Below are 72089 nucleotides of genomic sequence, written 5' to 3' on the forward strand. Positions count from 1 at the left end.
GCAATAGCCTTCTATTAAGATCCCTGTTGACACTCTTGCCTTCTTATATTCTGTTCTCCACTTAGTAGCCAGCAAGATATTTAAAATTTTTAAATCACTCATTTGATAAATCTTTTCATGGGTGTTCTATTGCTCTGAAAATAGAATTAAAACTTTCTAGTAAGGTAGAACAGGCATGACATAATCTGCCTCCTAGATAATTCTCCAACCTCAGATCCTTCCCTTGCTCATGATACTCCTGCATTTTCTCTGTTCCTCAAATACCCTAGCCCTTTTCTCTTTCAAGTTCTTACACTTACCTAGATTGCCCATTTCTAGAAACTTCACATGACATGCTCTTTCTTATTATGTAGGACTAATTTAACAGAATCCATCACAATGGGCTTTCTTGCAACCTTAGCTTCTTTTAATTTAACAATATCTGTTAAAATCATAAATACACATACCCTGCAATTTCATTTCTAGAAATTACTAATATATTTGCCCATGCGCAAAATGACATAGGAGCCATGTTATTTATTGTGGTATTGCTAGAAATAACAAAACATTACAAGCACCCTAAATGTCAGTCAGCCAATTAGCACTCTTATAATGATATATTTGTGATTATGATTAACATAGTAATGTTCAGCCAAATTGAATGTATAATTCTTCTCAGGTAACAATGTCTTCTTAACAGCATTTAAAACTTAGTGGACAGAAGAACGTAGGGGTTTTAGATACCATGTTTAAAATTGGAGAGTTGTTGGTTAGCACAAATGGTTAAGAGCTTGGCTGATAACAAAAAGGTTGGCAGTTCAAATCTAACCAGAGGTGTCTCAAAACAAAGTTCTGGCAATCTGCTTGCCAAAGATCACAGTCATTGAAACCTTTATGGTATGCAGTTCTACTCTAAAACACGTAAGATCAAAACAAGTCAGAATCAACTTGATGGCAACTAGTTTGGTTTTTGTGTTTTAGTCAAGTTGGGAGAATTTGTAGATTCTGAAATCTTTGGTTAATACCCAATGTGAATCATGGGTCTTTTAATGAGGCACCTCTCAGCCTGCAGAGTGAAAGACCTTGAGATTGATTAGCATTCTTTATATATTACATGAGTTCTATTTTGTAAGAGACACAGGCATCATATTTCTTTTTCTTACTATTTTGTCAATGTTCATATGAATCGGACTAAGACTAACTGATCTGAAGACGAGAGAGGAATGATAGTATTCAGAGCATAAGGAACATTCTAAATGAGAAAAAATCAGGCGTGTGTCACTGGCATACAACTAGGTTAGGATCAGTTTGAAAGGAGAAGGTGCTATTTGGTAAACTAGCCTAGACAAACAATTACAAAGACCTTCTTCTTGGACCATTACAAGGTATGACTGGAAAAGCCAACATCTTCCATAGTGTTGTGAAAACTTGAACAAAAGTGATCTGGCTTGAATTGAGGAAATAAATCAGGTCAGAACTTGGAAGAGAAACTAGTCTTTATTCTTTTCCTTTCAAAAAACATTCCTTTAGAAGGAGTGATGGTGGACCAAAAATGTTGAGGAGTGGGAAGGGATTTTGTTGAAGGAAGGACTCCTGGCTATATTACAAGGTACGTCACTAGATCTTTGTTATTGATCTAGATTCCTGTCCTTAATGACTTTACCTTGTCTAGTTACTTATGATGTTTCTCACCAAGTATCCAAATCCTAATTTCTTTCTGTGAGATCCAGAGCAGCCCACTAGGTCTCTTAACTTGATCCAATTTATGGAAGTCAAACATTAGCCAAATATTGTGTGAGAGGAATAAGTAGGGTCAAGAGCCACCAACGGACCAATTGGAGAGCCTTTCTAACAACTAGTTACTGACCAAGCCTTGCACCCTAGTTTCTTAATCTCAGATTCCTGTTATAAACGAACTTCTCAAGTTTAAACATGGTCTGATCTGATAAATCGTTCTGATGCTTCATGGTTCCCACAAAAGAGTTTTGTTGTTTTCTAGATGGACACATAATAAACAGGTCAGATCATTACTACTCAATTACCTGGGAAAAATGCATTAGATATTCAGATTAAGGTTTACATATTGATTAGTTCAAAAACATGTTCTCATTATTGGACATTAGAATGACTTCTTATTCTTTCGCATTTCCATATGTCTTTTCACCTACAGCAAAAAAAGAAGAACAGGATGAGGAGAGATAATCAGAGCAATGTGTCTGAATTCCTTCTTGTAGGGCTCCCCATACAGCCACAGGAGCAGGGAATGTTCTTCGCCCTGTTCCTGGGCGTGTACATCACCACAGTGCTGGGAAACCTGCTAATCTTCCTGCTCATCAGGCTGGACTCCCACCTCCACACACCCATGTACTTCTTTCTCAGCCACTTAGCCCTCACTGACATCTCTTTCTCATCAGTCACAGCACCAAAGATGCTGATGAACATGCAGACACACAGTCAATCCATCTCATATAGTGGGTGCATTTGTCAGGTGTATTTTTCCATATTCTTTGCTGATATTGACAGTTTCCTTATCACCTCAATGGCCTATGACAGGTACTTGGCCATTTGTCACCCCCTCCACTATCCCACTATCATGAGTCAGAGCCTGTGTTTCTTGCTAGTAATTGTGTCCTGGGTCTTATCTTTTGCCAGTGCTCTGTTGCACACCCTGCTCCTGGCCCGACTGTCCTTTTATGGAGACAACATTCTCCCCAACTTCTTCTGTGACATCTCTGCCTTACTGAAGCTGTCCAGCTCAGACACCACAACAAATGAGCTCATTATTCTTACTGCAGGGGGCGTGGTCATTACCCTTCCACTCATATGCATCCTGGTCTCTTATGGTCGCATTGGGTCCACCATCCTGAGAGTCCCCTCGACCAAGGGGATCTGCAAAGCCTTGTCCACTTGTGGTTCTCATCTCTCTGTTGTGTCTCTTTACTATGGGGTAATTATTGGATTGTACATTTTCCCCTCACCCAGTGACTCCAATGGCAAGGATGTCATTTTGGCTGTATTGTACACTCTGGTCACTCCCATGCTAAATCCCTTTATCTACAGTCTGAGAAATAGGGACATTAAAGGAGCTCTGCGAAATATACTCAGTAGAAGAAAGTTTTCACTATAATGTACACTTAATCTAGGTTGGTGTTGTGACTTGTTTTGTTCAATAAGGTATCGGCAAAAATAAAAACAGACTTGAAAAGCACTGTGCTTGGTGTCTTGCTCTTTCTTGCTATTGAGACCCTGAGTCCATCATTTGAAGTAACACACATTAGTCTAATGCAGAATGAAAGACTAGAGGAAGAGAGGCTCCAGCTGTTTCAACCATCCTGGCCATACCCAGAGAGGCCCTCAGGTATTAGTGAGACTTTCTAGAACATTCAGCTAGACAATGCAGCCCAATGTAGTACTGTGAGCAAATAAAATGGTTGTTCTTTTAACCACTGTGTTCTGAGTTGGTTTCTTTCACAAAGTTAAATGATACATTTCTTATATTCCTGTGGCATTCACAATCCGTGTCCATTGTGATGACTTCTTACTGAGAACACCTATGACTGTCTGCCTGAGAACTATCTTGCTTCCTCTGAGAACAGAGGCAAACTTTGTGTGCTCTCAGGAAGGACAGATAGGATGTTTTAATGGCTCCAGAAGAGTCTCTTAGTCAAATACAGGTGTGAGTTGGTGGTAACAAATCCCAGTTATCCTACATATTGAGTGGGATAACTCGGAGGCATGTTCTAAGAGGACCATTTCTCAGAGGTCTGAATCCCAATTTCCCTCAGTGGTAACTTATTATTACCATACACAGTATTGACTACATACCTTTCTATGTCTCACATCCCCACTGTCCTACTGTTCTTCCTGGAATCATCTTCCTAACAAACTACTTATATTCAAATACTTTCCTCATGATCTTCTGGGGGAACTCAACCTAGGACAAGTACAGAAGTGGTCCTGAGAGGACACTCAGGAAAGGATTCTTGTTTAGGATCACTTGCTGTCCAGGGAGCAATGGAGCACATCGCTGGTGTTAGGTTGGGTGGTGATAACTGTGGAGTGCAGAAGTATCATAATTACTAAAATTCTCACTTGAGAAAAATTGGCTTGCTGTATTGGTGAGAGTGGAAACATAGCCTTATACAATAATAGAGCACTTTGAAAGCTATGCGGTCATGGTGATTTTCCTCACAGTTGGATCAATAAGCAACATCGTAATAAACGGAGAAAATGTTGAAGCTGTCAAGGATTTCATTTTACTTGGATCCACAATCAACATCCATGGAAGCAGCAGTCAGGAAATCAAACATGTACTGCATTGGTCAAATCTGCTGCCAAAAACCTCTTTAAAGTGTTAAAAAGCAAAGATATCACTTACAGTACTAAGCGCGCCTGACCCAAGCCATGGTATTTTCAATCACCTCATATGCATGCAAAGGCTGGGCAATGAACAAAGAAGATTGAAGACGAATTTCTGCCTTTGAATTATGGTGTTGGTGTTGAATATAACACTGACTGCCAGAAGAACAAACAAGTCATCTTGGAAGACATACAGCCAGAGTGCTCCTTGTAAGTGAGGATGAATTTTGCCTTAAAGTCTATTTTATCTGAGATTAGTATTGCTACTCCTGCTCTTTTCTGGTTGCCGTTTGCTTGATATATTTTTCCCCATCCTTTGATTTTTAATATATTTATGTCTTTGTTTCTAAGGTGTGTCTCTTGTAGACAGCATATTGATGGGTTCTGTTTTTTAATCCATTCTGTCACTCTGTTTCTTTATGGGTGCATCTGAGCCATTTACATTCAGTGTGATTATCTACATGTGTGAGTTTATTGCTGTCATTTTGTGGTGCTTTTTTTTTTTTGTGGTGCTGATGTTTTCTTTGTTCCCCTTACTCTCTTGTGTTGAGTTCCTTTTGTTTGTGGAATTTCTTTTTGTTTCTTTCGTTTTTATAGTTTTTGTGTTTACTGAGTATGTTTTCCTTCTTTATTTTGATAAGTAGGCTTATTAACTCTTTGTGGTTACCTAGAAGATTACCCATATCTTCCTAAATTTGAGCCAATCTATTATTATTTGCTATTGCCTTGACTTCCTCTCCCTTTGAAATTCTGTATCTACACTGTTCATTTTCCCTTTTATTATTCTGACGTTGTTGTCATTTACAGATTAAAGTCTCTGATTTCCTGAAGTAAATCTTTTACTTCTGTTTTATCCTTGAGAGTTCATTACTTAGGATGGTATCTGGATGATGCTGTCCTGTGTCCTAGATTCAGTTTGTTGTCTGATGTTGTTGGTTCTCTAACTAAAAGATTCCTTTTAATAATTCTTGTAGATTTGGTTTTGTTTTTACATATTCCCTTTATTTCTGTTTATCTGGAAATGTCCTAATTTCTTTCTTTTCTTTAATTGTGCTTCAGATGAATGTTTACAGAGCAAATTATTTTCTCATTAAACAATTAATATACATATTGTTTTGTGGCATTGGTTGCCAACCCCACTATGTGTCAACACTCACTCTTTCTTGACCTTAGGTTCCCCATTTCCATTCGTCCAGCTTTCCTATCCCCTTCTTCCTTTTTGAGCTAAGTGTATTATTGTTTGTTTTATGGGCTTGTCTAATCTTTGGCTAAAGGGTGAATCTCGGGAACAAATTCAGTACTGAGTTAAAAGGGTGTCCAGGGGCGATATTCTTGGGGTTTTCCCAGTCTCTCTCAGACCAGCAAGCCTGGTCTTTTTTGTGTGTGTATGTGAATTTGAATCGTTGTTCTACATTTTTCTCCTGCTCTGTCTGGGACCCTCTATCGTGGTGGTAGCCGGGCACCATCTAGTTATGCTAGTCTCAGTCTGGTGGAGGCTGCAGTACTTGTGGTCCATTAGTCCTTTGGACTAATCTTTTCCTCGTGTCTTTGGTTTTCTTTATTCTCCCTTGCTCCAGTGGAGTATCTTAGATGGAAGCTCACAAGTTTTTAAGACCCCAGACACTGCTCACCAAAGTAGGACATAGAATATTTTCTTTATAAACTATGTTATGCCAATTAAGCTAGATGTCCCCAGAGACCACGGTCCCTAGCCAGCCCTCAGCCCAGCAATTCAGATCCTCAGGGAGTTTGGATGTGTTCATGAAGCTTCCATGACCTTGCCTTGGTCAAGTAGTGCTGACTTCCCCAGTAGTGTGTACTCTTACCCTTCACCAAAGTTACCATTTATCTATTGTCTATTTAGTGTTTTTCCCTCCTCAGTCCTCCCCTCCCTCCTAACCATCAAAGATTGTTTCTTTCTGTGTGTAAACCTTTTCATGAGTTTTTATAATAGTAGTCTCATACAGTATTTGTCCTTTTGTAATTGACTTATTTCACTCAGCATAATGTCCTCCAGATTCATCCATGTTGTGAGATGTCTCTCAGATTCATCATTGTTCTTTACTGTTGCATAGTATTTTGTTGTGTGTATGTACCATAGTATGTTTTTCCATTCATCTGTTGATGGGTACCTTGGTTGTTTCCATCTTTTTGCTATTGTGCGTAATGAATGCTGTAATGAACATGGGTGCGCATATGTCTATTTGTGTGATGGCTCTTATTCCTCTAGGATATATTCCTAGGAGTGAGATTGCTGGATCATATGGTATTGCTATTTCTAGGTTTTTAAGGAAACTTCATATCATTTTCCAAAATGATTATACTATTTTACATTCCCACCAGCAGTGCATGACAGTTCCAATCTCCCTGAAGCCTCTTCAACATTTGTTATTTTGTGTTTTTTCGATTCGTGCCAGTAATGTTAGGGCGAGATGATATCTCATTGCAGTTTTGATTTGCATTTCTCTGATCACTAGTGACCGCAAGCATTTCCTCATGGGTCTGTTAGCCACCTGAATGTCTTCTTTGGTGAAGTGTCTGTTCATATCCTTTGTCCATTTTTTAAATTGAATTATTTGCCTTTTTGTTGTAGAGGTGTTCTTATAGATTTTAGAGATTAGACTTTTGTCGGATTTGTCATAGCCAAAAAATTTTCCCCATTCTTTAGCTTCTCTTTTTACTCTTTTGGTGAAGTCTTTTGATGAACAGAAGTGTTTAATTTTCAGACGATCCCATTTTTCTAGTTTATGTTCTGGTGTCTGTGTATTGTTAGTTATGGTAGGTATCCTATTTATGCTGGGTATTAGGGCCTCTAGTGTTGATGCTATTTTTTTCTTATATGATCTTTATAGTTTTTGGTTTTATATTTAGGTCTTTTTCCCATTTTGAATAAGTTTTTGTGTATGGTATGAAGTATGGGTCCTGTCTCATTTTTTTACTGATGGACATCCAGTTTTGCCAGCACCATTTGTTAAAAAGACTGTCTTTTCCCTATTTAATGGACTTTCGGCCTTTGTCAAAGATTAGGTGACTGCAGGCAGATGGATTTACATCTGGGTTCTCGATTCTCTTCCATTAGTTTATATGTCTGTTGCAGTACCAGTACCAGACTGTTTTGACTACTGTAGCTGTATAGTAAGTTCTGAGATCAGGCAGTGGGAGTCCTCCTACTTTATTCTTCTTTAATAGTGGTTTACCTATCCAGTGCCTCTCTCCTTTCTATATAAAGTTAGTGGTTAGTTTTTCCATCTCGTTAAAGAATCCTGTTGGTATTTCAATTGAGATTGCATTGTATTTGTAGACTGCTTTGGGTAGAATTGACATTTTCACAATGTTGAGTCTTCCTGTTCACGAGCAAGGTATGTTTTTCCATTTATGTAGGTCTCTTTTGGTTTCTTGCAGTAGTGCTTTGTAGTTTTCTTTGTATAAGGTCTGTTACATCTCTAGTTAGCTTTATTCCTAAGTCTAAGTATTTTGTATTTTTAGGGGCTATTATAAATGATACTGCTTTCCTGATTTCCTTTTTGTAGTTCTCTTTATTGGTGTATAGGAATCCAACTGATTTTTGTATGTTTATCTTATATTCTGCTACTCTGCTGAATCTTTCTATCCGTAGCTTTCTTGTGGATACCTTTGGGTTCGCTATGTATAGTATCATATCATCTGCAAATAGGGACAGTTTTATGTCTTCCTCACCAATTTGGATCTCCTTTTTTTCTTTTTCTTGCCTTATTGCTCTATCTAGGACCCCCAGCACAATGTTAAATAGGAGTGGTGACAAAGGGCTTCCTTGTCTTGTTCCTGTTCTCAGGGGGAATGTTTTCAGCCTCTTTCTGTTGAGAATGATGTTTGCTCTTGGTTTTCTATGGATGTCCTTTATTATATTGAAGAATTTATCCTCTATTCCTATTTTATAGAGAGTTTTTTTTTTTTTTTTTTTAAATCAAGAATGGGCATTGGACTTTATTGGATGCCTTTTCTGCAGCAATTGAAATGTGCATTGATTTTCTTTTGTTTTATGTATGTGGTGGATTATGTTTTTTGATTTTCTAATGTTGAACCATCCTTCCATACCTGGTATGAATCCTACTTGGTCAGGGATTTTTTTTTTTTTAATATGATAGTGAATTCTATTGGCTAGAATTTTGTTGAGAATTTTTGCATCTATATTCATGAAAGATACTGGTCTGTGACATTTCTTTTTTTGTGGTGCCTTTGCCTGGTTTTGGTATCAGGGTTATGCTGGCTTCATAGAATGAATTTGGAAGTATTCTTTCCTTTTCTATGTTCTGAGATAGTTTGAGTATTACTGGTGTGAGCTCTTCTCTGAACGTTTGTTAGAATTCTCCAGTGAAGCCATCTGGTCCCAGACTTCTTTATTGGGAGTTTTTTGTTTGTTTGTTTGTTTTTTTATCTTTTCAATCTCCTCCCTTGTTATGGGTCTGTTCAAATTTTCTATCTCAGCTTGTGCTAGTTTAGGTAGGTAGCGCGTTTCTAGAAACTTGTCCTTTTCTCTAGGTTCTCAAGTTTGTTGAAGTATAATTTTTCATAGTACTCTGTTATGATCTTTTTTATTTCAGTTGGGTCTGTTGTAATGTCCCCCATTTCATTTCTTATTTGGGTTATTTGCATCCTCTCCTGCTTTTCTTTTGTCAGTCTAGCCAGTGGTTGTCGATTTTGTTGATCCTTTCAAAGAACCAGCTTTTGGTTTTGTTGATTCTTTCTATTGTTTTTCTATTTTCTATTCATTTATTTCTGCTCTGATCTTTATTATTTCTTTTATTCTGGTGGCTGTGGGCTTCTTTTGCTGTTCTCTATTTGTTTGAGTTGTATAGCTAATGTTGTGATTTTGTCCCTTTCTTCTGTTTTGATGTGTGCTTTTATTGCTATAAATTGACCTCTGAGCACTGCCTTTGCTGTGTCCCAAAGGTTTTGGTATGAAGTTTTCATCTCATTTGACTCTAGGAATTTTTGATTCCATCTTTGATTGCTTCCATTAGACAGTGGTTTTTAAGCAAGGTATTATTCTGTTTCCATGTATTTGATTTTTTTCTTTGCTCTTCCTGTTATTAATTTCTACTTTTATGGCGTCATGATCAGAGAAGATGCTTTGTATTATCTCAATGTTTTGGATTTTGTTAAGAGTTGCATTGTGGCCTAAGATGTGGTCTATTCTGGAGAATGTTCCATGTGTGTTGGAAAAGAATGTACACTTTGCTGCTGTTGGGTGGAGTGTTCTATATGTGTCTATGAGGTCAAGTTTGTTGATTGTGGCCTTTAGATAGTCTGTATCTTTGTTGAGTTTCTTTCTAGACATTCTATCCTTTATCAAGAGTGGTGTGTTGAGGTCTCCTACTGTTATTGTGGAACTGTCAATTTCTCTTTTCAGTGCTTTTTGAGTTTGGAGTCCTATCATTGGGTGTGTAGATTATTTATTATGGTTATGTCCTCATGGTGGATTGTTCCTTTAATCATTTTATATAATGTCCTTTCTTGTCTTTTATGGCAGATTTTATTTAAAACTGTATTTTAGTCAAGATTAGTATTGCCACTCCTTCTCTTTTTTGGTTGCTGTTTGCTTGGTATATTTTCCCCATCCTTTGATTTTTAATATATTTATGTCTTTGTTTCCAAGCTGCATCTCTTGTAGACTGCATATTGATGAGTTCTGGTTTTTTTTTTTTTACCCATTTTTCACTCTCTGCCTCTTTATGGGTGCATGTAACCCACTTACATTTAGTACGATTATTAATAGGTGTGAGTTTATTGCTGTCATTTTATAGTGTTTTTTTTTTTTTTGTGTGGTACTGATGTTTTCTTTGTTCCTGTTTCTCTTCTGTGCTGAATTCCTTTTGTTTGTGGATTTTTTTTGTTTCTTTCATTTTTGTAGATTTTGTGTTTTCTGAGACTTTATGTTTTTCTTTTTATTTTGTTGAGTAGATTTGTTAGCTTTCTTTGTAGTTACCTTGAAATTTACCCCTATCTTCCTAGGTTTAAGCCAGTCTTTTATTACTTTATATTTCCTTGATTTCCTCTCCATTTGAAAGATCTATACCTACAATGTTTATTCCCTCTTTTATTGTTCTGACATTTTTGTCATTTACAGATTGCTGTCTCTGGTTCCCTGCTGTAAAAATGTCCTAATTTCACCATCATATTTGAGTGTGAGTTTTGCAGGATATGTTATTATTGTTTGGCAATTATTATTTTCTTTCTAGCTTTTATATATATCATCCCATTGCCTCCTTGCCTGCATGGTTTCTGCTGAGTAACCAGACCTTAATCTTATTGTTTCTGCTTTGTATGTGACTTTTTGTTTTTCTCAAGCTGTTCTCAGAATTCTTTCTTTGTCTTTGGTTTTGGCAAATATGATTATGATATGTTATGATGACTTTATTTTTAGGTCTATCCTATAATGGTTTCGTTGAGCTTCTTGGATGGTCAGCTTTTCATCTTTCATGATATTAGAAAAATTTTCTGTCAGCAAATCTTCAATGATTCTCTTTGTGTTTTCCATTTTCTCCCCCTTTTCTGGAAATCTGATCACACACAAATTTTTCTTCTTGATTGTATTCCAAATAGTTCTTAAGTTTTCTTCACTTTCTTCATTCTTTTCTGTGATTTTTCCTCAAATAAAGTGGTATCCATGGATTTGTCTGATCCTATCTTACATTGTTTCACATTTTCTCCTAAAACCTTCTATTGCATTGTCCACTTCTGAAATTTTGGCTATTTTTTATCTTTTGGATATCTAATTGCTGTTTTTGTATGATTTATAATTGCTTATTTATTTTAACATTTTGTTCTTGTATTAATTTCCTGAATTCTTCCATTGCTTTGCCTGTGTTTTCCCTGATTTTGTCTGTATCATCCGTGATTTTGTCTATTTCTTCTTTAGTTTTGTCTGTGTTTTCCTATCTCTTTCCTAATTTTTGTAAACCCCTGAACATTAGACTTTTGAATTCCCTACCAGGTAGTTCCAGTGCCTTTTCTTCTACCAGAAGGTCATCTGGTGTTTCATTTTGGTCACTTTCTGAAGCCATCTTGTCCTTTTTTTTCCATATGTTTTGATACTGTCTGATGTCTCTGAGACATTCAGGAATTATTTTCTTTGTTAATTGATTGTATTATTGTTTGTTTCATCATGTTTTTTTGTTTTATTTGGTTATGTCTGAGGTGGTGGGCTGGGCATGTTTTGTTGCTTGCTTTTCTGTGGGCAGGACACTTCTCCCCACTTGTCCAGGTGGGCAGGGCCAGTTGCTCAGCTATGGTGCAGCAGGGCAGGACCAGAAGGGGTGGAGGGATGGGGATGGGTCATTTGCCTGCAGCATGAACCAAGTAAGCAGTGCAGATCCAGGGGTCCAGGTGTCTGCTCCATTCCCACACAGGTGCATGGTGCTCAGCGGGGCAGGTCCAGGGGGCAGCATAGCATGGCGCCTGGGGTTCCAGAGGTCCTCATTAGTGTCACTTGGTGGTGAAACATTCTGCAGGATGGGGCTGGGGAGCAGCGTAAAGCAGGTCCAGGGGTGCAGAAATCCATGCCTGTTCCATTAGGAGGCACTGCACTCAGTGTGATGGGGCCATGGGGTGTCACAGGGCAGGGTCAGGAGGTCCATACTTGTGCTGCTCAGGAGCACAGCATTCAGGGAGGCTTTTCGGGGGCAGAGCAGTGCAGGGACAAAGGATCCAGGAGTCCACACTGGTGCTGCTCAGGTGTGCGGCGCTTGGTAGGGCAGGGTTTAGGGTGGTGTGGAGCAAGACCCTGGGGTCTGCGGGTCTGCACTGGTGCTGCTCAGGGGTGCAGAGCTAAGTCATCAGTACAGACAAGCAGGGGGAAAAGAAGAGGATGTGAAGTGGGGAGCTAGATGGGGGTAGAAAGAAAAAGAAGAAGAGAGAGAAAATAAAGAAAACAAATGAAAAAAATGCTGGGGCAACAGAAGCGAGCATGTGAGGGAGGAGCAGAAGCAGGGAGGCCATGTGCCAGTGACTATCTAGGTGAATGGTGCAACACAGCCCATTGAGAAGGGGCAGAAGTGGTGCATAGGCTAGGTGGGTGGGAGAAAGTAAAGGAAGGAAGGAAAGAGAGAGAAGAAACAAAAAACAAACAAAAATATGGTACTGAGGGAACTGGCAGTTGAGGGCAGGGCAGAACCTAGATGGTGGTGATCTGGTGTCTCTCTTGCAGGGTGGCACAGCCTGTCAGGAAGGGGTGGATGCAGCACAGGGGGCTAGATGGGAGGGAGAAGGAAAAGGCAGAAAGGAAAAGAAAAAAAATATGGTGCTGAGGGAGCCAGCCAGTGGGGGCGAGGCAGAACAGGGCAGCAGTGAGCAGGTGTCTCTCCAGCCAAGCAACCATGGCCCATTGGAAAGCTGCACAAGCAGATAGATAAAGGGTGGGAAAGTATCTCTGCTTTATCAAGTGCTCTGTCTTCTGTTGGAAGCTCCTTGAAATTGCTTTCCTGTGCTCCCTCTCTGGGGTCATTGTTTATTGCATGCTCAAAGATGGTGAAGCTGTGCTGCGTTGGCTGGCAGGGGACCTTCACTTCATAGCTCTCCTCATTCTCTGTCAGATTCTTCTTCCATTCGGTGTTTAATCTAGTTCTTCATCCCTTTATTCAATGTTAGGGTTCCAGGATTGACGTTTGCATCTGTTTTACTTAGTTTTTCAGGTCTTTGCTGCAGAGGGACAGCATTGTGCTTCTGTTTATACTGCCATGTTCTTAGGATCATTGGAAAATTTTATTCTTATTTGAATTTTATAGTGGCAAAGCTATGATTCAAAGCAGTTAATTTGTACAAAAGCATACACTCATCAGCTGGCAGATCCCAGATCTGTTAAATCTACATCTACCACCATTCATGGAGTACGTAGGTGGCACAAATGGCTAAGTGTTTGACTACTAGCCAAAAGATTAGCAGTTTGAACCCACTGAGAGACACCTCCAAAGACAAGCTTGATGATTTGCTTCTGAAAACCCTATCACGAGCAATTCTACTCTGTACTCACGGGGTTGCCATGAGTCAAAATTGACTCGATGGCAATGAACAAAAGTAACAGCAATGTCTCCATCCAGTCTATACGCTCAGTCTCCACACTCTACTACCTCTTGAACGTGGTACAGTACTTCCCATGGTGGTGGAGAGACCTGCAAAATGTAAGGATGCAGTGGGATTTGCGTTCTATTCAATGCCAGTGTGGATGATGTGGGGGCCTGCAGGAGCCAGCGCTGACCCTTTCTGTGTCATTCTAAAGTGTAGGAATGGGCTGAACTAGTGCTGTGGGTACTTCAGATGCCAGAAATGACCATAGCCTCTAATGCTTGCCAGCTGGAACAAAAATCAAGCAGAAGAGAGTCTAGAATATCACTGACATCAGAGACACCTTCCCCTGCAAGTCCTATGGCTTAATTCCCTTGGCCACTTCCCAGGATCTTCCCCAAAGTGAGCAGGAACTTGAGCTATTAGACTGTGTTGGTTCCTTGATTCACCAAGTGCTTGGGGTTGATTCCCTGAGTGCTCTCTCTGTTTGGTAAAGTTGCTTTCTCCTTGCCCACTGTGCTGTGGAGCAGATAATCAAACCTGAATAGCAGCAAAGTTCTTCCTGCCAAAAGATATTCCTTGTATCTCTGTATCTGGAGTCTTCTGGAGGATTAGGTAGCAACAAGCCAAAATGGTGTCTGAGGTCACTGAAGACTGCAGAGGTCAGAGAATTCTGAATATCACACTCATCTGTGTGCACCTGCATGTGTGTGTGTGTTTTATGTTATCTGTATAATAGTTTGTGTATATTGTTGTATGTGTTTGACCATGCATTTGTTTATATTGTGTATATGTGAATTGCATACACATTGGCTTCACCCAAAATGGACATAATTTAGTGGTGAATGGAAATATTTGCTCAGTATTGAATATATGTCTGTCTACATGTGTGTGAGAGTGTCTATGTTTTTTCTTTTTCTTTTTGGTCTATTTGTCTGTTCTGTGTATCAGACATGATTGTGACTTTTGTTTTTGTAAATACAGAGTGTGTGCTGTGAAACTGACTCAAACCATAAATGTCTTCACCTAAAATGGACATCAGTGAAGGGAGCCCAAAAGGTACACATAGCAATGTGTATGTGTTTATATTGTTTGTGTATGTTTTTGTGTGATATATGACTAGTGTTTTTGAGTTGTACACCACAAGCTGACATCTTCCTCTCAGATGAGTAGAAATAAGGCTGACATCATAACAACACCATTTGCTTGTGTTGGAAAGAAGGGTGGTTGTCGACCAACTCTCCACGTTGAAAAGCACATTATAAATTCTGTTTGAGACCAGGCTCTACCATGAATCAACTCCATTGCTTTTGTAAGAGATTTCATTTCTCTGTTTCCACTTCTGCAAAATAAAAGAGATAATTCCTACCTTCTCTATCACACTGGTACTCAGTGAATTTTGATTTATTAAGTGACACTCATGGAACACTCCATTACTTTTGTAAGAAACTTCACTTCTCTGTTTCCTCATCTATAAAATGAAGGAGATAATTCCTACCTTCTCTATCTCACTGGCGCTCAATGAATTTTGATTTATTAATTGACACTCATGGAACTTTTGGCTATTGAAGCCTCACCATAGCCCTGGAATGATTATACATAAATTCTTGGGTATTCTGCTAATAGTGAGCAGATTCAGTATAGTGAATACTTGTAGTTAACAATATTCATTATTAATGTCAGTTTGGATAAGTAGGCTTAGCTAATATGACAACTCTGAATTCTAATAGATGCACTAGTTGTAAGCAAAGATAAATTGTCAGGTTCCTAGGTAAGTAAGAATCTATTTAATACAGAATACAAAAGTTTAAATAAAATGGGTTTAGGAAATTACTGCATTTGTGTTCCCAGATCAAAGCCCAGTTCTAAGAAATAGATATAGGTAGTAAATGAGACAATAACAAAGATGGGTTGGGTGACTCAAAATGTATTTCTAGGCAAATTTAATATTGAGCAAAAGCAGCCAGACACAAAAAAGTACAGACTGCCTTAAATATAAAAGCCAAAACAATAAACCTACTAGAAGAAAACATAAAGTAGTATCTTTGTGACGCTGGAGGAGCAAAGATTTCAGGGAAGAATATAGAAAACACGAGACATAGACAATGATCAATTGGAATTCAAAGCTGCACCCATCGAAAGACACCTTCAAGAAAATAAGTAGGCAAGCCACATTCTGAGAGAAGATATTACCAACATATTTATTTGACAAAGAACTTGTTTCAAGAATATATTAAGATTAGGTTGTGGGAAAATGGCAGCATAAATATATTATTATCTTTCTGACCTTCCCCCACAAATACAAGTAATACAACAAGGAAATGGTGCTTGACCTTGGGGAACTCTGAATAGGGGTGCATAGGACAGCAGTGGGGAATTGCAGACAGGCAAGAATCGAGGAATCAATAAGTAGCATACGGTAGGAAAATCACATCTCCCACCATCCCTGCCCCTCCCTCTAACCACATGGGCTGCTAGCTTCTGTGAACTGGGGAAGTGGCCCCAGCAAAAGAGCTTGCTTCCCTAACCACCGCATCCCCTGCTTGTACAAAGAGACAAGACTCCAAGCTTTTGCTTTAAAGTCAGCAAAGCAGGCTTCCCCGGGGGTCCCTTTCGAGCATGCCAGCACCTCCCCCACCTAAACACTGTCAACTGCAATGCTGCTGTGAATTGCTACAGAAGACCCTTGCAGTGGAGTCTATCCCTGTACTCAACACTCTACCTGCCTCTCTGTGCACCCCATAGCTTAGGCCTCTGTAACCAACAAGACGGATCTGCCTGGGTGATCCATTTGGGTCTGTGTGCTCCACCTTCCACTTGGCACTGAGGACTGCTGACTGAGGCTGCTGTGTGCTAGAAAACAGGCATCTTGAGTGAAGGCTACACCCGCAGAAACATACTACAGGTGGAGGGGGCTTTGATAGGGTCTTAGTTTTCTAGTGCTGCTGTAACAGAAATATCACAAGTGGATAGCTTTAACAAACAGAAATTTATTCTCTCACGGTTAAGGAGGCTAGAAGTCTGAATTCAGGGTGTCTGCTCCAGGGGAAGGCGTTCTCTCTCTCTTGGCTCCGGGGGAAGGTCCTCATCATCAAACTTTCCCTGGGTCTCGAAGAGTCTCAGTACAGGGACCATGGGTCCAAAAGATGCACTCCACTCCTGGCAATTCTTTCTTGGTTGTATGAGGTCCCCTTGTTGCTGTTGTTGTTAGGTGCTGTCAAGTAAGTTCTGACTTATAGAGATCCTAAGTACAACAGAATGAAACAATGCCTGGTCCTGTGTCATCCTCATAACTGTTGCTATGCTAGAGCCCATCGTTGCAGCCACTGTGTCAATCCATCTCATTGAGAATCTTCCTCTCTTTCATTGACCCTCTACTTTACCAAGCATGATGTCCTTCTCCAGGGACTGGTCCCTCCTGATAACATGTCCAAAGCACATGAGACAAAGTCTTGCCATCCTCACTTCTAAGGATCATGCTGGCTGTACTTCTTCCAATATCCATCTGTTTTTTGCACAGGCCAAATAAGCAAAGTGAATGAGGATGTGGTGGGAATCACCACACTTGCCTCCTTCAGGTCCTTCATGGTGGCAGTAATCTCTGCAATTCCCCTTGGAATGCGGTATTGTTTTTGGTTTACTATTTTCCTAGGTAGGGGCAGTTCTAATGGCTTCCACCTGGCTTTTCCTGCCATAATAGACCTTACTCCACTTGTCAGGGATCCAGTGTGGAGTTCCACCAGTTACTGAGTATATCTATTCCAATTATGCATTCTGGAACTGGAGAACCAACTGGAATGATCTCCCTGGGGGTCGATTTTGGTCTGTCTGCTCCCCATTTTGATCGATGCTGAGGACTACTGGCTGAGGCTGCTCTGTGCTAGGAAAGATGTAATTAATAAGAATAACAAATGGGTAGGGGGAGGAAAGGTATAAGTACAGAATTTCTTGTATGTTACTGAAGCTAAGTTGGTACCAGCACCCTAGAATGTGATAAATACAAGCAGTTAAATGTAATATTCATGGTAACCACTAAGAAAATATCTAAAAAACATACACAAAAGGAAAGGAGAAAAGAAAGCTACAGGTCAATATACCTTATTGTCTTAGTTATCTAGTGCTGTTATAACAGAAATACCACAAGTGGATGGTTTTAACAAAGAGAAATTTATTTCTTCACAATCGAGTAGGCTAAAAGTCCAAATTCATAGCAACAGCTCCAAGGGAAGGTTTTCTCTCTCATGAATGTTCCCCAGGACTAGGAGCTTCTCCACACAGGAACCCCGAGTCCAAAGGATGCGCTCTGCTCCTGGCACTGCTCTTTTCATGGTATGAGGTCCCCAACTCTCTGCTTGTTTCCCTTTCCTTTTATCTCTTGAGAGATAAAAGGTGGTGCAGGCCACACCCCAGGGAAACTCCCTTTACATTAGATCAGGGATGTGACCTGGGTAAGGGTGGTGTTACAATCCCACCCTAATCCTCTTTAACATAATCACAAAATGAAGGCCAACCACACAATCCTGGGAATCATGGCCCAGACAAATTGATACACATATTTTTTGGGGGACGTAATTCACTCCATGACACTTATGGATATAGATGCAAAAATCCCACAATAAATCAACAAGACAAAAAAGAAAGCAGTAGTAAAGGATAAAGACAAAGAATACTTAAGGCACACTGAAAACAAAAAACAAAATGGCAGAAGTAAGTCACTTCTTGCTGATAATTACAGTGAATGTAAATGGACTAAACACCCCAATCAAAAGTAAAAGAGTGGCAGAATGAATTAGAAAACATGATCCAACTATACGCTGTTTACAAGAGACACACCTTAGACCCAAGGACAAGTAGGTTGAAAGTGAAAGGATGGAAAAAAAATATTCCATTCAAACAATAACCAAAAGAGAGCTGGGGTGGCAATCTTAATATCAGACAAAGTAGATTTTCAGACAAAATCTGTTAGAAGAGATAATGATGGACATTATATAGTAATAAAAGAGTCAATTCATCAAGAAGAATCAATAATCATAAATATATATGCACCCAACATCAGAGCACCTAAATATATAAAGTAAACACCATAAAATTAAAGGGAGAACTAGATAACACTACAATAATAGTTGGAGATTTCGATATATCACTTTCAATACTGATTTCTAGCTTCACTCCATTGTGGTGAGACTTCTATACACCACTTTAAGTATTGGACAGAACATCTAGAAGGAAGATCAACAAGGAAACAGGGGACCTGAATGACACTACAAACCAACTAGACCTAAGAGACACATAGAACACTTCACCCAACAACAACACAATATACATTCTACTCCACTGCACATGTATCACTCCAGGAAAGATCACATGTTAGGTCACAAAGAAAGTCTTGATAAATTTAAAAAGACTGAAATCATACAAAGTATTTTCTCTCACCGCAATGGAGTGAAGCTAGAAATCAATAACAAAAACAACTACAACAAAAAAAACCTGGAAAATACAGAAACACAGGAAAATTAAGCAACACACTATTCTTAGAAGCACACAACCTACCCAAATTGACCCAAGAGGAATAGAAAATCTCAAAATACCCATAACAAATGAAGAGATTGAATCAGTAATCAAAAATCTCCCAAGAACAACAACAAAAATTCCTGGACCAGATGGCTTCATTGAGGAATTCTACCAAACATTTAGAGAAGAATTAACACCAATCCTGCTTAAACTTTTCTAAAAGACAGAAAAAAAAAGGAATACTCCTTACTTCATTCTATGAATCAAACACAACCCTGATACCAAAACAAGACAAAGACAGCACAAGAAAAGAAAACTGCAGGCCAAGTTCCCTTATAAATATAGATGCAAAAATCCTCAACAAAATACTAGTGAACAAAATCTAATAGCATAATAAAGAGTCATACCCTATGATCAAGTAGGATTTATTCTGTGAATGCAAGGATGGTCCAACGTTAGAAAATCAATCCATGTAATATCCTATATCAATAGAGCAAGGAAAAGAACCACATGATCATCTCCGTGGATGCAGAAAAGGCATTTGATAAAGTACAACACCTTTTCTTGATGAAAACCCTCAAAATATTGGAATAGAAGGGAAGATCTTCAATATGATTCAGGGCATATATGAAAAGCCAACAGCCAACATTATATTTAATGAAGAAAGATTGATAGATTTTCCCTTGAAAGTGGGAACAAAATAAGGATGCCTACTCTCACCACTTCTATTCAATATTGTATTGGAAGTCCTAGCCAGAGCAATAAGACAAGAAAAAGAAATAACAGATATCCAGATTGAAAAAGAAGAAGTAAAATTATCTCTATTCATGGATAACATGATACTATATATAAAAAATTCCAAATAGTCCACAAGAAAACTTCTAGAGATAATAGAGAAATTTAGCAAAGTTGCAGGGTACAAGGTCAGCAAAGAAAAATCAATTGTGTTTCTATGCATCAGCAATGAGAAATATGAAAGGGAAATTAGGTAAACAATTCCATTTACAATACCATCTAGAAGAATAAAATACCTAGAAATAAATTTAACCAGGGATGGGAAAGACTTACACAATGACAATTATAAATCACTGCTGAAAGAGTTTATTGAAGACCTAAATAAATGGAAAGATGTTCTGTGTTCATGGATTAAAAGACTTAATGTTGTTAAGATGTCAATACTACCCAAAGCTGTCTATAGACTCAACACAATCCCAATCAAAATTCCGTTAGCCTCCTTTACAGAAATGGAAAAATCAATCCTCAATTTTATATTGAATGGCAAGAGGCCCTGAATAGCTAAAGCAATGTTGAAAGAGAAAAACAAAGTAGGAGAACTCACATTTCCTCATTTTAAAACATACTATACAGCTATAGTAATCAAAACAGCCTGGTACTGGTATAACAATAGACACCTAGACCAATGGAATAGAATTGAGAGTCCAGAAATAAACCCAAACAGCTATAGTCAACTGATTTTTGATAAGGGTGCTAAGTCCATTCGATGGGGAAAGAAGAGTCTCTTCAAACATATGGTGTTGGGAAAATTGTATTTCCACACGCAGAAAATAAAACAGGATCCACGCCTCATCCAATACACAAAAACAAATTCAAAATGGGTTAAAGACCTAAATGTGCAAACTAAAACCATAAAATTCTTAGAAAAAAATGCAGGCGTGACACTGTCAGGTCTAGCTTTTAACAATGGACTATCTGATATGATAACAAAACCACAAACAGCAAAAGACAAAATGAGTAAACCTCATAAAAATCAAAACTTTTGTTTATCAAAGGACTTTACCAAAAAAATGAAAAGACAAGCTACCAACTGGGAGAGTATCTTCAGAAAGCATATATCTGATAAGAATCTAATATCCAAAATATATATACAACTTCGACAACTTAACAACAAAAAGACAAATAATCCATCACAAAATGGGCAAAGGACTTGAGTAGACATTTCACCAAAGAAGACGTTCAAATGGCCACCAAATACGTGAAGAACTACTCATCATCATTAGGCATCAGAGAGATGCAAATCAAAACCACAATGAGATATGATTTCACTCCCACTATGATGGCTGTGCAAAACATTCGACTTTGCATAACAATTTTAACAAATTATGGATAACATTGCAAAGAATGTGAATTCTCAAACACTTAATTGTGCTCATGCAGAACCTACACATAGACCAAGAGGCAGTCGTTCAGATAGAACGAGGGGATACTGAGTGGTTTAAAATCAGGAAAGGTGTGCATCAGGGTTGTATACTTTCACCATACTTACTTAATCTGAGCAAATATATACTGAGCAAATAATTGGAGAAGCTGGATTATATGAAGAACGTGGCGTCAGGATTGGAGGAAAACTCATTAACAACCTGTGATATACAGATGACACAACCTTGCTTGCGGAGAGTGAAGAAAACTTGAAGCACTCACTGATAAAGACCAGACTACAGCCTTCAGTCTGGATTATACCTCAACATAAAGAAAACAAAAATCTATACAACTGGACTAATAAGCAACCAATAAGCAATCATGATAAATGGAGGAAATACTGAAGTTGTCAAGGATTTCATTTTACTTGTAGCCACAATAAACACCTATGGAAGCAGCAGTCAAGAAATCAAACAACATATTGCATTGGGCAAATCTGCTACAGAAGACCTCTTTAAAGTGTAAAAAGCAAAGATGTTATTTTGAGGACGAAGGTGCACCTGACCCAAGCAATTCCACACCTAGGTATGTACTCAAAAGACTTGAAGGCAGAGAGTCAAACTGTTACAGTATTTTTACACAAATAACGTACGCATTATTATATGCTTTAACATAGGACGATTACAAAAATATCTTGAGGGGGAGGGCGCAGTTGGCAAAAAAAGGTAGAATGTGCACATTATTTGCATAAAACTATGGTATGCATCACATGGTCTATTCACAATAGCAAAAAGTAGAAACTATCTAAATGTCCATCAACAGAGGATGGATAAACAAAATGTGGTTCATACTTACAATGGGATACTACTCAGTCAGTAAGAGAAATGAAGTCTTGATACATTCTACAATACGGATGGAAATAGAAGACATAAATCTAAGTGAAATAAGACAATCACAAAAGGACAACTATTGTATGAACTTACTTGCATAAAAAGATAAGAAAAGGCAAATATATCAAGACCAAAGTTTATTAGTGGTTACCGTGGGCAGGAAGAAGGGAAAGGGTGGCTTATTGCTTATGGAGGACTGAGGTTTGGTTTAAAGTGATGAAAAAATTACTTTGATTAAAGGTAGGTTCGCAAAGTCAATTAATGTAATTGCTGTCAATAAGTTGTATACCTGAAAAAAGCTGAATTGGCAAAAGTTGTGTGATAGGTATATTTGAAACAAAAAAAAAAAAAAAAAGAGTAGTTTCTGAGACTTACAAACAACCAAACACCTCATGGGATTTGTTTCTGTAGGTTGGAGGTTTAGGGTCATGGTTTTATGAGACATTCCAGTTAGTTGGCCTAATAATGTGTTTAGTGCTTCCGTTCTATCTCCTGATTCATTGCATAGTGTGTTGGGTCTTAAAAAGCTGCAAGCAGCCATTCACGGTACAACAATCATTCTCTACTTGCCTACAGTAACAAAGGAATTAGAAGAGTTAGGAATAAGAGGAAGAAATGCAATGTGTGTCTAATTGCCTCCATGAAGAACTTCCCCTTTGCCATGAGACCAGAATAACTGGATGTTGCCCAGCTACCATTACTGAATATTTTGATCAAGGATTCTATAGAAGAACCCTGATCAAAAGGGGGAAATGCAGAATAGAATTTCAAATAACCATGGAATCCATATTTTCTGGAGTCATAAAGGTTGAATGAGCCCCTGAAACTATTGCCCTGAGATCATCTTTAAACCTTAAACCAAAAATATCCCCTAAAGTCTTCTTAAAAACCAAACAATAGTTCATCTTAACTAGTAAAGAATGTCTGCCTTGAGCATTGTGCTCTTTTAAGATCTATCTATATGGTATCAAATTGACAATAGCAACTGAAAGATTAGATAGGAAACTTAGGGGGTAGTGAGTTTATGTTTATGGGGAGGAGCAACTCGGGAAAGGAATGTGAGAATGGTTGCACAACTTGAAGATGTAATCAATGTCACTGAATGACACATGCAGAAATTGTTGAATTGCTGTGTATATTCTCACCAACAGCTACAAAAATAAAATAAATAATTAAATAAGAATATATAAATATCTCCTACTACATAATAATAAGACACAACTCAATAAGATAAGGAACAAAAGACTTGAACAGGCATTTTGCAAAAGAAGATATAGAGTCAATCAGTACATGAATAAGCACCCAACACCCTTAAGTCAACATAGAAATGCAAAATAAAACCAAAATGAGATACTACTGCACACCCCTTATAATAACAAAAATGAAAGAGATTGACAACACCAATAGTTAGTATGAAGTTAGAGTTCTTGAACTAGCATGCAGTTCAAACACAAGAGACCTGGGTTAACACACTCAACCTCCAGCTTTGTTTATTATGGGCTCTTTTAATCAAATTTTCCCCAATGTAAACTGAGAAGGCAAAAAGCTTTGTGAATCACCAAATACCTAGTAAATGCTTTGTGGCTACTATCATCATTCCTCCATGGGTGAACTCTCCTGTTGCATTCTATCAACAAATAATTCTTCCCCCAAGGGAAGCCAAGGGAAAATGAAGCAATTTGTTGTTTGTCGCTAATTTGGAGCTTGCGGTTCCTTCCTCTCCATGGGGTCCTCTCCATGGTTTACAGTTAGATCCCATGCTCATTGCTCAGGAGCTATGAATAACAGTGTCTGACTAGATCTACCTTGTTTGGTTGTGAACAGATAACTCTTCTCCCCGCTGCAATGTATCTTTGAGACTCTTAAAGTCTCTACCTGTTTTACTCGATTCTGGGTCTTCTTGAGAGGAATGAAAGAATCACCCCATGCCTTTTAGCTGAAGGAATCTGTTCCTCACCTAAGAGCCCATGTTAGAGCAGGAGTAGAATTTAGCTTCAGCCATACGATTATCTGTGTGTGTGTTTACGTGCGTAGGTGTTCAGTGTGTGCTCGTGATTGCTAGCATGATTCTACTCCTCCTTAAACAAGGGTATGACAGACAGCACCATGCAGAGTAATTTATTTGGAATGGATCATTTATCCAAACTTTTAGAGGATAGGTAAACACATATCTCCTCCCATTTATGTTTCAACTCCACTGAATTGTGCTGGTTTTCTCCAAATTTTATCCCAGATCTCTTCAATTATCTTTATCCTGCCTGCCATAATCCAGGTACACACAGCCATTACTTTGTACCTGAATTACTGCAATAACCTTCTATTAAGAGTCCTGCTGACACTCTTACCTTCCTATACTCTGTTCTTCATCTAGGAGCCAAACAGGTATTTAAAAATTTTAAATCACTCATTTGATTAACCTTTTCGTGGGTGCTCTACTGCTCTGAAAATAGAACTGAAACTTTCTATTGCTGCAGAACAGGTATTACATAATCTGCCTCCTAGAAAATTCTCCAACCTCAGATCCTTGCTCGTTATGCTCCTGCATTTTCTATGTTCTGCAAACACCCTAGCCCTTTTCTAAGTTCTTACACTTACTTAGATTGCCCATTTCAGGAATCTTCACCTCGCATGGTCTTTCTAATTTATTCAGAACTTATTTTAAAGAAGCTTCCTCAACAGTTTAGCTTCTTTTAATTTAACAATATCTATTTATACCCTGGAGCCCTGGTGGCACAGTGGTTAACAGCTGCAGCTGCTAACCAAAAGGGATCAACTCGATGGCAACGAGTTTGGTTTTTCTAATTTGTATCCTGAAATTTCATTTTTAGGAAATTATTCTCTAGATGTATTTCCCATGTGTAAAATGACATATGCACCATGTTATTTATTGTGATATTCCTGGAAATAGCAAAACATTAGAAACAACCTAAATGTCAATCGGGTAGCAAATTTGCACTCTTATAGAGATGTATTGATTAGGATTAACATGGTAATGACTAGCAAAATTCAATATGTGATTCTTCTCAGGTAACAATATCAAATTAAAAGCATCTTAAATTTAGTGGGCAGGAGAACATAGGGATTTTACAGACCATTGTAGTCAGGTTGGAAAAATTTGCAGATAATGGAATCTTTGTTTAATATCCAATGTGAATGATCAGTCCTATAATGAGGCATCCAAAGTGAAAGACCTTGAGACTGATTAACAATATCCATATATTATATGAGTTCTATTTTATAGTAGACAGGGGCATCATGTTCCTTTTTCAAATCATTTTGTCAATGTCCATGTGGACAGGACTAAGGCTAACTGATCTGAAGAAGAAAGAAAGAGAAATTATAATATTCACAGAGTACCAGGATGTTCAAGTATAAGGAAAAAAATCAGGTATGTGCCACTGGCATAAAAGTAAGTTAGGATCAGTTTAAAAGGAGAAGGTGTTATTTGGTAAACTAGGCTAGACAAACAATTATAAAGAGCTTCTTTCTGGACAGTTACAGGGAGTGACTGGAAAAGCCAACATCTTTCCTGGTGTTGTAAAACTTGAACAAGAGTAATCTGGTTTGAAGTGAGAAAATAAGTGAGTTCAGAACTTGAAGGAAAACTAGACCTTTATTTTTCCCACCCCCTAAGCATTCCTTTAGAAAGAATGATGGTGGACTGAAAATGTTGAGGAGTGGGAAGGAATTTTGTCGAAAGAAGGATTGAGGGCTACATTACAATGTATGTCACTAGATCTTTTGTTATTGACCTAGATTCCTGTCCTTAATGACCTATCTTGACTAGTTACAGATGATGTTTCTCACCAAGTATCCAAATCCTGATTTCTGGGAGCTCTAGAGTAACCCACTGGGTGTCTTATTTTGATCCAACTCATGGAAATAAAACATTAGCCAAATACTGTGTGAGAAATAGGTAGGGTCAAGAGAGGGCAACAGGCCAACTAATTGGAGAGGCTGTTAGTATTTCTAATCAGTTGTTACTGAGCCAGCTTTGCACCCTAATTTCCCTAATCTCAGATTTGTCATGGATTCCTGGACCCCTCAAGTTTGAACCTGGTCTGATCTGGTAAATAATTCTGATGCTTCGTGATTTCTACAAAAGAGGTTGTGTGGATTTTATAAGTGAAGACACGATAACCCAAGGTCAGACCATTACTAACCCACATTAGTTGGGAAAAAAAAAGCATGATATATTTACTAAATAGTTCAAAACCATGTTCTCATTATGTAACAGTCACAATTTTTTTTTAATTTTTTCATACTTCTATCTCTCTTTTCATCTACAGCTAAAGAAAAGAAAAGGATGAGGTGGGATAATCAGAGCAGTGTGTTTGAATTCCTCCTCCTAGGGCTCCCCATATGGGCAGAGCAGCAGGGCATGTTCTTCGCCCTGTTCCTGGGCAGCTACCTCACCACTGTGCTGGGGAACCTGCTCATCATCCTCCTCAGCAGGCTGGACTCTCGCCTCCACACCCCCGTGTACTTCTTCCTCAGCCACTTGGCCTTCACTGTTGTCTCTTTCTCACCAGTCACAGCACCAAAGATGCTGATGAACATGCAGACACAAAGTCAATCCATCTCATATACTGGGTGCATTTCCCAAGTGTATTTTTTTTTATTCTTTGGGGGTATTGACTGCTTACTTCTTACCTCTATGGCCTATGATATGTACGTGGTCATTTGTCACCCCCTCCACTATACCACCATCATGAGTCAGAGCCTGTGTTTATCGCTAGTAATTTTGTCCTGGGCCCAATCCTTTGCCAATGCTCTATTTCACACCCTGCTCCTAGCCCCTCTTTCTTTCTGTGGAGAAAATACTCTCCCCCACTTCTTCTGTGACCTCTCTGCCTTACTTAAGCTGTCCAGCTCAGACACCTCACTAACGAGCTAGTTATCCTCACTGTGGGGGGGGTGGTCATTGCCCTTCCATTTATATGCATCCTGGTCTCTTATGGCTGCCTTGGGTCCACCATCCTGAGAATCACCTTGACCAAGGGTATCTGCAAAGCCTTGTCCACTTGTGGCTCCCACCTCTCTGTCGTGTCTCTGTACTGTGGGGCAATTATTGGATTGTACTTTTTCCCCTCATCCAATGATTCCAATGACAAGAATGTCGTTGTGGCTGTATTATACACTCTGGTCACTCCCATGCTAAATCCGTTTATCTACAGTCTGAGAAATTGAGACTTGAAAGGAGCTCTGGGACGTATACTCAGTAGAAGAACATTTTTACCATGATGGACAATGTTTTCTCTATTAATTTGATACAAGTTTTATTCTCTGAGTAGCTTTTTCTCAGTGAATCTTGAAGTGGCACTCTTTCTTCATCTTCTCTGTTTCAGCTTGGATTTAGTTTCTTCTCTGTTTAGTTTTGTTTTTTTGCTTTGGAGAACCATGAGGAAAGGTTTATTAAAATGTATACCTGGACAACTGTCCTTTCCTAAGACATTTTGTCTATTTTTATGTTATGCCTTGTCCTACAAGCATTTTAAATTTTTATGTAGTCTCAGTTTTCAATATTTTTTTTCTTTTTGATAATTGTAGTCTTGATGTAGCGAAGCTTTTCCCTTCTCAAGATAACAAAAGTATTTTTTAGTAGTTTCATTATTTTATTTTTGTGTTTAATTCTTAATACCTTTGCAATTTATTTTTGTGAATGAAATTAATTGGAGATCTAGTGTTACTTTTATTTTAAAGTCACATTCATCACCCAAATTTTGTTTTTTTGTTGTCTTCATAGAGTGATCATAACATGATGTGTCACTTTTTTTCCTGCTTAGTTTGAACCACAAATTGAAATGAGATGGTTCTCTGCAAAAGGCCATGATAATGGTCCAGACAGGACTAGTAGAGGCCCCAAGTGGTGAGCTTATTCTTGTTTGGAGCCCTCTGTATCCTAGGATGGCCAACTGGGTGTGAGGAATGGCAGTTAGAGTAGAGATTGTAAAGTGAACTCTCCTGGTGGTGATGTGATTATGGGTGATTAGTTCATTGTGATAAGGCAGTTCAGCCTTTCAGGGTATGGGACAGAGAATGGCTAGTCGGGTTATCAGAAACCCAGGAAACTTGAACTGAATTCAGGTAGGACTTTACTGTAGTTTAATATATCTGAATTTTCACATAAAAAACACTTCCTGTGCGAAGTACATAAATATAGCGTCCTATGTTTGGCCCTGGTGGTCCAGTGGTTAAGAAATGTGGCTGCTAATCAAATGGTAGGCAGTTCAAATCCACCAGGCACTCCTTGGAAACTCTATGGGGCAGTTCTACTCTGTCCTTTAGGGTCGCTATGAGTCGGAATCAACTCAACGGCAATAGGTTTGGTTTGATTTTGGTATTTTTTATCTAAAATATTATAGTTTTGTGTTTAGTCCTTGAGAAACTGCCTCTGCTCAAGGCAAAGATAACTAACTTTATTGCTATATCCCAGTTATTGAGACAGGTATTTTCATATTCATTATTTCATTTAATCCTAGCAATTGGAATTAAGGAGGGAGTTCAGATTAAGAGTGGTTTAGTAATTAGTCCCCTGCTACAAAACTAACAATATTTAGTAGAAGTGATGCTCAAACTATTACTCAGAGCCTGGGCCCTTTAAATCACTTGAATGTTTTTCAAATTCAAAAAGTAGTTTTACCCATTTTACTGGAAATTTTATTTTAAACTTAAAAAAATATTGAAATAGCATACAAAAAAGAACTCATATAGTATATATAAGATATATATACTGTAAATAAACTTTTAAGTTGCATGTGTATATATATGTGTGTGTTTATATACACACGTAAATGTGATATATAAGCACACTTTAAAGAATATTAAAAGAAATATTCATTTAAGACCAATCACTAGAAAATAGTATCATAGCTGATAAAGTAGAGGGCTAAAGAAAACAAGGGAAAACCCTCAATGAGATGGATTGACACAAGAGCTAAAACAATGGACTCAAACATATCAATGATTATGAAGATGACGCAGGACTAGACAATGTTTTGTTTCATTATACATAAGGTACCACCTAGCAACAACAACAGGGTTAAATAATAGAATACTAACAATATTGTTGAAGTCCCTTTTGTCTCCTCCTAAATTATATCTTCCCCTCCTCTTGAAGGTATTCTGTATCTTGAATATTTTCAATATTTCCTTACTTTTCTTTATAGTTATAACACTTCTACATTGATCCTTCAATTTTCATGCTCTAGAACTGTACATAAATGGATAATATTATATTTATTCTTTCAGGTCTTGCTTTCATTGTCTAATACTGTCTTTGTGAAATTCATCCATATAGTATAATATTCCGATGTGAGAATATGACACACTTACATGCTCTATTTTATATAGACATTTTGTTTGTTTTCATAATTTTGCTATTATGAACAATGCTACTGTAAAGATTCTTACACATGCATCTAGTGTATATATGCTAGAGACTCAGCAAAGTATATGTGCAGAAGAAGAATTATTGGATTCTAGGGCATGTTTATGTTCAAATTAAATATGCCTTATAAACTCTTTTCTAAAATATTTATGCTAATTTAAACTTACATCAAAATATGAAAGTTCCTATTATTTTACATTTTCACCAACACTTGATATCAACAGACTTTTCAATTTTTGAGAGTCTGGTGAATAAAAAATTATATCTCATTGTTTTACTTTCCATTTTCCTGAATATTAATGAGCTAGAGCCTACGTTAATTGAATATTTGTGGCATAGATGGCTGGCTATCCACCAAAATTTCCTGACTTCTTTCCCTAGTGTGAAGTTGTCACTGGGAGGCAGCTGCCATATTTCCTACTAATCTAGGTATGGCTAGATGACACATCCTCTCCAGTGAAAGAGAATATATGTTATTTCCTCACCAGGATTTTAAAAGAGTATGTGGCTCTTCTCTGCTATTGGCTGGACGAAGATTACTCTGCTGCCTTGGGAGATAATTGAGTCTGGTCTCTAAATCATCACACAGTGAAAAGCCATCTACCATCTAGGAAACCCACAATGCACTATTACAGCAGTCATCACTACCTTTATTACTACAAAATTTCTCTTATCTGAAATACATTTTTATGTCTTTTTCTTTCCTTTCTATTCGGTTGTTTTTCTTTTATTTATTGCATAGTAAACATTCTTCACATGATCTGGAAATAAATCCTTTGTGACTTGTATATGTTGCAAATGTCTTCCATCCTTTTGAAACTTATTATTATTATTTTAAATCTTTTTAAAAGATGACACTGGATAGGTTTGAACCGCCAACCTGTAGGTTAGTAGCTGGGTGCAAACCATTTGCACCACTCAGGGACCTCTCATAAAAGTAGGAGATATATATCAAACTTTGTAAATGATCTTGTTGAGGCTTCTCCCACTAAGCTTGAAGTGAGGAGGAAAGCACCTCTCTCCTTGATGGGAAGATTTGGGACTCACTGCACAGCTTTCTTAAAATGAAACCTCTTCACAAGACCCTCATTTATCTTTACCTTTTAGTTCTTTTTAAAATCCATATCTAGATTGAGAGCCTCAGGAATTATGAAACTGATTATTGGACATTTTCTGTAAACATCTGTATTTTGCATCTTATAACTAACTGTGGTATCTGAAGTCTATAAAATTTTGGTTCCTCAGTTGAAACTACCAATTTAACATCCTGACACATGTTGATCCCCCATTTTGTTATCATCGGGATAAAACAGAAATTTTGTGAATGGATAATTCTTATTTGTTAAGACTTAGGTAAAGTAACGTTCTCTGGGAAGTCTTTCATGTCCTCTACCACTAGGTTGTGCTAATTATCCCTTATCAGAACTGACACAGTGCTCTGTATAAACTGTTATTGTGCATGTCATACTGCATCACTCTGGAATCAGACAGCCAAGATTTAAATCTTCCTTCCACTACCTCTGTGATCTTAGGGTGTTCCTCACCTCTTTGACCCTGAGTTTCCCCAGCTTGCATCATAGGGTTGTTGTCAGGATTAAATAATATGATTTCAATGCATATTAAGCTCTTAGACCAGTACCTGAGACAGCTGAGATTTTACTGTGTCACTGAATACTTGTATGTGTTTGGGGAGAAAGGAAGTGTGGGCTGTATTCCTGAAGGACAAGAAAGCAGTGTGTTAATGATTATGTAAGAAGAGTAAAGTTTAATATGTTCTCCCTGAAAGTTCTAGAAGAGTTCAGAGTCCCTAGATGCATGGGTACCTGGGTGAAAGAGGGATCGTATTATCACAAAAATGGAAAAATGCTTAGAAATCAAGGTTGGAAAGGCTAAACACATTTTATGACAATTTTAAAATTTGGGGAAGGACCAGTCCTCACAGCTTCTGTTTAATGATACCAAATGACCATTATGGTTAATCAACTCCGACTCATGATGATCCTACGTGTTGCAGAGTAGAACTACTCCACAGAGTTTTCTTGCCTCTAGTCTATATGGAAGCAATTCACCGTGTCTTTCTTCTGAGAACTCACTTGATGAATTCAAACTACTAGCCTTTAGGGGAGCAGTCAATCACAAAAAGCAGCAAAATAACATCCTCAAAGTATTTTCCAATTCCATTACATGAAACAAGAGCAAATAAAGTCTTATAAGGTGTATCCCATTTTACTATTTTCTCTAACGTTGCAAGAGTAATGTCAACAAAGTGTTTCTGAGTGACAACAATGGAAGGAAGACAAGTGAGCTATTTTTTAAATAAACTCTACTTGCATATAATTGAAGAAATAAGACCATGTGGATGTTCTAAAAGAAAGGTAAATATCAGTTGGAAGAATATGTTTTCTTACTCAAGAGTTTTCTCAAGGCTCCTTTCATTTCTTTATTTCTCAGGCTATAAATGAAAGGGTTCAACATGGGAGTGACCACTGTGTAAATCATTGAAGCAATTATATTCTTGTCATTGGTGTTGCTGGATGAGGGAAGAAAATATAGACCAATAATTGCCTCATAAAAGAGAGTCACCAGTGAGAGGTGAGATCCACAAGTGGACAAAGCTTTGCAGATTCCATTGGTAGAGGGAACTCGGAGGATGGTGACCCCAATATGGCCATAAGAAACCAGAATGCATAAGAATGGAAGCATAACGGCTGTCATTCCTGCAGTAAAGGTTACCAATTCGTTGATGGAGGTGTCCGAGCAGGACGATTTAAGCACGACAGCAAGGTCACAGAAGAAGTGGGGGATGGTGTCATCAGCACAGAAAGACAGCCGGGCAAGGAGAAGGGTATGTAAAAGAGCACAAGCACAAGCAACGACCCACGACTCAGCCACCAGCATCTTACAAAGGCTCTGACTCATGATGGTGGTATAATGGAGAGGGTGACAGATAGCCACATACCTGTCGTAGGCCATTGAAGTGATAAGGAAACTATCCAAATCAGCAAAGAGTATGAAAAAACATGTCTGTGAAATGCACCCTTCGTAAGAGATGGATAGGTGCTGGGTCTGCACGTTCATCAGTATCTTTGGGACAGTTACAGATGAGAAAGTGGTATCAGTGAAGGCCAAATGGCTGAGGAAGAAATACATGGGAGAGTGCAGGTGAGAATCCAGCCTGATGAGCAGGAGGATGAGCAGGTACCCCAGTACCTCACTGTGGTGAGGTATATGCCCAGGAACAGGGCAAAGAACATGCCCTGCTGCTCCTGCCAGATGGGGAGCCCCAGGAGGAGGAATTCAGACACTTTGCTCTGGTTCTCCCTCCTCATACTTCTGTATTAGCTGGAGGGAGCTGGTGCAGAAATCTGAAGGGAAAAAATGGGATGTCTCCAAGTAAGAAATGACAATTGTGGCATAGCATAATAGAGATGTTCATTTGACCTAGGGAATGTTTTCATCCATATTTTCTTACAATTCCCACATACTTTGCTGTATAAATGAAGTAGAAAAAATGTAGGCTCATGATAAAGAGCTGCTTTCTTTCTCAGTTTTGTCCTAGTTTCTGTAAATAATAATAATAACAGTTAATATTTATTAAAAGTTGACCTGACTCAGTGTTCTACTAGTTTACATGTAGTAACTGATTCATGGCTTTAAATATACGAACTAAATTGTTGTTAGTTGTCATCGAGTCAATTCTGACTCATGACTAAGTAGGTACTATTATTTCTAGTTTTTGAATAGGATAACTGAGGCAAAGAATTTCATGATCACAGAGGTAAGAAGAGGAGTTGCTGAGATTTGGATCCAAACATTTTGATTAGTGAGTTTGTTCTCTGGAAGCAAAACAAATGATGTGATGTCAGAAATCTTATTGCCATTCATAATTTGCATATAGTTATCTTATTAATTCTGTATCCCCTGCTTGTCTACGCATTCTGTGATTATTTCTAATTTATTCATTGTTTATAGACACAGAATCTACCATAGGCACTTAATACATACACAATATAAATTTGTTGTTGAAATAAGAAATTTCAGGTCCAATTAAATCCATCATGGTAGGTTCGTTAAGAAAACTACATCAGGCCTACATCAGAACAAGATTTAACTCTAATGTGGGCCCCATGTGATTTAGTTGCCACATGGCATCACATTTAAAGAAGTACAATCCAAAAGCCAAAAGTAATTTTAAGAAAGAATTCTAATCTTTTCAGTGTATCTAAAATAGCCTATAAGATATCTATTTTTAACTTAAATCAATATTTATCAAAATAACTGGATAGTTTTTTTTTAAGAGAAGGTAGGGATTCACTATATCAGAGCTTATTATAAAGCTATAGAGATTACAACAAATAATGTATTTTTACAGAGATAAACCAATAACCAATGGAGAAAAATAAAGAGCCTAGAAAGACATGTTTTGAAATAGTCATTTGGCAACTGACAGAAGTGGCATTATAAATCAGTGCATAAAAGAACGGACTCTTCAAAGAATGCTGCTGGTTATCCAATGGACAGTTAGATATTCATACAAGAAAAATAACTGTATCCCTATCTCATACCATACATGAAAAAACCCAGATGGATTAAAAGCCAAATGTGAGAAGCACATTTTAGAATGATTAGACAAAGATTTTGTAGATTGTTTATAATTTTAAGGTAGTAACACATTTCTTAATCAAAACTCCCAAAGCATGCAACATAAATAAATATTCTGATAAGTTTGATGACATTAAAATAAAATGTCTGTACTACAACAGCAACTACCTTCACTACAACAAAGTCATAAGGTTGAGACAAACCACAGAAAGGAGAATATATAATGCTTAAAACCAGCAAAAGATTAGTATTCAGAATACATTAGAATTCTGCACCAGTACTACTCAAACTATTTCAGAACATAGAAAAGGAAGGGATACTTCTAAACTCATTTTATGAAGCTAACATAACCCTGATACCAAAACTAGGCAGACATCACAAAAAAAGAAAATGACATACCAATATCTCTCATGAATATAGGTGCAAAAATTCTCAACAAAATCCCAGGGAATACAATTCAGCATCATATAAAAAAGTGGAATTCATACCAGGTATGCAAGGATGGTTCAACATTAGAAAGTCAATCAACATAATCCACCATATAAATTAAACAAAAGAAAAGAATCACATGATCATCTCAATCGACACAGAAAATGCGTAGGATAAAGTCCAACATCCATTCCTGATTAAAAAAAAAACTCTCAATAAAATAGGTATAGGAAGGAAATTCCTCAACATAATAAAGGGCATCTATACAAAACCAACATCCAACATCATTCTTAACAGAGAGGCTGAAAACTTGCCCCCTGAGAACAGGAACAAGACAAGGATGACTTTATCACCACTCCTAAACACTGTGCTGGAAGCCCTAGCTAGAGCAATAAAGCAAGAAAAAGAAATGAGGGGTATCCAAATTGGTAAAGAAGAAGTAAAACTGTCCCTATTTGCAGATGATATAATACTATACCTAGAGAACCCAAAAGCTCCACAAGAAAACTAATGGAACTAATAGAAAGATTCAGCAGAGTAGCAGGATACAAGATAAACCTACACAAATCAGTTGGATTCCTATACACCAATAAAGAAAACTATGAAAAGGAAATCAGGAAAGCAATACCATTTTATAATACAAAAAAAAAACCATTACCATCAAGCCGATTCTGACTCATAGTGACCCTATAGGACAGAGTAGATCTACCCCAGAGGGTTTCCAAGGAGTGACTGGTATATTTGAACTGCCAACCTTTTAGTTAGCAGCCATAGTTCTTAACCACTCTGTCACTAGGGCTCAACCATTTATAATAGCCCCTAAAAAATAAAATACTTAGGAATAAATCTAACCAGGGACATAAAAGACCTATACAAAGAAAACTACAAAACACTACTGCAAGAAACCAAAAGAGACCTGCATAAATGGAAAAACACACCATGTTCATGGATAGGTAAAATCAACATTGTGAAAATGTCAGTTCTATCCAAAGCAATCTACAGATATAATGCAATCCCAATCCAAATACCAACAGCATTCTTTAATGAGATGGAAAAACTAATCATTAACTTTATATGGAAAGGAAAGAGGCCCCGGATAAGAAAAGCACTATTGAAAAAGAAGAATAAAGTAGGAGGACTCGTCACACTAGACCTCAGAACCTACTATACAGCTACAGTAGTCAAAACAGCCTGGTGCTGGTACTGCAACAGACACATAAACGAATGAACAGAATCGAGAATTCAGATGTAAATCCATCCACCTACCATCCTCTAATCTTCGACAAAGGCCCAAAGTTCATTAAATAGGGAAAAGACAGTCTTTTTAACAAATGGTGTTGGCAAAACTGGATGTCCATCTGTAAAAAAGTGAAACAGGACCCATACCTCACACCATACATAAAAACTAATTCAAAATGCATCAGAGACCTAAATAGAAAACCAAAAACTGCAAAGATCATAGAAGAAAAAATAGGGTCAACGTTAGAGGCCCTAACACACAACATAAATAGGATACAAACCGTACCTAACAATGCACAAATACCAGAAGATTAGCTAGATAACTGGGATCTTCTAAAAATTAAACACTTGAGCTTATCTAATGACTTCACCAAAAGAGTAAAAAGAGAACTTACAGACAGGGAAAAAGTTTTGGCTATGATAAATCCAACAAAGTTCTAACCTCTAACATCTACAGGAAAATCCGATACCTCTACAACAAAAAGACAAATAATCCAATTTAAAAAAAGGCAAAGGATATGAAAGATACTTCATCAAAGAAGACTTTCATGTGGCTATCAGACACATGAGAAAATGCTCGCGATCACTAGCCATTAGAGAAATGCAAATGAAAACTACGATGAGATACCATCTCACTCCGACATTACTGGCATGAATCCAAAAAAAAAAAAAAAAAGAAAAAGCGGAAAATAGCAAGTGTTGGAGAGGCTGCAGGGAGACTGGAATTCTCATGCACTGCTGGTGGTAATGCAAAATGATACAACCATTTTGGAAAATGACACGGAACTTCCTTAAAAAGCTAAAAATAGAAATATCATACAATCCAGCAATCCTACTCCTAGGAATATACTCTAGAGAAATAATAGCCATCACACAAATAGACATATACAACCCATGTTCATTGCAGCATTATTCACAATAGCAAAAATATGGAAACAACCTAGGTGCCCATCAACAGATGAATGGATAAGCAAATTATGGTACATATACACAATGGAATACTACGCAATGATAAAGAACAATGATACATATTCAAAACATCTCACAACATGGATGAATCTGGAGGGCATTATGCTGAGTGAAATAAGTCAGTCACAAAAGGCCAATACTGGATGAGACCATTATTATAAAAACTCGTGAAAACGTTTACACACAGAAAGAAGCCATCTTTGATGGTTACCAGGGAGGGAACAGATGGGGAGGGAAAAACACTAACTAGACACAGATAACTGGTGACTTTGGTGAAGGATAAGACAGTACACAATACTGGAGAAGTCAGCACAACTTGACCAAAGCAAAGTCATAGAAGACTCATAGACACATCCAAATTCCCTGAGGGACTGAATTACTGGGCTGAGGGCTGGGGACCATGGTCTGGGGGAACATCTAGCTCAAATGGTATAACATAGTTCATAAAGAAAATGTTCTACATCCTACTTTGGTGAGTAGCATCTGGGGTCTTAAAAGCCTGTGAGGTCTTAAAAGCTTGTGAGCAGCCATCTAAGACACTCCCTTGGTCTCACCCCTTTGGGAGCAAGGGAGAATGAAGAAAACTAAAGATACAAGGGAAAGATTAGTTCAAAGGACTAATGGACAACAACTACCACAGCCTCCACAAGACTGAGTCCAGTACAACTAGATGGTGCCCAGCTACCACCACTGACTGCTCTGACAGGGATCACAATAGACGGTCCCGGACACAGCTGGAGAAAAAATGTAGTACAAAATTCTAACTCACAAAAAAAGACCAGACTTAACTGGCCTGACAGAGACTGGAAAAACCCCAAGACTATGGCCTTCGGACAATCTTTTAGCTCAGTAATGAAGTCACTCCTGAGGTTCACACTTCATCCAAAGATTAGACCGGCCCATAAAACAAAATAAGACTAAAGGGGCACACCAGCCCAGGGGCGAGGACGAGGAGGCAGGAGGGGACAGGAAAGCTGGTAATACGGAGCCCAAGGTTGAAAAGGGAGAGTGTTGGCATGTTGTGGGGTTGTTAACCAATATCATAAAACAATATGTATACTAACTGTTCAATGAGAAGCTAGTTTGTTCTGTAAACCTTCATCTAAAGTACAGTAAATAAATAAATAAAATAGAGGCAAAATTATGTTTACAGTAAGATATATCAATTAAAACACTGAAGAATATTATATATTATTTATGGACACATACATATGTTGTAAAAGTTAATAATGTTATAAAATGTATAAAAATCGTCTTCATAATAGTGGTTTACCCTCAAGAGGAAAGACCCAAAAGGGGATGGGTAGGATGGAGCTTTGACCATATCTGTAGCATTCTGGGTTGCTTGTTTGAAAGATGAGAAACAAATGTGGCAACATGCCAATATTTGTTAAACCTGAGTGGTGGATACATGGGGTCATATATTTCATTTACTTTTATTTAATTTCAAAGTACTAAAAATTAATAAATTCCCTTAAATAAAAAAAGAAACTGTTCTAAGGTCACATTCTCTAGAAAATGTTGTTGATAGAGAAGGGTGAAGTAGAGGATAGAGAGTGAGTTGTGTTCCCCAGGAAGCAAGAACAGATTTTTTGGGGAAAATCTGTCTGGGTAAATCCAATTCATAATAAAGTGTTGTCAGTTTGATAAATACACTGTACATCCTCGGTGTTACTCACATCTTATAAGGAATGACTTTATGGAATAATTAATACTAGGAGGCCAATGTTCCTTTCTCTATTTTCCTCTGCCAATTTTCAAGGTTTCCTTATTCCTATGCTTTCCCATGGCAGTTATTTTTACTATTAAAGTGTAATGGAACTACTTTGTCCAAACTATACAGCCAATGTATAAATTATTGATCCCAAGGGTATATGGCAAAGACCAAATCTTCTGTTAGTCAAATTTAAGGAGGTTATTTAATTTATTTATTTATAGTCTGCTTTAGGAGAAAGTTTGCAGAGCAAATTATTTTCTCATTCAAAAATTTATACACAAATTGTTTTGTGACATTGGTTGCAAACCCCGCCATGTGTCAGCACTCTCCCCATTTCCACCCCAGTTTCCCCATTTCCGTTGGTCCAGTTTTTCTGTCCCTTCCTGCCTTCTCATCTTTGCTATTGGGCAGGTGTTGCCTATTTGATCTTGTATATTTGATTGATCTAAGAAGCACATTCCTCACGTGTGTTATTGTTTGTTTTATAGGCCTGTATAATCTTTGGCTGAAAGGTGGACTTCAGGAGTGGCTTCAGTTCTGAGTTAGAAGGGTTTCTGGGTTAAGGAGGTTATTGACATAAAAATGCTATAATGAAACACAGAATCCATGCCCTTGCAATTTTCTCCCCTTTAAAGAAGTGGACAAAGATTGCTTCTGTTTCATTCTCACCTAGTCATACACTATGCAACAAGGGGAAAAAAAGCAGAAGCAATATATATGTACATATACATACACACACATGTATATAGTGCCTAGAGGTCCCACCTTCACTCTATCAACTGAATTTGAAGGCAATCATATATCACCAGTCCTGGTTCTCCCACTGTCCATTTTAGTAAAAGGAATAGTGTAAGTATGAACCAACTCAACCTAGAAGGTAAAAACTCATATTAAATTATAACTTTTAATGGCTACAGCAAAGTACCCACTTGGTTCCATATAATATCCAGAAGCAGAATCAGAATATTTATGAATGCTTTACCACTAGTTCTCCCAGAAGCAGATGAAAGATAGTTTGCTACTTAATGCGAGAGGCTAAAGTCTTTCTGTACGGATTCCAGAAGCTTGTACACAAACCCTGACCCTAGAATCTTCATGGATTATGGAAAATGAGTGATGGATGCTTCTGTCCAAGTTTCCTGAGATTTTTTAGATTTTCTGGGTCAGCATTTTAGGGGAGGACATGCAGAACTACGCCCTTGTGGTATAACTTCCAGAATAACACTGAGCCTTCCAAATCCCTACCCAAAACATCACTCTCACTATGCTGCTGATGTCTGAAATCCTCTCAGAAAGAGAAAAGACCCTTTAAATTTTCAACTAGAGATAAGATTTAAAAGTAAATATTCCTGAGCAAGAGATCTTTATGGCCAACACTCTCATTGAGATGGAAAGGCTGACAGCAGTTCATATTTGGAGGCCAGGTTTAGATGGGAGAACAAGGGCGCTGACTGCCTCAGTCAAAGTGTGGAGAAGAAAGCGTTGCGATCACAGGCAGTATAAAAGCTGAGGCTACAGGCACTGAGAACAAATTTACTATCTTCCCAATTTGGCTGAGATGACTGCTTTGGGGATGGGCTATAGAAACAGCCCCATTGTTAATAAAATCTAATTGAGTGCTTCATTTGTACTAGGTGCTTTTCAAATATTATTCACTTCTTCCCACAATCTTTCAATGTAGCCACCCTGATCCTCATTTTGGAGAGAACAGTGGAGCTCAGTGATGAAACTTACCCAATGTTATAAAGCTAGTATACGGGGAAACTGGAATTTGATCCCAGGTCTACCTGGCTTCAAAGGCCATATTCTTTCCACCATATTACGGCTTTCATTAAACATATCCTCAAGTAAGATAATACTTGCTGCCTGAGAGCGCTCGAGAATATCAGGAAGTAAATCAGAAAGATTAAGGACAAATGAAAATTTATGGTTTCAAAATAAGTGCCTGGATGGTAATATCAATAATAATGATAACAACAAAATTATAATAACAATCGTTCATGAATCATCTATTTATTGTGTGAATAATATAAGCCAGCTGCTGTGATGTTACTTGATATCATATAAGCCTAATAGCATACAAAAGGCATTATGATTCTCATTTAACAATTAGAAACTAGGGCTTAGAGACTGCAAGTAATTTTCCTAAGATTATACTGTATGAAAATGATGGAGAGACAATTCAATCCCAGATTTGCCTGAGTTTGAACGCCTACCACTTACCACCATGCTATATGGTATTGCCTCCAGTAGAATATGATTAGATGGAAAAGAAATAATTCGACTTGTTCTCCTCATAAACAGAATATGAGATCTGCAATTTCCCAAAAGCCTTTGGATAAATGTGCTGCCTCAGACCTTAAATGAGCAACCCTTACTTAGATGACTAGAAGTGAATAGAGAGACTGGGATATCAGCTGCTGAATTTATAAAAACAGCTCACATAAAGTGAATTTCTCAAGGCTCCAGGACAAAAGCAGATCAGATCTGGCTAATGCACTTGATGAACTGCTGACTTACACAGCTTGGATGAAGTTGGATAGTTAGCAAAGTTGTGAAAGAGAGAAAATTTTCCTAGAGAGGAAAATACAAACCCCATGGAATTTATAATTAGTATGTCTAAATAAGGTATTTGAGATGATACAAAGAAATTCTATGAAGTGCCTGGTTAAAAGCGCACTCATCTGCAAAATTTGTTGCAGACCATTACCACATGAGGACTCACATAAGGGCATGTACACACACACACATACACACACACATTGCTGAGGGAAATCTAAAAGCTCTGACCTTACCTGGGTCAGTGAGTGATAAATTCAAATATTTTCAGGTCCAGGATATGAACTACTTTTTCATTTTCTCTCCAAGGTATTTAGAGCTGCGACAGGAAGAAAAGTTATGAGCTCAACCTAAAGTGGAGAAGAGACACACTCTCTCTTTTTCACCAATTCCAAGGGAACAATAAGGGTATCCCTCTTTACCAGATAGGTTGGGGACCTAGGGGACCCAGGCCACAAGTTGTTGGTGAGAGGCAAATTGGGAGTAATTACTCCATTTCCCTTAACATTCCCAGTGGAGACAGGTCTTTGCTGGATACTAAAGAGAGTCAACTCCATTGGGAATGTAAATGAGGACTTCTATTGTTTGCAGCTCACTTATTCACAAAGAGTTTTCACACCCAAGAGCTCATTTAACCATCACAGTAATTCCTGATGTAGATAGTATTTTTCCCATTTTATTGAGTTTGAGCGTGTGGCTTGAAAGGAAACGGCCAAATGAGGATTCAAACCCAAACACACTAACTTCAAACATAAAGCCTTGTTGCATTGTACCATGTTGCCTGTCTTATAGTTATGGGCTCTGTATAATATGAACTTCTTCCTTTCCACATTCAAACTTGGAGCTGGGAGGACAGTTGCTTTTAGACCTTAGGGGATAAAAACTTATCAAGGAGTCGTTGGGCTTCTGTTTCTCAGAAATAGAAATTTTTTTCTGCCTACAGAAAATATGTATGCAGGGATTTTTTGGTTGGTTATGGCACATAGTAGTGGTTGGCACATAGTCACAGCTCAAGAAATATTCTTTCACCATAAGAATGAGTCTGAAAAGTCTTCAGAACCTACTCCATTCAGGGTGGCAAAAACAGAAGAGACAGAGAATCAAGTGGAGGAGATAGGATTTTATTCACTATTTCATTCATTTACTTGTTCATAAAAATATTATGTAACTACTATGTGGCAAGAATTTTGTAAGGTACTGTGGGTAAAGAGTTTAAAAACATAGTTCCTTTCCCTCAAAGATCTCCCAAATGTTCTTATGAAGGGAAGTGAAGATTGTTAAGGGAGCACAGAGGAGGGATATTAAACCTAAATTAACGCGAGCAAGCAAGATAATTTTGTAGGAAGAACAAGTAAACAGAGGATTGAGACAACCAAAACAAGTAGAAGGTAGCCAGGTGAGGTGGACAGTGTAGAGACAGAGCATTTGGAATGGATAAAGAAGTACAAGCAAAAACCTAGAGAAGAGAAAGAACGAAAAAATTGTAAATATTATCAGGAAGTTTAGAATGGCTAAAAACATAAACTTCAAGGAGCGAAGGGATTTAGGATGAGGTCAGAGATTGGCAGAAGTAGATCACGCAGAATCTTTGATCCATGTTGAAGAATCTACACTTTATCTAGGAGAAGTAGAGCCATGGAAGAATTTGGTCAGGGGATTGACCGTGCCATTTTAAAAACGACAACTGTAGCTGAAGTATGAATAATGAGCCTGTATTTGTGGCAGGCGGAGGTGATGTTGGGAGGGCAGAGATAAGGTGGTGTGATGTATGACCAGAAGCAAGGGCAAGTTAGGAAGAAAAGTTCAGCAGTTGGCAAACTTCAATAAGACAAAAGGACTTACCCTTAAGTGGCACCACTGCTGTGTTTTGTTGTTTTTTTTTAATCTCAGTTGTGACTAGCTCATCTCTTAACCGTTATCCACCACAGGCATTGAATGTCCTCACAAAAGACCCTGAGAATCGAGGCATGAAGCTTTGAATGGACCCATTCTAATGCCACAATCAGTGGACTCTGAGTAACTTTTAGGAGCTTCCTAGAATGGTCTCCTTCCTGAAAATAACCTACAAGCAGCAAGCAAGTGCTGATTCCTACCAGTAAACAGTTTATATCTATATCCTGTGTTCTGTGGTGCTCCAGGCTTTCTAAATATGCGCAAATAGAAAAGAAAGTAAGATCTTTGTCAGATTTATCTCTGCATCCTCAACCCTTGGTATAGTCCTGGTGCATAGAAATCTGTTTAATAAATTCTTATTGAATTGTAGTAAAGATCCCAACGCACTGTCATCAAGTTGATTCTGATTCTTGGTGACCCTATAGAACAGAGAAGAACTGCCCTGTAGAGTTTCCAAGGCTGTAATCTGTATGGAAGCAGATTGCTACATCTTTCTCCTGTGGAGTGGCTGGTGAGTTCAAACCACCAACGTTTTTTTCAGCTGACCTTTCAGTTAGCAGTTAAGCACTTAACCACTGCATCACCAGGGCTCCTTTATAGTGAAGACAGAAATTCTTTTTAAACAAATATTTGGTAATAGAAAATCTCTATAAAGTTAAGAAATATTAATTAGCTCATGTTCCTCCAGAAACAAACTGTTATGGATTGAATTGTGTCCCTCAAAAATGTCTGTCAACTTGGCTAGGTCATGATTCCCAGTATTGTATGACTGTTTACCATTTTGTCATTTGATGTGATTTCCCTGTGTGTTGTAAATTCTATCACTATGATGTAATAAAATGGATTAGCAGCAGCAGAGAAGTGGCAATGGCAGAGAACTGGCAGCAGCAGAACCAGGAGACCAGCATCAGACAGTGCTGGAGGCGATCCACGGAGCAAGAGAGCTGAGTGTCTGTGCACAGGAGGGTCCTTGGTGGAGTGGGGTGCTTCCAGGCACTTATTGGTGGAGCTAGGCTTGCCGACCCACGGAGCGAGAGAGCTGAGCTTCCGGCCAAAGTTTACTGGCAGAGTGGGATGTCTCCAGGCACTTACTGGTGGAGCTACAGAGCTTTGGAACACTTGCCCCAGCAGGGCAGATGTGGGTGTGAGGCCCGAGGGCAAAGAGGCCAAGGAACATAGGAAGCAGAGCTGCCTCAGTCTCAAAAGTTATGGCCATGACCTGTGCGATTCCAAAAGGTGGAGCCATGGCCTCCGGTGTTTCTAAGAGTGGAGTTGTCACTCAGATGGACTAGGAAAATGGCACTTAAAGCTGAGGGAGCAGAGTTGCTGCCCCCGTGGGCCTGGAAGGTAGAGCTGAAGGCCAGGGCCAAGGAGCCTCCACTCAGAATCTGAAGAGTGTGGCCAATACCTAGAGTCTGGAGAGCAGGGCCATTGTGTGGTCTCAGAGAACAGAGGATTATTTTCAAGCCTTGAGAGCTAATGTAATGTGTTCTGCTGACTTGCTTGGTGCCGGTTATCCCTTCTTTCCCTCCAGTTTCTCCCATTTGTAATGGAAATGTCTAGCTTGTGCCTGTTCTGCCATTGTACTTTGGAAGCAGATAACCTGTATTCCAGATTTCAAGGATGAAGAGGAATTTTTGGGTTTTGGACTTGGAATTGATTTAAGACTTTTGCTATGATATGACAGGGTGAATATGTTTTACATGTGGCAAGGACATGAATTTTGGGGGGCCAAACGGTGGAATGTCATGGATTGAACAGTGTCCTCCCAAAATATCTGTCAACCTGGCTAGGTCATGATTCCTGGTATTGTATGATTGTTTACCATTTTGTCATTTGATGTGATTTACCTGTGTGTTGTAAATTCTATCACTATGATGTAATAAGATAGATTAGCAGCAGTTATATTGATGAGGTCTACAAGATTAGATAGTTTCTTAAGCCAATCTCTTTTAAGATATAAAAGAGAGAAGCGAGAGGAAACACATGGGAAGATCATATGACCAAGAAAACAGTTCTGGGAGTAGAGCTTGTCCTTTGGACCTGAGGTTCCTGCGCTGAGGTGCTCCCAGAATAAGGGAAGACTGATGACAAGGACCTTCCTCCAGAGGCTACAGAGAAAGCCTTCCGGTGGACCCGATGCCTTGAATTTGGACTTGTAGCCTACTAGACTGTGAGAAAATAAATTTCTCTTTTTTAAAAGCCATCCACTTATGGTTTTCTGTTATAGCAGCACTAGATGACCAAGACACCAAACTTGAGACAAAAATTGAATACAAGTAGTTTATCTGAGGATTGAAGGAAATAGTAGTAGGAGAGTGGGAAAGTAAGGCAGGAAGTGAAGGCTGTCAGTGAAATGTCTATATCAATAAAATAACTATGCAGGTAACTGTAGCTAATCCAACTGTGAAAACTAGAATCCAACACATCTCAGATTTTTTCCACCATAGGAATGAGTAAGCTGGTGTATATGTGTACCAACTCCTGTCTGTATTTATCTGATTGGATTCTGGGGATGGGATGGTGAAAGTGTCAATTCTCTAGCACGTCAAGCCTGCTGCATGTGTGGGAAAACTGGGCTCCAGTGGTCATAGGAAGCCCTCAGAGAAGGAAATGAAAATACTGGTAGTTGAAGTTCTGGTCAGACTACACTGATGTGCTAAGAAAAAGAGTTATGCAAGGGAAATTGATAGAGTCTGCTACATTTACTTCTTGCACCATTCAGATCCACTCATGTCCTATTACCGATTCTTCAAGATGGTAGCCAGGCTAATTTTTTAAAAATTTTTTTACAAGAGGATTCGATATTTCTTTGAAGTAAACAAACCTAAATTTTTCAAGAAAGCAATAAAGCATCCAAAAAAGATTGATTATCCCTGCTTCTTCTCACTTTACATTTCATAGTGATTACCAGAGAGAAGAAACACAGTCACTTTCATTGGGTTACCTTGTGGGTAGGGCCCAAAAGATCCCTTCGAGTGGACTGTGGTTTTAACTAAATTCCTAGAGGCTGGCCAGTCATTTAGATTTCTATTTGAACCTACTGAAGCCAGTATTTTTTGTTTTTTTAACCTCTTTGGAACTTATCCCATGTCAGAGTGTGATGAAGCCTGGGAAAGCAGAGCCTAGGCTAGGACGGAGACTGAGCATGCCTTGAAACCCTTTCTCAGAGTACTCATCCTCTAAGTTTCCAGCACAAACTTATCTTCCATAGGATGCCTTTCCTAGAGGAATTAAGGGGAAAATTGGACAATTAATCCAAGTTTAATGGGCTTCTTAAACTGGAAATTACAAGTTCTGGTCCCTACCCCCTAAGGTTCTCTCCCTGGCTAGTTATACTATTCTATTCATAAAACTGGAGTTGGTAAACAGAAATGAGAGTCCGAGCTTGTAGCATTTCTTCTTGATGCCCCACAAATGTCTAGGACTTTGGAAGCCAGTCTTTACGTCCTTTAAACAGAACCTCAGGACACATTTACCCACCAAAACACTGCATCAGAAATGCAGGCAAGGTCAGTACTGGGATGGAATGAGTACTTTTTCTCAGCAACACATGAGTTTATATATGCATATAGAAGAGGAAGAACCAGATACAGAGTTTGGCATGGGGAGAAGAGAGAGAAAATTTAAAGAAAATAGAGAAAGAGAGAGAAAAGAAAGATATTGTGACAGAAGAACGGAGATGCAGAGGCAGAGAGTGAGGACTGAGAGGGAAGGAAGGAGAAAATAAAAGAAAGACAATGTGAAGCAATAGATAAGAAGAGAGAAAGAGGAAGAAATAGTGATAAGTGGACCAAGAGATAGAGACAGAGATACAGGGAAGCAGAGTCTCTCAGCAGGAATCTACTCTTGCCATGGATCCTAACTTAGAAAATCAGATTTGAACAGTACAGAATTCAAGCATTCCAAAGCCTTTCAGGTGTTTAAACCAGGGGTTTCAGGAAGTCCCCCACACTCCCACTGACTACAAAAACGCCCCAAAAGCCAACATTAGGCACTTTTTCCTTTGATAATAAGTGTTATTCCTCTCTGTTCAGTAGGACAACACTCTACCACAGTGCTGTATTCATGGTAAGTTTCAAGAGCCCAGTTGCTGAACGAATGCATATGCTTTCTAAGGACAAGTGTCTCCCCAAATGTCACCTATTTAGCTCCTAATATCTGAGTGTGTGGGAATTCTTCAGAGTTACTCCTACCTCTGAAGCAATATGAGGACACGGGAAGTTGAGAAGGGTGGAGCGAAGAGGGATCAATGAAGGGAGAAAGATGTAAGAGGTTGGGATCAATGTAAAAAAAGTCACTTCTTTACATTTTGCTGAGTATACACCTTGATCCCATGCTCATGAAAGAACTTTATTATTCCTAAAGGCCACTGCCAGTTACCCTCTGGACTTTGGCTTGGAGTTCTGGTTGGCTGTGGATGGGCTGGCACTTGGCTACCTGGTAAATCATCTAGCTCTTCCCTAAATGGTCTTCAGCTTCTGGGTGTCAGAATATAAGCTATTTCTGTGAGAACAAGCATCTCTCCTGAATTGTCTATTCAGTTAACTTCCATAGTAAAGAGTACCCATTTGTCTCAAGTCTGCCTGAACGATTATTCTCTTGGTAGAATGATGGATTTTTTTCTCTGTGTTTACATGTTCCCTATTTTGTTGCTTCTGGTTTGCCAACCTGATGTTCGCCAGCAATTTCTAATCCCAATTCAATACCTTATCCAAGATATCAAAACCTAGAGTCCAGCAAAGAAACTGATATGACTCATTTTCTTCTGGATGTAAAAGAATGTAAATTCCTCTGCTCCCTCTCTGGATAGAGTTGTATTTTGTCTTTAAATGTGGCAGGAGAGGAATCAACATTTATTGGCACTAGTCTATACACAAGAAAAGGTACTAGGGACTCTGCATATGTCACCTCATTTCTTCTTTACAATAACCCTAATGAGTATAATTACTCGTTGTTTAAAGATCGTCAGCTTTCTGAAATTTACAAAGGTTAAGAAACCTGCTATGGGACAAAACTGCCATAATCAAGCTATGATTGTGAGCCAAGCCTATCTCATGCCAAGACCTTTGCCTTTTTCCCTATAGTCTCACACTGCCTCTGAAGAGAGAGAGTTGGGAATGCCTCACTCCCTGAGTATCACTAGGAAAAGGAAGAAGTTTGAGTTTAGCACTTTTAAAACACTGTGTTTATTGACCAGTCTCAATACATATGTTAGGCCGACGATGCCTTTGAGGAACTGGTAGGAGGTGTATGCAGTTAGATTAAAAACCAGAAAATTTAAAACCTGCCATTGACTTGTCTTCTGCTGAATTTTGGATCTTTGCTAGAAGACTTTTTGATGAATAAGAATCCTCTCTAACACTTCAATTTTCTTACCCATAGAGAGGTAGGTCTTGAGACTTTGTAGGAGAAGGAGTGGTTTACAGCCTCTTCTATGATTAGTGACAAATGCTTCTAATGAAATAGTAACCTAATTTCCCTACTTGTTACATAGAAATTAGCTCTGTTAGTTGTTCCTTGTTTTGTTGTGTGCAAAGTGGAAGTGGGGAAGGACATGTGTATTTGGTGCATAGTGGTACCCAGATAACTACAGTATTTGATTATACCTGAAATCTTTTCAATTCTCATGTATTAGTTTCTTATCGGTGCTGTAACAAATTACTACAAACTCAGTGGCTTAGAACATTACATCAAATGGAAATGTGCCTTTCCATGGAAACCAGAATAGAGAAGGCAGCGAGGGTGAGAGTGGTAAGACTGGGGGAAAAGGAGTTGGAAACCTAGGAGAGGCACAGATTTTGCAGGACCTTTAAGCCATATTAGGTTTGTTACTGTTTATCTTAAGATCAGTGGGAACCCTTTGAGGGTTTTTAAGCAGGGGAAATCATGTTGAAATTTAGGCTTTAAAAAAGATTTTTTTTTTGGCTGCAATAGGGAGAATCAATTGATGCAATTCAGAGATTCTTAGCCATCCTCTACTGATTTGAAAACAGATAAAAATTTATGCATATTGATGAGTGTTCTTTGAGAAATACAATACTATTGTTTGCATCCTTTTATTCGAAAAGTTTGCCTCACCTCTGAACTTTAACAATGGGTGTTGAAGTTGAATCTTCCAACTGTTACTGTGCCATGGGTGATGATTAGGAATACTCACCAAAGAGCCTTCTTGGGGCAATATCTTGGATGAGACATCATTTTCCACGGTCTAGTCCTCAGTGCTGCAGATGTAAGACTTCTATTTTGTCAGTCAGTTAACCAAGAAATGTTGGCTTTTGTTAACATTTGCCTCATCAATTTTACTAATTCCCTTATGTACTAGCATATAAGGAAAATATGAGAAACAGACTAAGTTTCCCACTTTCTGAAATTGAACATGTATCTTTTTAATATAACTACTAAAATGATTATTTCAGAGTTCCTAACATTCTCAACTATTCTTCAACCCTAGCAAGGAGAAGAACATCATGAGGTGGGAGAAGCAGAGCAGCATGTCCGATTTCCTCCTTCTGGGGCTCTCCATCCAGCTGCAGCAGCAGCGCATGTTCTTTGCCATGTTCCTGGGCACGTACCTCACCATGGTGTGGGAACCTGCTCATCATCCTCCTCATCAGGCTAGAATCTTGCCTCCACACTCCCATGTACTTCTTCCTCAGCCACTTGGCCCTCAGTGACATCTCCCTTTCATCTGTCACTGTCCCAAAGATGCTGATGAACATGAATTCTGGGGATCAATTTATCTCCTATGCAGGGTGTATAGAACAGATGTATTTTTTCATTTTTTTTTACAGACCTGGACAATTTCCTCCTCACCTCAATGGCATATGATCGGTACGTGGCCATCTGTCACCCGCTCCACTCTACCACCATCATGAGGGAGGGGCTGTGTATACTACTAGTAGCTGTTTCCTGGATCTTTTCCTGTGCCAGTGCCCTGTCTCACACCATCCTCCTGGCCTGTTTGTCCTTCTGTGCTGACAACACCATCCCCCCCTTCTCCTGTGACCTTGCTGCCCTGCTCAAGCTGTCCTGCTCAGACACCTTCCTCAATAGAGTGGTCATTTTCACAGTTGGAGTTGCAGTCATTACTCTCCCATTAATATGCATCCTCATCTCTTATGGCTGCATAGGGGCCACAGTCCTGAAGGTTCCATCTACCAAGGGGATCTGCAAAGCCTTGTCCACCTGTGGCTCCCACCTGACTGTTGTAGCTCGGTATTATGGAACAATTATTGGACTGTATTTGTTCCCCTCATCCAACAACTCCAATGACAAGGACATAATTGCTTCTGTAATGTACACAGTGGGCACTCCCTTGCTAAACCCTTTCATTTATAGCCTAAGGAACAGGGACATGAAGGGGGCCTTGCAGAAACTCTTCAACAGGGGGACAGTCTCTTCTTCTTTGTAATAGACACATGTATTCACATATCCCCAGATGCTGGACCTCTAACTCATTCAACATGGAAGAAGTGTACAGTAAATAGCTGATGAATTGAATTCTGTACAGTTATTCTCTCCATTCCTTACAACTCTTTAGTGTAAGCTGTGAATTCTGAGTTGACTTGAAAGATTATTGCTCTTAGGCTCAGTAATTACGTAGTTAATAGAACTTATATCTTTCACGTTGTTTCCTGGGAATTTGTTCGTTCTTATGAAACATTGGAAGATGTTGGTTAACAGGGCTCCCGTGGTATAGAAAGGCTACAGAATTGGGAATTTGTAAGGTATCTCTTTTCCTTTTCTCACTTCCCATTCAGTGCTCTTCTCACATTTTTTGTTGGTGGTGTTGATGGTGGGTTAGGAGAAAATCTATAGCATCCTTTCCAGTTCCAGGAAACTTCCCACTGTTATGAGCTCACTGCTTCACGCAAGGACTCCAGGTCTTTTCTTGATTTTAGGACCACTAATCATCCTATTAGGTTAAAATCACCTTCGTTCAGCATTTTACCCTCTTACCAGTTGTCTATGAAGTTTTCCCACTGCGTATTTAAGTTTCAGTCAGGATGCAGACTGAATCCAGGTAGAGAATGAGAAAGACAAAGGGATGGAACTTTCTGTTGCCCCTACTGAATTTAGTCTCTTTCTTTGTAAGCTCCTTCATACTAGTTTGCTAAAAATAATTTCTTCTCAGTTTATTGACCCCAGGTTTGTAGTCTAACCCCAAGAAATAGATATTCTTCAGCATCTGGTAAAGGACAGTTAGGTTTCTTTCTTTACGCCTGTCTTTAGTTTAGGATAAATAGGATCACAAATGCTTCTGAGAGTCAGCACTATGTAGCTGCAAGAGAAGCGTATTAGAGAAAGATAGATATAAATTGCATGCTCTGTCTAGTATGATGCTGATTGTGTGGCTTCAGGCAATTTACCTAACTTCTCTGATTCTCAATTTATTCTGTGTAGATGGAAATAATTATAAAATACTTAACATAATGTTGATTTAGAATAAATATAATAAGTAATTTGGTTTAGCACTAAAACTGACCAAGGAAAACAAATATTAGTTTTCTCTCCCTTCTTTATCAGAGATGAATTTTGGACAGGAACTTGCACAAACACTCCTGAGAGATGGTGACTATGGAAAAAAAAGAGCACACTGGGGCTTCATAACATGTAGGTTATAGTTCCAATTCCAAGGCAGTCAACTGCCCTAGGATACAGCAATACATCTTTTCTGGCTTGAGCTATAATCAAATGACTAAGGTACAGTTAATGAGTTTGCAGATGGGTGAAGAAAGGAAGAGCAGAAGAATATTTTACTCTCTACTTGTTTAATATTCACTCAAACAGTGGCCTTTGACCTGGAGTTGATGAAGTGGCCTTTTAGCATCCCAAGGTTCTTTGTGGAACGGCAAATAGTGTTCAGTCCTGCCTGATTAAGCTGCATGTATCAAATCACTTTGTCTGTAGGCCAAATCCCAACCAGTTCCAGAGCCAAAACAAGAACAATGCTGGAACCTTTCTTGCTGGTCTACGTAAAGCATGCCTCAGTAAGTCCACAAATACCCATGAAATGCTGCATACCCTACAGTGGCGATTCCATCTGTAAGACTGAGGACCTGGCCCACTTTCCCTGCCTACACTCCAGTTCAGCTGTCTGGAGCCCTGAACGTCTGCTAGCCCTGTGAGGGTCATCTTCCAAAGGGGTCAAAACTGCCGTTCATATTTTTAGCCATGGTTTGAAGTTCCTGTTCTGAACGTATTTTTCTCATGAAATGTCAAGCCTACTTGCCTGTAGAGAGAAGCTTTATCACCACCTGTCCTGCTAATCCACCCCACCCATCCACAGACTGGTTTTCCTTGCATATGGGTTGTCCAAAGCAAACCAGCTTTCACCACTTTGCTTTAGATATGTATATAGAACTTCTAGAATGTCCCATTAGAAGTATGCAGTTTCTTTTGGGAAAATTTCCCTAAACCAGGGCTAAGGGCTGAATTTCATCCTATTCCCCATTGAAGCATCTCATTGGGTTTAAAACATAATTTGCTACATTTAATAAAAAACATGAATATACAGAATATGGCTATAAGTTGACAAATACTTCTGGAAGCTTGTAATTATTGACACTTCTACTGACCAGTTTATATCCTTCTCAAAAGTTAACATTAATTCTTTCAAGGTGTAACAATAGAAATACGTTTCTGAGAGTAGAGAAATCATAACATATCAGAATTAGGAAACCCAGCTCTTACATTTTAGCATGGACTATTAAAAACCAAACATACAATTTCAACTCTAAGATATATAAGATTTAAAAGACTAAACAAAAATTATCTACTTTGTCACAGATGGAAAGTGGATGAAGGAAGAACGGGTCTACTAAAGAATTAGATTCACTTAGTTTTTGGTGGGAAAAAAACACTAATGTTTGATTGTTATCTTTGAATTCAAGAAAGTTTTCTTTGAGCAGGAAGTTATAAATAAAATCAGGAGAGATCTCATATATAAAATTTAATTTGCTTTCCATTAAGGATAAAAAGTTACATTTAATACCAGAAAAATAGTGAGGCTTTCCTTATATAGTCTGTCATTCAATAGCCATTTAGCAAGAACCCAATGTATGCCAGGCAGTGTGCCTAGCCTTGGTCATACAGAGCTAGATAGAGACATGGCCTCCACACTAAAGAAGTTCACAGTCTAGTAGTATAGACTGACACATAAAATAAAATAATAAAAAGAATATAAAAAATGATTTATTATTATAATACTAATGATAATTGTGCATATTATGCATGATTACTATGTGTCAGGCACTATATTAGAAGTTTTGCCTATATCATCCCTTTTATTTCTCATAATAATCCTATGAAGTATATACTGTTATTATCTGAGTTTTACAGCTGAGGAAACTGAGGTTTAGAAACAATAACGTAAGTATAATAAAAGGTAGTAGTGAAAGTAGGATACAGTTAATGCAGCACGGATATCAGTAAAAGCTTTACAGGTGAGGTGATTATTTAGTTGTGTATAGGAGAATGCTCAGGATTATGATGCATAATGGAAGAGACGGCACTCTAAGCAGAATGAAGCAGAGCACTGAAATAGTATGGTCAATTCAAGGAAATGTAAAAACTTTGGTATTGCTAAACTATAGGTCGGGGCAGCACCAGGAAATGAGTCTGGACAAGCAGACAAGAACTATATTGTGAAGGGGCTGGGATGCCCTGCTAAGGAGGTTAGAAGTTGCCTTGCAAATTATGGGGCACCATTGCTTGAGGGTTTGGTGGGGTAGGGCTTAAACCTAAGAAAGTTACGCTTGTGTTTTAGAAAGATTACTCAGATCACCAATATGCTAGATGGGCTGGAAAGGGAGTGAGAGCCTGGAGACAAGCAGCTCAATTAGAAAAGGTCATTTCAATATCCAGGTGACTGATGATTTGTGCACTGGGGATGGAGAAGAGAAAACTTCTGAAGACAGAAAAGAAAGATCTTGGTAACTGATGGGAAGTTGGTGGTATGAGCTGATATTTAAGAACAGAATGGAATGCTAGGCTCCTTGAACAATTTTTATTAGTTTTAACAATCTTAAGAAAGGGAACAAGTTGCTGACTGCCTGTTTTTTGAAGTGAGTTCCATGCAAAAGGAATATGAATACCCTAAAGAGGCAAGAGCCACCAGGAAACTCTCCTTTACCCCACCTCTAATCCAAATGAAAAGCAACTCTCGCTCACATTACATCACTTAAGTGCAAAGATTTGTAAATGTTTATGTTTCAGTGTGAATTATTTTAATGCCATCCATTACATTAACCCTACTTGAAATGGATGACCTTAAGGGAATGGAAGTTTGAGCTTAGGGACTGGGGATGGGTGGAATAGGATGTTTCAAGAGAGGGATCAATTTGGAATTACGAGCATGATGGTAACTTTTTGGCTGAGTGGGATTTTACAATGTTAGAGGATTGGGCAATTATAGGCAACACTGCCCCTTGATGGACTTTTCTTTGTATGCTCTCCAGTGACCTAACTTCTAACTGTCACAGAATAATATTGGGGGAATCAAAATCGACACCCAGCCATATCTCCTTATTTGCTTGAGGCCTGTGGAAAAGAACGTAAATACACCCCCAAATAGTTCATACACACACTGACTGTTAATGAATTTAGATTTCCTGAAGTTCAGAACTGAAAGAAACCAGAAGACGATCATGAGAAAGCGCCTGGTGTAAGGAAGGTGGCGCTGATTAGGCCAGTCAGAACAACAAGTTTAGGATATCAGAGGGGACGTGGACTGCTGAAATAGTTTGAGGCTGTATCTGGTAATCTCACATCTCAGCCTCTTTCATGTCCACAAACTGTGTCATTAGAGGCCCTAGAACTCTGCAGGGCTCTCTCCTGTAAAAGCTCATCATGAAAAGTGGAGGGTATGTTCTTGCCAGTTCAAAGGCAGAAGAAAGCTAGAGGTCAGTGGTTCAGAGGAGACTGTCAATGGCTCATAGCCAGTAGAGCAAGAGACATCAATAGAATGGAAGAAGAGTTAGATGGAGGTGACCAGAGCAGAAGGACTCCAGGATTGCAAGCTGCAGCTCTGGTTATATGACAATGACTTCCTTATCCCATTCAGGGACTGCTAGAGGGACTATTTAGAAAGGATTTATGGGGAGAATAAGAAACATCACATTCCAGGTCACCAAACAAATGGAATACTCAGTCACTAAGATTGGGCATTTTGCTCTAAATAATTCACATTTGCACTCACCAACTTCTGAAGCCTGGGTAGTCTGATTTTGTGAAAGATGCTCATGATGGATAACTTACCTAAATATAATGTTCCTCTTTTAACTACACATTTCAAAGAGTTTTAAGAAATGAATACACCCATATAAACACCACCACAGTTAAGATATAGAAAAATTTCCATCATCCCAAAAAGTTCTCTTTTGTCTCTTCCTAGTCAATTCCCCCAGTACCAGCCCTAGAAAGTCAGAAATCTGCATTCTGTTACTATTGATTAGATTTGCCTTTTCCAGAGTATCAATTAAATGAAATCATTCAGTATGTTCTCTTGTGTCTGGCTTCTTTTGCTCAGCATAAAGTTTTTGCAGTTCTTCCATGTTGTGGTATGCGTCCATAATTTATGCTTTTATTATTGAATAGTATTCTACTGTATATTATACCACAATTTCTGTATTCTTTCTATAGTTGAAGAAATTTTTTATTGTAATGGGTTTGGGCCATTATGCATAAAGCAACTATTAACATCCATTGCAAATCTTTGTGTGGACATATGTTTAATACGTTAAGTGTTTGTTTAACTTTATGAGAAACTTCCAGTTTTCCAAGTGGTAGTACCATTTTACATTCGCACCAACACTGTATGAGAGTTCCAGTTGCTCATATTCTTACCAACACTGGACATCACCATTCTTTAATTGCAGTCATTTGAGAAGATATATAACAGTATTATCTTGCAGTTTTAATTTTCAATTTCCTGGTGACTAATGATGCTGAACATCTGAAAACTTTCCCTTAGAATCCAGTTATTAGGCTGTGAGAAAGCCTAGACCTCATGGAGAGGACATGAGTAGATATTCCAGATGAGAGTCCCAGCTAAGGTCCAGGCTAACACTCAGCATTAACCACCAAACATGTGAATGAAGAAACCTAAAGATGGTCCAGGCCCCAGCATCCCAGCCATCAAGCTGACATCATGTTAAGTAGAGACGAGCTAGTCTAACCAAGCCCTACCAAAACAGAAGGTGCATAAAAAAATGTTGTTGATGCTTGAAGCCACTAAGTTTTGTGGTAGTTTGCTACACAGAGATAGACAACTTTAACAGACTTTGGTTACTATAATTGTAATTTTCTTTTTGTCAAGTTTTGCTAGCCTCGTAAAATGAGTGGGAAACTATTCCATTTTCTTTTATCTTTGAAAGAATTTGTCTAAAATTAATTTTAATTTTTCTTTAAATGACGAGAGAATTCAACAGGGAAACTATCTAAGCCTGGATTTTCTGCCATGGATCCAAACACCAAAAACCCACTGCCGTCGAGTTGATTCCAACTCACAGACACCCCATAGGATTTCAGAGGCTGTGAATCTCTACAGAAGCAGACTGCCACATCTTTCTTCTGCAGAGCCACTAAAAGTTTTGAACCGCCGACCTTTCAGTTAGTAGTCGATTGCTTTAACCTCTGTGCCATCAGGGCTCCTTTCCTCCATAGAGAGATGTTGATAATTAATTAAATTTCATTAACAAATATAAAAATATTCAGATTTTATGTTTCATATTTTACCAGTTTTGATAAGTTGTATTTTTTAATAAATTTGTTATCCAATTTGTTAGCATACTTTTTTTCAAAATGTTGTTGTTGTTGTTGTTAGGTTCCAACTCATAGTGGACAACAGAACCAAACACTGTCCGGTCATGTGCCATCCTCACAATCCTTGTTATGCTTGAACCTATTGTTGAAGCCACTGTGTCAATCCATCTCGTTGAGGGTCTTCCTCTTTTTCGCTGACCCTCTACTTTATCAAGCATGATGTCCTTCTCCAGGTACTGATCCCACCTGATAACACATCCAAAGTATGTGAGACATAGTCTCACTATCCTTGCTTCTAAGGAGGATTCTGGTTGTACTTCTTCCAAGAAAAATTTGTTTGTTCTTTTGGCAGTCCAGGGTATATTCAATATTCTTCGCCAACACCACAATTCAAAGGTATCAATTCTTCTTCAGTCTTCCTTATTCATTGTCCAGCTTTCACATGCATATAGGGTGATTGAAAACACCATGGCTTGGGTCAGGCACACCTTAGTCCTCAAGGTGACATCTTTGCTTTTTAACCCTCTAAAGGGGTCTTTTGCAGCAGATTTGCCCAATGCAGTGGGTCTTCTGATTTCTTGACTGCTGCTTCCATGGGTGTTGATTGTGGATCCAAGTAAAATGAAATCCCTGACAACTTCATTCTTTTCACTGTTTATCATGATGTTGCTTATTGGTCCAATTGTGAGGATTCTTATTTTCTTTATGTTGAGCTGTAATCCGTACTGAAGGCTGTGGTCTTTGATCTTCATCAGTAAGTGCATCAAGTCCTCTTCACTTTCAGCAAGCAAGGTTGTGTCATCTGCATAACATAGGTTGTTAATGATGCCCGATTCTTCTTCATACAGTCCAGCTTCTCGGATTATTTGCTCAGCATACAGACTGAATGGGTATGGTGAAAGATACAACACTGATGCACACCTTTCCTGACCTTAAACCATGCAGTATCCCCTTGTTCTGTTCAAACAACTGTCTCTTGATCTGTGCACAGGTTCCTCATGAGCACAATTAAGTGTTCTGGAATTCCCGTTCTTCACAATGTTATCCATAATTTGCTATGAGCCACACACTCAAATGCCTTTGCATAGTCAATAAGACACAAATAAGCATCTTTCTGGTATTCTCTGCTTTCTGCCAAGATCCATCTGACATCAGCAATGATATCCCTGATTCCACATCCTCTTCTGAATCCGGCTTGAATTTCTGGAAGTTCCCTGTTAATATACTGCTACAGCTGCTTTTGAATGATCTTCAGCAAAATTTCACTTGTGTGTGATATTAATTACATTGTTTGATAATTTCTGCATTGGGTTGGATCACCTTTCTTGGGAATAGGCATAAATATGGATCTTTTACAGTCTGTTGGCTAGGTAGCTGTCTTCCAAATGTCTTGGCAAGACGAGTGAGCACTTTCAGTGCAGCATCTGTTTGTTGAAACATCTCAGTTGGTATTCCATCCATTCCTGGAGTGTTGTTTTTTGCCAATGCCTTTAGTGCAGCTTGGACTTCATCCTTCAGTACCATTGGTTCCTGATCATATGCTACCTCCTGAAATGGCTGAATGTTGACTAATTGTCTTTAGTATAGTGACTCTGTGTATTTCTTTCATCTTCTTTTGATGTTTCCTGCTTCATTTAATATTTTCTCCATAGAATCCTTCAGTATTGCAACTCGGGTTTGGATATTCAGTTCTTTCACCTTGAGAAATGCTGAGTGTGTTTTTCTCTTTTGGTTTTATGTCTCCAGGTCTTTGCATATGTCATTATAAATCTTTACTTTGTCTTCTTGAGCCACCCTTTGAAATCCTCTGTTCAGCTCTTTCACTTCATCATTTCTTCCTTTTGCTTTAACTACTCAACATTCAAGAGCAAGTTTCAGAATCTCTTCTGAGATCCTTTTTGATCTTTTCTTTCTTTCCTGTCTTTTTAAAGACATCTTGCTTTCTTCGTGTTTGATGTCCTTGTTGTCGTTCCACAACTTGTCTGGTCTTTGATCATTAGTGTTCAATACATCAAATCTATTCTTGAGGTGGTCTCTATACTTAGGTGGGATATACTCAAGGTCATACTTTGGCTCTCGTGGACTTGTTCTTATTTTCCTCAGCTTCAACTTGAACTTGCAGAGGAGCAATTGATGGATGGTCTGTACCACAGTCAGCCCCTGGCCATGTTCTGACTGATGATATTGAGCTTCTCCATCATCTCTTTCCACAGATGTAGTTGATTTGATCCCTGTTTATTCCATCTGGAGAGGGCCACCTGTATAGTCATTGTTTATGTTGTCGAAAAAAAAGATATTTGCAATGAATGAGGCATTGTTCTTGCAAAATTCTATCATGACACCTCTGGCATCATTTCTATCACCAAGGCCATATTTTCCAACTACCAATATGTCTTCTTTGTTTCCAACTTTTGCATTCCAATCACCAGTAATTATCAATGCATCCTAGTAGCATGTTCGAGCAATTTCAGACTGCAGATGTTGGTAAAAATCTTCAATTTCTTCATCTTTGGCCTTAGTGGTTGGTGCATAAATTTGAATAATATATTAACTGGTCTTCTTTGTAGGCATATGGATATTATTCTATCACTGACAGCGTTGTACTTCAGGATAGATCTTGAAATGTTGTTTTTAACAATGAATGCAAAGCCATTCCTCTTCAAGTTGTCATTCTCAGCATAGTAGACCATATGATTGTCTGATTCAAAATGGCCAATACCAGTCCTTTTCAGCTCACTATTGCCTAGGATATTGATCTGTATGCGTTCCATTTCATTTTTGACATTTCCAATTTTCCTAGATTCATACTTCGTACATTTCTTGTTCTGATTATTAATGGATGTTTGCAGCTGTTTCTTCTCATTTTGAGTCATGTCACATGAATAAGTGAAGATCCCAAAAGCTCGACTCTATCCACTTCATTAAGGTCTACTTTGTGGAGGCAGCTCTTCCCCAGTAGTATTCTGAGTGCCTTCCAACCTGAGGGGCTCATCTTCCAGCACTATATCAGACAATGTTCCGCTGCTATTCATAAGGTTTTCACAGGCTAATTCTTCTCAGAAGTAGACCTCCAGGTTCTTCTCCCTTGTCTGTCTTAGTCTGGAAGCTCAGCTGAAACCTGTCTGCCATGAGTGATCCTGCTGGTATTTGAATACCGATGGCATAGCTTCCAGCATCACAGTAACACGTAAGCCCCCACCCTACGACAGACTGACAGATGTGTGGGATTTTTCCAAATATACCATCATTATCTTTCTAAAAAATTTCTTGCAATAAAATATATATATAACAAAACATTTTCCATTATAACAATTTTAAGTGTACAATTCAGTAACATTATTTGTAATCACCATGTTGTGCAATCATCACCACTATGCATTTCCAGATTTTTTCATGGTCCTAAATGGAATCTCTGTACCCCTTAAGAAAAATTCCCCATTTCTCCCTCCCCTCAGTTTCTGGATGCCATGAATAAACCTTTGTCTCTATGCATTTGCTTATTCTGGATATTTCATATAAATAGGATCAGACACTATTTGTCCTTTTATGTCTGACTTACTTCATTCAGTATAATGTTTTCAAGGTTCATCCATGTTGTAGCATGTATCAGACCTTCATTTCTCTTTATGGATAAATGACATTCCACTGCATGTATATACCACAGTTTGTCCATTCATCTACTGATAGACAGTTGGATTGTTTCCACCATTTGACTATTGTAAATAATGTTGCATTGAACATTGGTGTACAAGCATCAATTTGAGTCCTGTTATGGATTGAACTGTGTCCCCCAAAAATGTGTGTCAACTCGGCCAAGCCATGATTCCCAGTATTGTGTGGTTGTCCTCCATTTTGTGATCTGATGTAATTTTCCTATGTGTTGTGAATCCTAACCTCTATGATGTTAATGAGGCAGGATTAGAGACAGTTATGTTAATGAGGCAGGGCACAATCTACAGGATTAGGTTGCGTTTTGAGTCAATGTCTTTTGAGATATAAAAGAGAGAAGTGAGCAGAGAGGAGAGGGACCTCATTACCACCAACCAAGAAGAGCCATGAGTGGAGCTTGTTCCTTTGGACCTGGGGTCCCTGCACTGAGAAGCTCCTAGACCAGGTGAAGACTGATGAGAAGGACCTTCCTCCAGAACCAACAAAGACATAAAGCCTTCCCCTAGAGCTGGCACCCTGAATTTCGACTTCTAGACTCCTAAACTGTAAGAGAATAAATTTCTGTTTGTTACAGCCATCCACTTCTGGTATTTCTGTTATAGCAGCACTAGATAACTAAGACAAGTCCCACTCAAATTATTTGAGTATTTACCTAGGAGTGGAAATGCTGGGTTGTATGGTAATTTTATAATTAACTGTTTGATGAATCACCAAAATGTTTTCATAGTGGCTGTGCCATTTTATATCTCCACCAGCAAAACATGAGGATTCCCATTCCTCACATTCTCATCAACATTTGTTATTTTTTGTTTTTCTGACCAGAGGCATCCTAGTGGGTGTGAGGTGGTATCTCATTGTGGTTTTAATTTACACTTCACTAATGACTGACAACATTCAGTGTCTTTTCATGTGCTTATTGGACATTTGAATATTTTCTTTGGAGAAATGTATATTCAAGTCTTGTGTCCATTTTTAAATTGGGTTGCTTGTCTTTTTGTTTTTGAGTTGTAGGAGTTCTTTATATATTCTGGATATTAAACCATATCAGATATGTAACTATCAAATATTTTCACCCATTCTGCAGTTTGTCTCTTCACATTCTTGACAGTCTTTTAATGCAGAAAATTTTTTAATTTTGATGAAGTCCAAAGTACCTATTTTGTCTTTTGTTGCTTGTACAACATAAATTTATTACAAAACATATCATTACAAAGCATGAAGGATGTAACATTCAAACTATCAAGCCAAAATTCCTTAAAACTTGCTTATGCAATTACCTTTAGTGAAGATATGCATGGCTATGTAGAGCCATATGGCTATCTATGTACGGCTTTAAGTTGCTTTCTAGTGTCTTTTCTTTTCCATCTGAAAAATTCCCTTTAGCATTTCTTGTAGGGCCCGTATAGTGGATATTGACTCTCTCAGCTTTTATCTCGGAATGTCAGAATTTCACCCTCAATCTTAAAGAACAGTTTCACCAGATACAGTATTCTTGATTGACAGTTTTTTTTTTCTTTCAACACTTTAAATATGTCATTCTATTGTCTTCTGGTCTCCAAAGTTTCTGAGAAAAAATCGGCACTTGATACTACAAAAAATTGCTTGTATGGAATGAGTTGCATCTCTCTTGCTGCTTTCAGGATTTTCTCTTTATCTTTGATTTTTGAGAGTTTGATTATAATTTATCTAAGTATGGGTATTTTGGGGTTTATCTTACTTGGAGTTCATTGAACTTATTAGATTTGTAAATATATGTCCATCATCAAATTTGGAAATTTTTCTGCCATTTTTTTTTCAAATATTCTTTCTGTCCCTTTCTCTTCTTCTCCAGGGACTTCTATAGTGTGAATGTTAGTTCGTTTGATGGTATCCCAAAAATTCTTTACTCTTTGTTCACTTTTCTTCATTCTTTTTTCAAGTTGCTTCTCAGACTTGATAATTCCAATAGTCTTACCTTCTAGTTTGCTGATTCTTTCTTCTGCCAGCTCATATTTGCTGTTGTGCCCCTCCAGTGAATTTTCCTTTGTTACTGTATTTTTCAGCACTTATAATTCTGTTTGGTTCCTTTTTATAGTGTCTCTTTATTAATATTCTTGTTTTGTTCATGTACTATTTTTTTATTTCCTTTAGTTCTTTTTCCATGTTTTCCTTTAGTTTTCTGAGCGTATTTCACACAGTTGTTTTAATGTTCTCTAGTCTGTCCATTATCTGAGCTTCCATAGGGATGATGTATGGTGCTTCATTTGTTCTTTTGAATGGGCCTTCTTTTCCTGTTTCCTTGTATGCCTTGTGATTTTTTTTTCTTTCCTTCTTTTTTTGAAACCAGGACATTTGATTATTATAATGCACTAGCTCTGGAACCCAGATTTTCTCTCTGAGAAATTTTTTTTCTTTTAATTGTTGGAAGCTGTGGTAATCCATCTTCTCAGCAACCTCCCCTAGCGATTTTTGCAATACCTGCCCCCTGGGTGGACATCAAGGATTCTGTTCCCTAGCCCTTGCCTACCTAGCATTTCAAAAAGATTTCCTTGTACTCCAGGGGTAAAAAAAAAAAAAAAGGAAAGGAAAGTAAAAAAAATACCCTAACTTTCCTTCACTTTTCAACTTGGCTCTGTGCTGGGGCTTTCCTTCAACACTTAGGATTATTTGCAGTATGCTTAAAGATCAGCCCAAGATGAAAGTGTAAGGGTCTTCTTAGGTATTTCCCACACAGGTTTTCCTATGGACATGTGTGTAGTTTTCTCTATTCCCCCATATACACAGTGCTTTTGAAAGCAATAATTTCTTCTTCTTTTAGGCATTTCAATAAATGCTCCAGTCACATTGTTTAGCCCCAGGTAGTTACAGGTGGTCACAGTTGCCACGTATTGCCCACTGGTTTCCCTATCTTACCCTACATGAACTCTGTGGCAGATCAAACCAAAGAGAATGCCATGCTTCCTTTAGGAAGCATCTAGACAGATAGACAAGGCAACTCTGAATGGAAAAACAAGTGTTGAAGACTTGTACAGTCAGATATCAAGACTTACTATAACACTATAGTAATTAAAACAGTGTGTACTGGGACAAGGATAGACAAACTGACCAATGGAACAGTATAGACAGTCTGGAAATCAACTCACAAATAAATAGTCACCTGAATTATTATAAATGTGATGCTTCAGCATAGTGACAAAACAATGATCTTTTTATTAAATCATCTGGGTCAATTTGATATCCAAATGAAAATAATATACAATTTGACTCTGACGTCATGTCATATGTAAAAATCAATTTGATTAAAATTCAATTAAATTGATTAATATATAAATGTAAAAGATAAAATAATAAAGTTTTCAGGTGAAAACATAGGAGAATACCTTCTGTCATGGTTTGAATTATGTCCCCCAAAAAATGTGTGTATCAATTTGGCTGGGCCATGATTCCCAGAATTGTGTGGTTGGCCTCCATTTTGTGATTACAATTTTATGTTAAAGAGGATTAGGGTAGGATTGTAACACCGCCCTTACCCAGGTCACATCCCTGATCCAAAGTAAAGGGAGTTTCCCTGGGGTGTGGCCTGCACCACCTTTATTTCTCAAGAGATAAAAGGAAAGGGAAGCAAGCAGAGAGTTGAGGACCTCATACCATCAAGAAAGCAGTGCCGGGAGCAGAGCACATCCTTTGGACCAGGGTACCTGCACAGAGAAGTTCCTAGTCCAGGGGAACACCAAAGAGAAGAAGGCTGACAGAGAGAAAAAGCCTTCCCCTGGAGCTGACACCCTGAATTTGGACTTTTAGCCTACTTTAACTGTGAGGAAACAAATTTCTCTTTGTTAAAGCCATCCACTTGTGGTATTTCTGTTATAGCAGCACTGGATGACTAAGACACCTTCATAATGAAGAAGTATGCAAACATCTTCCAACCAGGACACAATCAACATAACCAGAAAATATAAATTGTAATGTATTAAAATTAAGAATCTCTGTTTATCAAGGGACAACAACAAGAGAGTGAAACCCTCAGAAAGAAAGAAGATATTTGTCAAGCATCCTTCTCACAAAATACTCACATGCAAAATATATAAAGACTGCTTTCAAATCAAGAAAAACACAGAAAATTCAATAGAAAATGTTAAAAAGACTTGAAAAGATGTGTTACAGAAGGTAATATCATATGTTTCAATAAATGATGAATATGTTTTCAACTTCATTAGTCATCAGGGAAATTTAATTTTAAACTGCAATATGTTAGTACTAAACACCTACCAAAATAGTTAAAATGAAAGGTGACTGTCTTATTCATCTAGTGTTGCTCTAACAAAAATACCACAAGTGGATGGTTTTAACAAAGAGAAATGTATTCTCTCACAGTTCAGTAGGCTACAAGTCCAAATTCAAGGCATCAGCTCCAGCGGAGGGCTTTGTCTTCTCTGTCGGCTCTGGAGAAAGGTCCTTGTGATGCATGTCTTCCCTTAGTCTGGGAGCATCTCAGTGCAGGAGCCTCAGGTCCAAAGGACGCACTCTGGTCCCAGCAGTGCTTTCTTGGTGGTATGAGGTTCCCATGTGTCTCTGCTTGCTTCTCTCTTTTATATCTCAAAAGAGATTGGATTAAGACACTATCCAGTCTTGTAAACCTCATCAGTATAACCTCATCACAGTGATAGAATTTACAACACATAAAGAGATCACATATAACCTCACCATAGTGATAGAGTTTACAACACATAAGGAAATCACATCAGATTACACAATCATACAGTACTGGGAATCATGACCCAGCCAAGTTGACAGATATTTTGGGGGGGACACAATTCAATCCATGACAGTGACTATACCATGTGTTTACGGGATAAGAACAACCAGAATTCTAATATCCCACTCTTGAAATGTTTGCTTTCAAGATGCTCCCTTTCAGAACCATACTGGCCTTGCTGTGAGCAACCCAAGCCATATGGAAAGGCCATGTGTAGCTGCTCAGACATAATAAACAAGTGGAGAATGCTGGAGTTATTAAAAATGTCACTGATAAAACTAGCTATTTGTGAAAAATTTAAAGTAAAGATAGATCTGTCTCTCCCACTATACCACACAATAAATTGCAGGTAAATTAAATATTTACATGTAGTGCTTAAAATTTAAAGAAATAACTAAGGGGAATATCCCTGGTCTACAGGATAGAAAGAAATTTTGCATATAAACATAATAGATAAAATCACAGAACAAAATGTCCATTTTGGCTACAAAAAAAAAATTTTTTTAAATGTCTGTACATAGTATAATCACAAGGGCAAATAAATAAATAAAAAACACACAGAATAAAAAGCTATTTTTTTTTTGCCTTTAATATCCATTGGAAAAAGCACAAACACTCCAATAGAAAAAGGACAAATATATCAACAGAACAATTTGAGGAATAATTACCCGTGGTGAAACAAACATTTAATCTTACTAGTAACCAAAGAAATGCAAGCTAAAATATTGAAATATTATTTTGTATCTCTGAAATTTTTAATGATTAAAATCAGCAATGATATTGGGATGAAGTATAGTGGTTCAGAGTGTGGACGCTACAGTCATGCAAAACTAGGTTGGAATTTCATCTCCATTTAGTAGTTGAATGACTTTTGGCAAGTTACTATCCTCACTAAGCCTTGGTTTTTCCATCTTGAAAATGATGCTAATATTAATTCCTCTGTTCTAAGCTTTTTGTGAGGTTACTTGAGATTATGTAATGAAAGTGTTCAATAAGTACTAGCTAGTATTAATAGAAACACAGGAGCTGTGATTAATTCTTTTAACAGCTGCTATGTATCAGCATGGAAACACTGGTGGCATAGTGATTAAGAGCTAAGGCTGCTAACCAGTTCAAATCCACCAGGTGCTCCTTGGAAACTCTGTGGGGTAGTTCTGTTCTGTGCCATAGGGTTGCTATGAGTCAGAATCGACTTGACGGCAATGGACTATTATTTTATTATTATGTATCAGTATTATGGCTGGTATGCTCTATATTGCCTACCTTATTTAACTGAGAGAGTTTGGGACTTGTTTGGGTTGTAGCTTCATATTAGGTTTACTCCGTTTAGTGAAATGGCCTGCAGAAATGCTCACATTATAACAAAGGTTCCCAACTTCTTCTCAATCCTAAGAGGTGGAGCAAGCATAAATTACCCAGAAAGGACTTCCCAGAAGGCCTGCATATCAGGCTGAGTGCATTCCATCCCGACAAGAGGCTTCAGAAGCAAGTCGCTGAGACCCACATTTAAGAAGTTAATCCCTGGGAAAAAAGATCCCCTGTGTTCCCCCAGGACCCAGCCAGAGCTGACTGGAGAACAGGCTGAACAATGAGGTTGGCTCTAATGAATACTTTGGGGGATGGCGCCTTTATAACCCTAAAAAATATTCCTGCCTTCTCAGGCCTGGGGAAGATGAAAATGATTCATATGCCCTAATTGTCCCTGATAAACTCTGGACTCAATAGACCCCAATTGTACTGTTTCTGAGTCAGGAAGTTTGCAGAGGTTTCCTCCTTGTGAATTTTCCATCCAGAGGAAAAAAATTGAGAACTTGAAGATGCCTGAAATTGACCCATACCCTGACAGGTGAGGATCTGGAAGGTGTAGAACGCACACACACATACACACACACATGCAATCACACACTCTTCCCTCCATTTCCAGCCCAGTGACCAGATGAAGTTATGTGGTAGGTGAGCTGAGTCTCCAGCTAAGATCAGAAGCCTCATCGATGAACCAAAGAATAATGGAAGACTAAAATATTCACCAAAGCTTCTAAAGTCACAGCTTCTACAGAGCCAATAAGAGCTGGCTTCTGGCACCAGCTTGCTCTAAATCCTAGGAGAACCAAAAACAAGACCAGTTGTTTTCCAGCCAAAAGAGCCACAGCCTGATTTTTTTTCACCTTCCCTCTCTCTAATAAGAAGCAAATATTAGAGAGATACAGTACAATGTAGGGGCAAAGCCACAGGATTTGGAGTCCAAGAGACCTACATTTTGAATCTTTTACTAGCTATATGATCTTGAGTACATCAGATATATCTGAGACTTAGTTTCATCATTTCCACAGTTGTGGAGTACAATAGGTGTCTGACGCTTAGCAAGCCTTTGTAAATAGATACTAATGATGATGATGTCCAAGAGATCAAGGAGACTAAACTATCAGTCCCAGAGCAGAGAGGTACAGAGTTGCAAAGGGGAGGACAGGGATGATGGAGAGAGAGTGATGGAGGGGACAGCGTGGCCCCCTGTCCTGTTTGTAGACAGGAGGTCCTAACAGTGAATCAGGATAATAGGACACCACAGACACCCACTGTGCTCACCCATGCATCCTATGCCTCCAGTTAGAGAAGAGCACAGGGACTGGAGCTACACGTGTGAGATGAAGTTCTTAGGATTGTGGAGGGAAGTAGAGAGAAGGGTATCTTATCCTTCAAAGTCATTCTCAGTGCCCCACACAAAAGGCTGTAATGCATGTGTGTGTGTGTGTGTGTGTGTGTGTGTGTGTGCCTGTGTGCGTGTGTGCATTGTTAACAGAGGGGGAAAGCAAGTGATAGAGAGCATGTAACTCGTTTCCAATTGACAGCATAAATAACTTTTCCTATCTTGCCATCTAGGCCATGCCCAATTCTCACCATCTCCATCTTCCCTGGTCAAACTAATATCTTTTGACTTGACCCTACTATAGCATAGAAGGCACAATGTATATTTGAATGGATATTATCTTGACTTTTATCTAAATGTCTCACAAGTATTTTCTTATATTCCCAATGATAGCCAAAGATTCTCATTGACAAGCGCTATTAATTCTCCTGTTTAACACCTGCCAACTCAGATAGTAGTAGATACATGTCTGTGAATTAATAATTAAATACTGACACATGTAAGGGTTTTATCTACACAGATAACAAGGACTACAAGGGATGGGGAAACCAGGTAGAGTGAACCAAACCACTGTTTCAGACTTCCTGCTTCTAGGACTCTCTGAGCAGCCGAAGCAACAGCTTCTCCTATTCGGCATCTTCCTGGGCATGTACCTGGTCACTGTGGTGGGGAACTTGCTTATCATCCTGGTCATCAGCTCTGACCCACACCTTCACACTCCTATGTACTTCTTTCTGGCTAACCTATCATTAGCTGATGCCTGTTTCACTTCTACTTCGATCCCCAAAATGCTGGCCAACATTTACAGTAGTCAAAGCCAAACCATTTCCTATTCTGGGTGCCTTACACAACTGTATTTCCTTCTCGTGTTTGAAGGCCTTGACAATTGCCTCGTAGCTGTGATGGCGTATGACCACTATGTTGCTATCTGCCAGTCACTCCATTACAGCACAGCTATGAGTCCCCAGCTCTATGCACTAATGTTGGGCATGTGCTGGCTGCTAACCAACTGCCCTGCCCTGATACACCCGTTGCTGATGATTCATCTGGCTTTCTGTATCCAGAAAGCTATCCCCCACTTCTACTGTGATCCCAATGCCCTACTGAAGCTTGCTTGCTCAGATACATTAACTAGCTAATGATCATCACTATGGGCCTGATGTTTCTCACTGCTCCCCTTTTGCTGATTATCCTCTCCTAAGTCCGCATTTCCTGGTCTGTGTTTAACATCTCATCTCCTGGAGGGTGGTGGAAGACCTTCTCCACCCATGGCTCTCATCTCACGGTGGTCCTGCTCTTCTACGGGTCTCTTATGGGTGTGTATTTACTTCCTCCATCAACTCACTCTACAGAGAGGGACAGTAGGGCTACCATTGTCTATACGGCGATTATTCCCATGCTAAACCCATTCATCTACAGCTTAAGGAACAAAGACATGAAGGAGGCTTTAGGTAAACTTTCTGGCAGTGGGAAAATATTCTTACCATGACAGTGATACCTGATCCTGGCATCTGGACCAACCCTTGCCCTCCCATCACTTCAGTTATTCCACCACTTTCAGACTGATTTTAAGGGAAGGTTACCAGGTAACTCTTCTGTTACACTAAGGGGTATAACAGAAAGGATATTTCTACCTCTTTCTTAGGCTATGGAATGAGATGTTTCTGCCTCAATCTCTCTCCTAATCCCAGAGAGGCACCCATTACTAAGAGCAGAAAACCATTTTCCTTCCTCTTCTCTAAAATCAGCACATTAGCCACATGAACTAAGGCGTATGATGTGCATCTCTGGAGCCAAGCAATTCTGTCCTTTGGGGAGCATAAGATGAGATGAAGGGATAAGAATACAAACGTTTGTTGACCACCAACAATATTTCTTGTTGCTCCTCACACCAGTTCTTTGAGGTAGAATTGTGAAAACTGTCACTTAGAATGTTGAATAACTGCCTGACAGAGACTGAAGAAACCCAGAGAGTATGGTCCCCTGACACCCTTATAGCTCAGTAATGAAGTCACTCCTGAGATTGAACTTTCAGCCAAAGATTAGATAGGCCCATAAGACAAAACAAGACTAAAGGGGCACACCAGCCCAGGGGCAAGGACTAGAAAGCAGGAAGGGACAGGAAAGCTGGTAATAGGGAACCCAAGGTCAAGAAGGATAGTGTTGACAAGTCGTAGGGTTGGTAACCAATGTCAGAAAACAATATGTGTACTAATTTTTTAATGAGAAGCTAGTTTGTTTTGTAAACCTTCATCTAAAGTACAACGATAAAAGTAACAACAACAAAAAAGAATGTTGAATAACAAATAACTTGCAAAACCAGGTGTCATGGTTTGAATTACTTCTCCCAGAAAACGTGTGTATCAATTTGGCTGGGCCATGATTTCCAGAATTGTGTGGTAGTCCTCCATTGTGTGATTGCAGTTTTGAGTTAAAGAGGATTAGGGTGAGATTGTAACACCACTCTTACTCAGGTCACATCCCTGATCCAATGTAAAGGAAGTTTCCCTGGGGTGTGGCCTGCACCACCTTTTATCTCTTAAGAGATAAATGGAAAGGGAAGCAAGCAGAGAGTTGGGAACCTCACAGCACCAAGAAAGCAGTGTCGGGAGCAGAGCGTGTTCTTTGGACCTAACGTTCCTGCGCTGAGATGCTCCCAGACCAAGGGAAGACTGATGCATCACCAGGACCTTCTCCCAGAGCCTACAGAGAGAGAAAGCCTTCTCCTGGAGCTGACACCATGAATTTGGACTTGTAGCCTACTGGACTATGAGAGAATAAACTTCTCTTTGTTAAAGTCATCCACTTGTGGTATTTCTGTTAGAGCAGCACTAGACGACTAAGATACCAGGTAAGTTTGATTCTGATGCTCATTCTCTTTCTATTATATCACACTGTGGAGATCACGACAGGGAAGTTTTGGGAGCATAAAAAAGGCCAGTATTGGTGTGGTTATGACAAGCTATGGAGAATTAAAAAAATATTTTATTGTGTTTCCTTAATATTTCATTTCTTCAACTATTTAAAAGCCTTTCTTTATGTTATTGTGAGGAACGGTAAAAAGAAGTCAATATTTGTTGTATGCCTACTGTGTGCTAATTGTGTACTGGGTGCTCAGATGATTCTCTATGTTTTGTCATAACATATTCCCTAAAAAACAAAGCAATAAATCAAGTGTGTTGGGAATTTTAGGATAATAATTTGATGAAAAGTAGTCTGGAGGAAATTGGTGTTCTAAGAAGTCACAAAGCTAAACAGTAGTTATCTTTTTGCAGTGGGATTACAGGTCATTATTTTCCTTTATATCTACATTAAAAAACATGTATATATTTTTAGAATAATAAAATAAAATTTAGGGGGGTAGAAAAAAATGCTCCAATGATTAGCAGCTTACCACAGAGAGATAAAGAGGCACTTAAACAGAGCTCTCTAAAGTCTCAATATCAAGTTCAATTTGAATCAAGTTTAAAAACAGGAGGGCACTCTTTTCTGACAGCCATATACAAAGCTTAGGAATCCAGAGAATAGAGTAGGATTAATTCTGATCTGACAGGTAATGAGATGTCTTAGTCATCTAATGCTGCTGTAACAGAAATACCACAAGTGGATGGCTTTAACAAAGAGAATTTTATTCTCTCACAGTCCGGTAGGCTAGAAGTCCAGATTCAGCTCCAGGGGAAGGCTTTCTCTCTCTGTAGGCTTTGGAGGAAGGTCTTCATGATGCATCAGTCTTCCCGTGGCCTGGGAGCTTCTCCGCACAGGAACCTCAGGTCCAAAGGACAAGCTCTGCTTCCGGCACTGCTTTCTTGGTGGTATGAGGTCCCCCTGTCTCTCTGCTTGCTTCTCTCTGTTATATCTCAAAAGGGATTGGCTTAAGACACTATCTAATTTTGTAGACCTCATCAATATAACTGCCACTAATCCATCTTAATATATAATAGAGATAGAATATATAACACATAGGGAAATCACATCAGATGACAAAAGGCAGACAATTATACAATACTAGGAATCATGATCTAGCCAAGTTGACAGATATTTTGGGGGGACACAATTCAATCCATGACATGAGGTTACAACATTTGAGAAAGGAATCTAAAGTTTGATAAAACAGGAAAATCAGAAGAACACTGTGCTATATTGTGAAATAAATTTTGTTTTGAAAGAAAGAATGTTGGACAACGGCATGTATTTCCCATTGGCCATTCTATCCCCCTACCCCCTCTGTCCCTTCTCCTTGGATAGAAGAGGTTGGAATAATAAGGAGACAATTACAAAAACTAGACTAGACCATCCTGGCCTTGAATTAGGTTACTTGTCCCTGACCACATGAATTTACTACCGCAATTTTTGCTACCAAAACAAAAGTCAGAAGAAGCAAGTTTTGTGTTTGTAAGTAATCCTTTTCTGAACTAATTTTCTACCACAAATATCCTTAGCCCTCGCCTCCAGTCACCCAGGAATCTGACACCATGTAGTTTACTGGCTATTTAAAGTTGGTTCTCTCCCTGTATCAGTTCACTCTCATAGTGATCCCAATC

The 72089-nt window shown here is 38.6% G+C and overlaps 3 protein-coding genes and 2 pseudogenes across 3 annotated transcripts; 4 read left to right on the top strand and 1 right to left on the bottom strand.

The window, feature by feature from the left end:
- The first annotated feature begins 2158 nt into the window (after nucleotides 1–2158).
- LOC101354504 (olfactory receptor 50-like) lies at nucleotides 2159–3106 on the top strand. The gene has a single exon (XM_004375635.2). It carries the CDS (start codon nucleotides 2168–2170, stop codon nucleotides 3104–3106), a length of 939 nt encoding a protein of 312 aa, XP_004375692.1. The 5' UTR covers nucleotides 2159–2167.
- Nucleotides 3107–26232: 23126 nt separating this feature from the next.
- On the top strand, nucleotides 26233–27179 carry LOC101357369 (olfactory receptor 50-like; annotated as a pseudogene).
- Nucleotides 27180–31707: 4528 nt separating this feature from the next.
- Nucleotides 31708–32654, bottom strand: LOC101357628 (olfactory receptor 1J1-like). The gene is given in 2 exon segments (XM_012555323.1): nucleotides 31708–32535; nucleotides 32538–32654. Coding segments are annotated over 2 exon segments (945 nt in total).
- A 16497-nt stretch (nucleotides 32655–49151) lies between these two features.
- Nucleotides 49152–50147, top strand: LOC101357879 (olfactory receptor 1J4-like). Its single transcript, XM_012555324.2, is given in 3 exon segments — nucleotides 49152–49319; nucleotides 49321–49516; nucleotides 49518–50147. Coding segments are annotated over 3 exon segments (942 nt in total). The 5' UTR covers nucleotides 49152–49203.
- Nucleotides 50148–68087: 17940 nt separating this feature from the next.
- On the top strand, nucleotides 68088–69037 carry LOC101358139 (olfactory receptor 1N2-like; annotated as a pseudogene).
- Nucleotides 69038–72089: the final 3052 nt, after the last annotated feature.

The sequence above is a fragment of the Trichechus manatus genome, unplaced genomic scaffold (assembly GCF_000243295.1).
Source record: "Trichechus manatus latirostris isolate Lorelei unplaced genomic scaffold, TriManLat1.0 scaffold00038, whole genome shotgun sequence".
Classification (NCBI taxonomy): Eukaryota; Metazoa; Chordata; class Mammalia; order Sirenia; family Trichechidae; genus Trichechus; species Trichechus manatus.

Excerpts from the sequence above, each read along its gene's own strand:
- LOC101354504 (XM_004375635.2), top strand. The coding sequence starts at position 2,168 with ATGAGGAGAGATAATCAGAGCAATGTGTCTGAATTCCTTCTTGTAGGG.